Source organism: Xenopus laevis, chromosome 6L, assembly GCF_017654675.1.
Source record: "Xenopus laevis strain J_2021 chromosome 6L, Xenopus_laevis_v10.1, whole genome shotgun sequence".
NCBI classification, from domain to species: Eukaryota; Metazoa; Chordata; class Amphibia; order Anura; family Pipidae; genus Xenopus; species Xenopus laevis.
The window spans coordinates 70,319,545-70,380,492 of NC_054381.1; the positions used below are offsets into that span (position 1 = coordinate 70,319,545).

At 39.2% G+C, this 60,948-nt stretch overlaps 1 protein-coding gene across 2 annotated transcripts; it reads right to left on the bottom strand.

Annotated features, from left to right (window-relative positions):
* Positions 1–6,666: 6,666 nt before the first annotated feature.
* On the bottom strand, positions 6,667–57,248 carry LOC108719029 (TGF-beta receptor type-1). 2 transcript variants are annotated; one of them, XM_041566170.1, is made up of 9 exons: positions 56,929–57,248; positions 41,876–42,118; positions 36,889–37,131; positions 32,549–32,779; positions 25,634–25,801; positions 19,703–19,859; positions 15,236–15,360; positions 7,606–7,736; positions 6,667–7,381 (listed from the first exon to the last, which is right to left on the bottom strand). In XM_041566170.1, exons 1-9 carry the CDS (start codon positions 57,005–57,007, stop codon positions 7,256–7,258), a joined length of 1,503 nt encoding a protein of 500 aa, XP_041422104.1. In that variant the 5' UTR covers positions 57,008–57,248; the 3' UTR covers positions 6,667–7,255. The 2 variants fall into 2 exon arrangements, with proteins under 2 accessions (XP_041422104.1, XP_041422105.1); XM_041566171.1 differs by having other exon boundaries at positions 56,868–57,006.
* Between the last annotated feature and the right edge of the window lie 3,700 nt (positions 57,249–60,948).

Genomic DNA, 60,948 nt, shown 5'->3' on the forward strand with positions numbered 1-60,948 from the left:
ATTGGAATAAATACATAAATATAAAAATGCGCAATTTCCCTGCAAAGCAGTGGGACTTTAAGTCCAAGAATCCCTTCACAATGGAACAAGATGAAAGACAGGTTGCCTCACACAGTAGGGTGATAGAAAACTGTTCCAAGCAAATACAGACTATCATGACTTAAGCTGTGAAATCAGGTATGTCTGTCTAAAAAAACTTTTATATTTCTGAACGTTCAGGTTTTTAAAAAGGGGGTATATTTTCCCCTTTGTATGTAAGGTGATGTTTTTGACCATAATGTAAAGAAAGAGAGAGAAAGAAAACAGATAAAACAGTTTCCCAAGGCAGATGTTGCTTAAGATCCCTCCCTCACCTCTGCCCCAGTTTTAGTGCAGGAAAAGGAGGGGAAATAAAATCAAAGATGGCCATGGGTTTTAATGTGGAATGAACAGCAATCTTTGATTTTTTATTTCTCTACGAGAGCTATGGTGGCCATACACTGAAATGTCGCCAAATGAGCGGATCTCTCCCCGTTATGCCCACCTTGAGGTGAGCAATATCTGATTGTGGGCCCAACGAAGGGTAAAGGGGCGGTCGTATTGTGGGACCACAACAACACGCAGATGCGGCCACGATCCAACAGGATTTTTAACCCTGCCTGATCGTCATCTGCCCGACTTTCACCCGATATCGATCAGGGAAGCCGGCAGAGGGCCCAATACAAGGGCCAATAAGCTGCCGACTTGGTGCGTCTGCAGCTTTTATCGGCCCATGTATGGCCAGCTTGAGAGAGCAGTGTGGGAGAAAAAGTTTAGTGTAGGTAATGCTTTCAATTTATCAACTTATTCAGCAATCTTTCTGGCATTTGTGGGTAATGGGAATTCTCTAAGGCCAGTTTTAGCAGTAATCTTACTGGCAGGTCTGGGGTTAATATGCTGATTATTTTCTGTTGTAATTAAACTGGCTGGGGTTAGGCTATGGGCACACAGGCCGATTGGTCTGGCTGTTGTCAGCCTGCTTTTTTGTCAGGCTAAGAGAAGCAGATCTGCTCAGTGCTCCTGTTCCATTGAGTTGAATCCAATCAGCCTGTCTGTGTGCACACCTCTCGAGCGACTTCAAGTTTACAAAGAAAAAATATAGATCAATTTTATCAGAATAACCTGAGCTCTCTAAATCGGAGTTTTTGAGTAATTCCAATTCTGGAACAAGATAAAGGGCTCAAAATACTGAACATTTTTAAATCTATATTTTTTTCATAACATAGTGAATGTAGTACCGCCTATTGTAAAATATAAGGCGTTCTATAACCATATAAAAGCATGAGGCCAAAGGGTTTTATACAGGTTATGAGTCATGTGACAGAAATGACCTCAATAAACTCCGATTATAACTGATGACATCACTAAACACCGTTTATATAGTGAATAAAGTACCCCCTCTTGTAAAATATAAGGATATTATAAGTAATCAAGGAGTTTCATGACCATATAAAAACACGAGGCCAAAGACCAAGTGTTTTTATACAGGTCATAAAACGCAGAGGTAACGTCTAATATCCTCATATTTTGCAACTGGGGTACTTTATTATAATACACAAGTTTTGGTGAGTCATGTGACAGAAATGACATCAGAACTCACCATTTATAAGGATATAATCTACAGGATATTCATGGCTCTTCTGTATTATATAGAGATACAAATCAAACATTTTATGCACGAAATGCAACTTTGGAAAGCTCCATGTCTCAAACACACCAATACTAAATATGGATAGTTTTATGAAGATTTCGCCAGTACATTACCACATTTACAAACCACTGCTCCAGAAATTGGAAAACTTTAGTTTGCAAAGCCAAAAGTTCTCTAACAGTCTAAACCTTAGACCAAACTGCAATGCTTTTTTTTTTTTTTTTTAACAAAGTTTTATGAAAAACCACTTAAAATCTTTCAGTTTACAGCATTAAAATAGTATATGAAATGTCAAGGTGGTCACTGCATAAACCACAAAATCAACACATTTACTGCATTTTATGTGGGGTTGTCACAAAAAATGAACCCCGATAATCGTACACTTTTTGAATTTGTCTGATTCCAAAATATGTAACGGTCTTTCTAAGCCAAGCTACCAAGCCGCAAAGCTCTGGGAAACAAATGTTTGAAATAGTATCTTATCAAGTATCTTATACTTACGGTTGGGCAAAAACAACCACATTGTGCTCATTTGGTCTTCTCGTGGTATTTTTAAACTTGCCTAATTGAAAAAACTTCCCGAAATTCAGCCAAATATCTGTCAGGCAGGCAGTCCCAACTGCTCCATAAATGGACCAAAAAGTTACTGACTTAGTGGAGGGCATTTCTTCAGAAATGGCAAGAATTATCGGATTATATGTAGAAAGTCTCTTGTTTCCGTGATATAAACCTTTTATTAAATATTAATTTTTGCAATAGTTCTCCTTTACTATAACAAACTAGGCATTGTTTTTTAAATCAATTTGACCATTAGACTAAAGGATTCCAAGTTCAATGAAGTCTTTGGGAAATATTTTATACATAGAGATACTGTGTATCCTTAACTGGTGTGGCATCTTTTACAAAGACAACTTGAGGTCTAATGGTTTGTAGGCTGATTTGCGTTCCTGTGTGCTCTGTTTAATGCACTGTGCTGCATTTGCTAGTACAAAGCTGAGTGAAAGCAAAGAGAAGTGCATACACCCAGACTGCAGATAAAAGCAGACAGACACACTGAAACTCTATCCCTGTGTTGCTTACAGCACAGATTATATTGTTGTTTTGAGTTGTTGTATCTCTACCCTACCTGCAACTTCTTCTTGAATGAAAATCACCCTGGCAGGACTGTATAATGAACAGCCTCTCCCTGCATTCTACTTCTTATCTGTGGCAGAGCATTTGGAGTCTCTCTTTACCCTAACCCAGTCCAGAACCTGGGGAAATAGTAATGCTAAAAAAAGGGCCCAGTGGGGATTTTTCTGGTTTTCTGGCAGGTTAGCCAGAAATATTAGTGCAATGAATGTAGGTGAAGTAGAATTAGTTTGGCAGACAAGATTTAGTTGTATAAGGGGTTGCTAATAATTAGGCCATTGTCCTCCTAGTATGCCAAAGATTGAGATAGCTGATTCATAATGAGGACAGTTTACTGAAAAGCATGGATCGATGTAACATATCAGTATTGGAATAAAGGATCACAAGCATCTTTCTCTGCATAACTGCTCCCATGCCACCACCAATATAGGCATACTTTCCACTTCAGACATGATTTACGTGACAGAACATAGACTGCCATCATAAATACTACAACCCCACATTCCTTCATCCCCATCTCCGCAAGGTTTTACTGAACTTTGGTGCAGTTTCATATTAATAAATCAATGCAGATACAATACAGGCTCTCCCCATAGGTATAAGTGCAGGGATTATTACCCTGAAACAAGTTTTTGACTTTGATTGACAGATCACAGAAGGTTAATAATTACTCACCAAGCTATCCAATTAATTAAACCAATATAGACCGACTACAATATTCTGCTGTGAGCAGTTCCTCTACTCCCACCACAACCTTATCTCTTGACTTTTTATTTGGAATCATAAATGTAAGAGAACAATATTATTTTTTATATATATTGGGTCAGGATGAAGATGCATTAGCCCACATGACCTGGATATCTTTCTTTGGAACAATTCTATGGGTAACCCCTCTAAATGTGCCATACTGTTTTAGATGATGGGGGGGGGGGGATGACGACTTATTTTTGACCTAACAAAAAAAAGTTAGAAAATAGGAGTCCATTCATTTGAAATTCCCTCCCTTAATCCTGCTACTGATTGTAGAGCTCCATAACCCCTTCAATTTCATAAGCGGCTGGGTAACTGCATGTAGAAAGAATAGGTGCCTTTCTGTAGAATGGTAATATTTGTACATTATGGGACATTGGCTCAGGATTTGCTATTTCATATTGTGGCAAAAGCTCTGTCACACACTTCAAACTAAACTGGATATTCTTTGTACATTTTACACAGCACTAGTTCTTCTCCGTGTGTTGCCAGAAGACCTAGAGATGGAGAAGGCTTTAATTACACACCATGTCCTATTTGTTGCCACAGCCATAACTGCATGATTGTGGAAGTCTGTTTCTGCCCCTGCCCACTAGGTCCTTAAGGAAGTGAAGAAAAATATATTAATGGAAGATGGACTGGGTACAGACATATCACATAGGTCCCAAGAAAAAGCACCATGGATGGTCAGGGCCCAGTTTCTGGAGACTTTGTAGGCAACTATTTAAAGCCACTGGAGACCACTCTCTGCCCTGATACTTTTAGGTTGTATATGGTCACCATTGAGGAGTCAGTTGGTAGTGCAGTCTCTTATTTTCACCGGTTTCTTTCCTTTTCCTGTACTAACACCTGATTCCTGTAATTTGAATATTTGTATATGATTGCATTTTATTTTCCATTCTCACAGTTCTCACAGTTTTTTCTTTTTGCTGCAGAAAGACAGATTTCAAATCTAAAGTGCTCAATAGCTAGGCAAGTGTAATATAAAATACTTTTGTCTCCTTATTAAGATGACTCACTATACTGCTAACAAAATTATTAAAATGATGCACCTTGTGCCTCTTTGGTATAGATTTGGTGCCTAGCTTAAATCATAAACTAATGGTAAAACGTAAAAGCGATTATGCTTGTATGCAAAGTTGTTAGACTGGCATGTTCATATTAAAATTGATGGAAATGTGTATTACAGGCATGGGATGTGTTATCCAGAATGCGAAGGACCCGGGTTTTAGATAATGTGTCTTTCCGTTCATATGGAACTTCTTAAGTCTGTTTTCCTACCAATAAGGATTCATTTTAGATTAGTTGGGATCAACTACAAGGTACCGTTTTGTTATAACAGAAATAAAGTTTCAAAACATTCGTTTTTCTAACAGATTAGCCACAATAGTGCAAAATAGAATGCTATAATAATTCTGTAGAATGCTTTACCATAGAACCTCTCTTTATTTAACATAGCAGCTGCCATATTCGTTTGGTGTGATGCAACGTCCCTTTCCTCCTGATTGCGCATTCTCTGCTCAGATTACAGCAGGGAGGATGTTGCTGTGCAGGCTCATGACCAGGAGATCTGATGCCAACGGCCATATGTAAACAATAGAAGCAAAGGGAAAGTAGGGGTTCCCTTCATAGAGTATAACTGGGAGTATTTACATAGACCTTTCTTATAAAGCTTACATAGTTATAGGAATACGGTCATGGGGAAAAAAAATTATTTTTCAGAACGCATAAGTCAATAGTGCTGCTCCAGCAGAATTCTGCACTCAAATCCATTTCTCAAAAGAGCAAGCATTTTTTTAGATTTAATTTTGAAATCTGACATGGAGATAGACATATTGTCAGTTTCCCAGCTGCTCCCAGTCATGTGACTCGTGAGTCATGTGATTTGTGCTCTGATAAACTGCAGTCACTCTTTACTGCTGTACTGTAAGTTGGAGTGAAATCACCCCCCCCCCAGCAGCCTAACAACAGAACAATGGGAAGGTAACCAGATAGCAGCTCCCTAACACAAGATAACAGCTGCCCGGTAGCTATAATAGTAAAATCCAGGTCCTACTGCGTCATATTCAGTTACATTGAGTAGGAGAATGCTAAAAGTCCTGTCTCTTTCTGAAAGCACATGATGAGGCAAACATGACCCCAGGAAAAAAAAAAATACACTTGCTGGTTCAGGAATGAAATTTTATATTGTAGAGTGAATTATTTGCAGTGTAAACCGTGTGATTTAGAAATAGAAACTACATCAGAAAAATAGTGACAGAATCCCTTTAACCTTTCTTTCTCCTTTAAAGCCACTTAAGCCAAGCGCTGCACTGGGGTGGGGGTGGCTCGGAGGGAATTGATTAAAGAAAGAATATTGCACTTCTACTTTTCTAGTAATTACCTGTTCATATTGATTTTCATAGGATTGTATCAATATCTGTAAAAATACTGGTTTTATAATAGAAAGAACACAGAAGTTATTTGGAAGTTATTTTTTTTAACAAACATCCCAATAAAGTTTTTTTTTCTTTTTAAAGCAGCAACTGTTATTCCTGTCAGCCACGAGCCATGAATATCCTTTAAATGATATTCTTATACATGCTGATTAATGATGACTTCTGTCCCATGACTCAAACTTTGTATTATAAACAAATAATGTGCCACCTTTTGTAAAATATGAGGATATTAAGTCACCTTCCATTACTTCCATAAAAACACCCAAGCTTGTGTTTTAGTATTGTCACGGAACTCCTTGGCGACTTGTAATATCTTTATTTTACAACAGGGGGTTCAGTATTCACTATTTAATACACAGCCATTAATGTCTTGCAAATTATAAACTGTGCTTAGTGAAGTCATCAGTTGTAATTGGCCTTCAGTAATGTACTTTGTGTCACATGACTCACTGAAACTTGTGTATTAAAAAAAATGTACCCTAGTAGTAAAATAGGAGGATATTTAAAGTCATCTTAGAGTTCCATGACCTATATAAAAGAATTTTTATATGGTTACGGAACTCCCTATAATACTTAAAATATACTTATATTTTACAACAGGAGGAACATCATTCCCTATATGTTTCCAGGTTAATATATTTTTCAGAAACAGAAATCATTGTAGACACAAACAGCTTGTACATAAAAATTGTTGCATAATATTTTAAGTAGTGGAATAAAAAAGATATATATTGTGTAGCAATTTCCAGCAAAACAAATCACTCTGAAGGCTTGTAGTGTAGCTACTGTATATAAAACAGACCTGCATGTGTCTTCTATCCAAAAACTGGTATAGGATTTTTTTTTTTGTTTGTAAGATATGTATATTTACACCAAGCCCTGCAAAATGTATTTCCAAAGGCTTTAAGTATAATTAGACAGCACTGACCAAGAAACATTTAGAATTTCAGAAATGGAACGAATAAAACTTCTATCTGTAACAAAGGGTTAAGAAAAAAAGAAAAAAAAAAAAAAGGGCAGAATATTTTCATTGGCGGCATTCTATTAACAAAAATTCCTATTGGGAAAAAAAAAAATAAAAATCTACAAAATATCCTGGGAAGATCCCAATACAAAAGTATTTTGTATATTATATGCACAATATGGCCTAGAACTTATCCTTGAGGTTCCTATGATGTTTCAGAAAGGCAGTTCACTTGGAGAGGTAGAACAGTGTAACTTGGGATCAGGCAAATAAAGGACTAATGAGATTCAATTCAAAGGCTTGTTACATTTTTAGGCCTTCCTGTTGGCTTAGTTGTGACAAAGTTTTCTTGATTCGTAAAGCTGTTAGCCGTGCTGCTCCATTGGCATACCAACATTCACGCATTATTTTGGCCATCACACGCAGTGCCTGCCAAAGACATATCATAAACATTAGAATAACACAGAGGGATGGGATCAGTTATACAGAAAGCTCCAGATTAAGGGAAGGCCGTCTCCCATGTACTCCATTTTATTCATATTATCCAAATTTTACTTTTCTAAGTAATAATAAAATAATTATCTTTTTTTGAATAAATATATATCATTTTTTGATGATAACATGCACTTTATTTACAGATGCTGAATACTTACTTCACAGCTTTGCCACCTGTTTGGAATGTTTGGTCTTAATTTCTGTTCGCAAACCACTTTTTTCATTTCTTCAACAGATGGGTCAGAAGGTACAAGGTCATAATAAGGTAACTGATAATCTTCATGAATTCCTATAAATAGAAATTTTAATATTTAACCATTTGAGTGCCAGCAGAATTTTGCATTTCATTTGTACTCTGTGCTCTCTAATTTTTGGGGCATTTCCTGGGGGGATTTTTAGTTTACTTGGGAAAACTATACATGTTCTTTCCAGAGAGAATCTGGGCTTTCTTAATCTGTTTTTTTAATACCAGATATGTGTAGTTTTGTGGAGATTTCTAACTTCAGTAGATCAAAAACTACCAGCAGTAAATTACTGATTTTTCAAAGCACTATGGCATACTTTAAAATTACAAAGCCCAAAAATCCTGGAACAGTAGGCTTACCCCAGAAACCATAAATTTTGAAAAGTACACATTTAGTCAATCCAAAATGGGTAACCATGCCTTTCTAGTCCTAATTACCAAACATCAAAGCTTTTCTGAACTTAGCTGTTTCTATAAAAATATATCAAATCACCTCAAAACTTTTACTTTGCAAGTTTGTATCTCCAACAAAGCATTAGTATCTGGTGCTTAGAGAACCCAAAATGACAGCTACTGAATAATCAACCCATTTTTTTTTTTTATGTGGGAGTATGGAGACCCTAGAAAACCATATATTTTTGGAAAGTACACATTCTGACAAATCCAAAATGGGTCAACGTCTTTCTACTGCAAACTACAAAACTGCAGAGCCATGCTGAACATACTGAAATTTCAGAAAATTTAAATAAAGCTTTCATTTTACACCATTATATATATCGTATAACTTACCAACAAAAACCTCCTATATATGAATGCCATGGTTCTACTGAACACTTTGATGCCCAATACACATAGCTTTACCAAACTATGTGGAGCACAGAGCCACCCAAATGGATATAGAGGTCAAAATTTCCATGGGCAAAAACAAGTAACAAAGAATGCAGAATGCAATAAAATCACCAAAATCCAATAATTTTCTTGGCTAGTGTAATCAGCAGTCAGAACCACATATACGCAGAATTGAAAATGCAATAAAATAGCTAAAAATGCATCAAAATAACCAATATAATCGCTGAAATAACATACATAAGGTATTACACAATGTGTTAAGCAAATACATCAATCACAAAGGCAAGAAATAGTTTATTCGGGCAAAAAGATATTGCCAGAAAATTGTGTGTATACTTGGCAAACGGTGTTATGTGCGTGTAAGTATGTGTGAGTGCTGTAAATGTGTGAAAGCCCCCTGATCCTCCCAATGTATATGTGTGTAAATGTGTGCTAGTGTTAAAATTGTGTTTGTGTAGTGGCACTTGCTTGTGCAAGCAAAAGACGCTGGTGCTGGAAAAGTGCGCCATTATTGATGATCCGGTGCGGGAAAGTCAATTCTAGGGGTGCAGGAAATGTAGGCCGCAGCAGACATTTTTAACTTGTCTGCTGCTCTTTAGGGGCCCCTGGGTGATTGCATCCCAGGGGCAAGTGGATGTTGGCTTCTTCTTGATGCCTAGGGTATGAAGAATGAGTGGGAGGCTTTAAAAGCCGCTCCCCAGTCCAAAAACCTGAAGTGATACAGACCATAGAATCTAAGATCTGTGGCATTAAAGGGTTAAAACCAAACACTCAATCAAATTGTTAACCTAAGCTATTGTGTACTTTGTATTACGGAAATACATTTTTAGTAGTTACATACGAACAGCTATTGTTACTTGCACGTTCTATTCAAGTAACTGTACTTATATAGTACAGCTGTAGTGAAATCCACTGTAAACATCAGCAATTATATTCCTATTTGTCTGTAAAATACCCACCCAGTTAAATTGTATGCTCTACAGGACAGGGGCACCACCTCCTTCTGACTCTTTAACAATTAAACTTGAATGGAACTATTTTGTATTTATTTATAATACACAAAAGCCATGAATATCTTGTAAATTATATCCTTATAAACGGTGAGTTCTGATGTCATCAGTTATAAACGGTGAGTTCTGATGTCATTTCTGTCACATGACTCACCAAAACTTGTGTATTATAATAAATAAAGTACCCCCAGTTGCAAAATATGAGGATATTAGAAGTTACCTCGGAGTTCCATGACCTGTATAAAAACACTCGGCCTTCGGCCTCGTGTTTTTATATGGTCATGAAACTCCTCGGTAACTTATAATATCCTTATATTTTACAAGAGGGGGTACTTTATTCACTATATAATAAATGAGAGTCATGAATATCCTGTAAAATATATCCTTATAAACAGTCCTTAGTGATATCATAATCCTCTGAGTCACATGACCTGTATAAAAGCATGGCCACAAAATGCCTTGGTGACTTTTAATATCGTTATATTTTAGTGGGTACATAATTTCCTATATTTTAATCATTGTTTTGACCCATAGTTTTGCTATTAATGCACTATTCTAATGTGCAGCGATGTGCACACAAGTAGAGCTATATAAATAAACATATACTCATATTCCTTGAAAAGAATAACTAGTGGCCTGTGGTTGTTTTATGCAATGTATCTTTATAGAGACCTGCAGTGTTCAGAGTAGTGATGTGCACCCGCCTGAGTCAGACTTCCAGCTTCCCTTTATGGACCATGCCGCCTGCCCCGCCAATGACGTCACAAAAGAGGCAAGGTCGAGCAGGCATGCTGCTATCAAGCCGGAAGTCGGCAGTTGAAGGTGGCGGGTGAGGAGAGCAAAGGGGGGTGGGTGGGCCCAAACCCGACAGACCTGCGAGTCCCATGGGTTATCGGGCCGCCCCACACATCAGGTATACAGTAGTTTCCTTTCAGATGCTCGGAGTTTCACTTTTCTTTTCGGAGGAAATATTGCAGAGATTTTACGTTTTTTCTCATACATAAGGGTGTAAACAATGATGATGATTAGCATTTCTTGGAATGTTTTTCTCGGGCCTTCAGCATTTTTTAATGCCATTAAGAATGGATATAGTCTTAAAGAGATGTTCGCGTTTTAATTAATTAAGTAAATTAATTAAGTGTGATGTAGAAAGTGCTATTCTGAGACAATTTGCAATTGGCTTTTATTTTTTGTCGTTTTTCAGTTATTTAGCTTTTTATTCTGCAGCTCTCCAGTTTGCAATGTCAGCAATCTGGTTTCTAGGTAGCAAATTAGACAAAAGTAACAATTGAGAACCCGTGAGATGGAATACAGTGTATCTCCCGCATCCACTCAGTGGCTCACAAGGTAACCAGTTCAGGTGCTGCAGTCAATTAACCAATTAAAACATAACTTTTATTCATGTTGCAATACAAAAACCACGCTGCTGAATAGACGAAAACTCATCACTGAAACCAGATTGAGGAAAATTCAGTGATGCTGGGCTATGCCCTTAAAATACATATAAACAAATTAAAAACACATAGGTGGAACGGTGAGAGGTAAGGAAGATGAGCTGCAGACTATGCAGCCACCATTCTGAAAGTCGTCCAATAATGAGGAGTATCTGAATTGCTCCCCTCTATTATTAATCTAGTAATAGTCAATGCGATCACAATGGATCCATTTACACCAGGTGTGATAGAATCAGACCTCTCAAGTTCCTGCCAAAGACCCCAGCCACCGGCACCTCCCTTCCGTTTAGTAGTTCCCCAGAGTTTCTACCTGGCTACGTAGGGAGCGTGTGGGAGCTGGTTTTTGTAACTTGCGGGTGCATCATAACACTTATTTCTCCTTTTACCATCCACTAAGACTAGGTAGCAAATTACCCTAGCAACCATCCACTGATTTGAATAATTGACGGATATGAATAGGAGAGGGCTGGAATAGAAAGATGAATAATAAAACAAATCAGAATTTGAATAATTTTCTCTAATTTCTGACATTGCCTCACATACACATTTCTCAGCATGAGATGGAAGGTGGAGAATTCTGTAAATAGTATTCGAACTGTGCTAAAAAAAAATTTTAATTTCAACATTCACTGAGGCTGTATGAACACCTGCACGATTGAAATTCCTTGCTGCACAAGGTAAAAATCTTGCAAATACTTACGTGACCTTTATTCTACTTCCTTGCCATATTTGCCTCTTGCATCCTTAATATCAATGCCATCAGGTAGTAACCTAATCAAAATTTCTGAAGCTAAACCTCTTCCAGTTTTCTCTTTTTTGTTTGGATGAAACAAAAATTTCTTCAATTGTCACCTTCCCTTTAACTACATTTATGTAATGTTTTTACTACACTTCAAGTCAATATGCAGTAGACCAACCAAATCCTTCCCCAGATCCACCCCAAATTGTCACGTCAGAGCAACCGAAAACTTCTAACAGGTCACAGCAAAGCAGCCCAAGAACACCACCTAGCTCACCCTACCCCCCAAAAAAATCACAGCTCACATAACAGAGAAGCCCTACCCAACCACTCAGTAAGTCTATTTCAGTGTGAGGCTGAGGTAAGCCACACCATTACTGCCACTTCATGCCACTTATCCTGCCACTGTTTGATGTATGGGGTCAGAGAAGCCAAAAGTGGCAGTCGGTGATAAACAATTTATCATAATCGGGGCAGGCCAGCCTCTCTTACACTCACAAACCTGTTATTAAAACCCATGTGACAGGTTAAAAACACACAAATATAAAATAAATTAATTCCATGCCTTCTGCCTCATATTGCATTTGGGATATTCTTTTTTTTAGAAATCACTGTTCTATTATTGACAAGTGCATATATATGAGTGTGTGCACAATACAAAAGAGCTATGAATATCCTGCATATTTATATAACTGGTACTCAGTGATGTAATTTGTCGAATGACTTACTGAAACTTGCTTATTATAATAATGTACCCTAGGTGGCCAGCCACCTAGTGAGCAAGTTGCACTTTCTGTAGCTCCAGCTCTCATCGCCAAGCACTGGGCATCTAAAACTTCTAAAATCCTGCAACAGGGGGTACATATAATACACAAGTTTCATTGAGTCATGTCACAGAAATGACATCACTACACTCAGATTATAACAGGTGACATAATTAAGCACCGTTTATAAGGATATAATTTACAGGATATTCATGGCTCATGTATTATATAGTGGATAATGTACCGCCTACTGTAATTTATAAAGATATTATGTTACCGAGGAGTTATGTGACCATATAAAAGCATGAGGCCGCAGGCCGAGTGCTTTTATACAGGTCACATAACTCCGAGGTGACTATTAATATCTTTATAAATTTTCAGTGGGGGGTACATTATTCATTATAATCTACAATTTCTGGGTTCAGTTTGTACTTTCTGAAGAGTTCTTTGCTTTTTAAATTATGCCATACTTTAGTATATTTAGCAGGGTACCTTTATTTCTTCTTGCTATGGTCACATTTGTGTTGCAGTTGGGATGTAGTTCTTTCCTTTTTTTCTTCACAGGATTCCTCTCCATTTTTGCGCCCCCACCCTGCATTACCAAAGTCTCCTCCCCTTCGTATACACTACCTGGAGTCACTCTCACCCTCCCTTACATTATCTAAGTCTCGCTCCGCCTCCCATCCACTCTGAAGGCTAGCTCCCCCACTGTGTGACATTTTCTTTCACTGCATCACAGACGGGTGAAGGCAAGGGAAGGAGAGGGATCGAGTCTTCAGAGAGTGGACGGGAGGTGGAGCGAGACTTTGGAAGGGTAAGGGAGGGGGAGCGAGACTTCAGATAGTTGATGCGAGGGGGAGCGAAAATGGAGAAGAGAAACGCTAGTGAGGCAGCTGCAGATAATGTTTTACTGGAGTGAGATCTGCTATGAAGGAAAGAGAAGCCGAAGGGAGGGGGTGGAGCGCGTTGTGGGAGGTAAGCAAATGCAGAGCCTGAAAGCTATAGTGGTGGGAAGGTCGGGTAGAGGCGATGGCAGCAGCTGCGAGTGCTGTTCCTTTAAGTTTATAAACGGCGCGTTCTGGCATCAGAACGCGCCGTTTATAAGGATATAATTTACAGTCTGGTCCCATTGGGAAATGACCAGACTGTAGTGAATAAAGTACCCCCTCTTGTAAAATATAAGGATATTATTAATTACCGAGGAGTTTCATGACCATATAAAAACACGAGGCCGAAGGCCGAGTGTTTTTATACAGGTCATGGAACTCCGAGGTAACTTCTAATATCCTCATATTTTGCAACTGGGGGTACTTTATTTATTATAATACACAAATTTCAGTGAGTCATGTGACAGAAATGACATCACTACTCACCGTTTATAACTGATGACATCACTACTCACCGTTTATAAGGATATAATTTACAGGATATTCATGGCTTTTGTGTATTATATATAGATAAACCACATATGTCCGATTACATTTTGCAAGAGCCATTTATTCTACGATGTATTAGCTGCTCCTCTATATACTGCTGAACTAACAACTAATGATGTTCGTTTTGGAACAATAAGAGAACAAGGGAGGGATGGCTGCACATTGGGGCCAGTAGAACATGGCCAGACACTGCCCAAAAAAAGTGCCACATATCTATTAGGCAAGTCTGTCTTGCCTAATTCTGTTAAACGAGGACAGAACTGATGTAGTCCAATGCTGATGAGTCTTTTGGTAGAGTCCTGCACCAGGTAACCGCGGAATATCCGCAAAGAGGTTGGGTTTTGGTCATAAAATTACTTGACCAGAAGTATAGGGTCCGGTAGCAATTCTGGGTAGGGTAAGTGTTGGATGCGGGTCGGGTTAGGGGTCAGATTGGAGCTGTGTGGGACTCTAAATCTTGTGGGCCCACACTGCCCACTTCATTGCCCCCCGCCAAAGATCAGAGCTTCGGATGTGCTCCAGTGTTTGGCCTAACGAGTGGAACTTCACCTAATTTGGCCAGTGTCTGGTTAGCTTAAAAGGGTCCTGTCATCGGAAAACATGTTTTTTTCAAGTGCTACTCCAGCAGAATTCTGCACTGAAATCCATTTCTCAAAAGAGCAAACTGATTTTTTTATATTCAATTTTGAAATCTGACATGGGGCTAGACATTTTGTCAATTTCCCAGCTGCCCCTAGTCATGCGACTTGTGCCTGCACTTTAGGAGAGAAATGCTTTCTGGCAGGCTGATGTTTTTCCTTCTCAATGTAACTGAATGTGTCTCAGTGAGACATGGGTTTTTACTATTGAGTGTTGTTCTTAGATCTACCAGGCAGCTGTTACTGTATCTTGTGTTAGGGAGCTGCTATCTGGTTACCTTCCCATTGTTCTTTTGTTTGGCTGCTGGAGGGGAGTGATATCACTCCAACTTGCAGTACAGCAGTAAAGAGTGATTGAAGTTTATCAGAGCACAAGTCACATGACTTGGGGCAGCTGGGAAATTGACAAAATGTCTAGCCCAATGTCAGATTTCAAAATTGAATATAAATATATCTGTTTGCTCTTTTGAGAAATGGATTTCAGTGCAGAATTCTGCTGGAGCAGCACTATTAACCGATTCATTTTGAAAATTTTTTTTTTCCCATGACAGTATCCCTTTAAGGTTCGGATACCATAAATATAATTAATTGCCCCATGAGTTTTCAGTCTTACAACATAAGCCTTTATACAATAATGCAACAGATTTCACTTACCACCTATGGAACATCGCCGTGCTATTTCCCAGAAAACTAGGCCCATCGCATAGATATCAGCACGCTTAAATGATTCAAAATGTTTCATATTAATAGAGTCATCCAGAACCTCTGGTGCCATATATCTGAAACAGAAAAAAAAAAATACTTGCTTTGTGTATGACAATGAAAAAATTCCAAGAAAAGATGTATAGTACACATGTATACACATATTACAAACAGAAGGCAGCATACTAAAAGATCAGAAACAAACATTATTAATTTTACTCAGGACAAAATTTACAGCCATGTGAAAAAGTATGTAAACCCTCATGCTAGGTTTTAACATATGCAGACATGTCAAATGTTGATCTTCAGTCAAAGATTACATAAAAATAATGGTGATGTTATCGGAAAATAAATTATTGGACTTTGCAATCATTTATTCTGAAAAAAATATGCAATTTGCTTCTGAGGAAAATTAAGAAAACTCTTGGCTCTAGTACCTGCCATTGCTCACTTTCGCAGAAACAACCTCAAGTATGTGTTGGTTGATAATGTTGATAAATGTAAAGTCATGCATGTGAGATGTAAAAATATGCAAGCCATTTATACCCTTAATGGTACTGCACTAGGCAAATCCATTATGGAAAAGGACCTTGGAGTCCTTGTAGCAAGCAATGCCAGTCAGCAGCATCAAGGGCAAACAAGGTCTTGAGCTGTATTAAAAGGGGCATTAATTCACGGCAGGAAGCGGTCATTCTTCCACTTTAAACAGCACTGGTAAGGCCCCATCTAGAATATGCCGTACAGTTTGGTCTCTGTCACTCAAACAGAACATTATTGTATTAGAGAGGGTACAGAGAAGGGCAACTAAGCTGGTAAACGGTATGGAAAATCTTGGCTATGAAGAAAGACTGGCCAAATTGGGGATGTTCACTCTGGAGAAGAGACGTTTAATGTGTGATATGATAAGTATAAATATATAAGGGGATCATATAATAATCTCTCTAATAGTTTATTTACCAGTAGGTCTCTCCAGCTGACACAAGGTCACCCAGTTTCCACCTATATATTCTGAAGGGATTTTTTTTACAGTGAGAGCTGTGAAGATGTAGAATTCTCTCCCTGAATCAGTAGTACTGGCTGATAGATTAGAGAGCTTTAAGAAGGGGTTGGATGGCTTTTTAGCAAGTGAGGGAATACAGGGTTATGGAAGATAGCTCATAGTACAAGTTGATCCAGGGACTGGCCCGATTGCCATTTTGGAGTCAGGAAGGATTTCTTCCCCCCTCTGAGGCAAATTGGAGAGGCTTCAGATGTTTGTTTTTTTTGCCTTCCTCTCGATCAACTGGCAGTAAGTCAGGTTAAAAAAAAGTTAAAAGTTTGAACTTGATGGACGTGTTTCTTTTTTCAACCAAACATACTATGTTGCGTAAACAACTGTCTTACTATAGTCTCTGTCATGGACTGGGAGAAATGTTTTAAACCTAGTCATGGAGAAATTTTTCATTGGAGCGAAACTTGAGGGTGTTTTGCACGCGCAGTCTGTTTTATATCCCCACACGGAATCTCAATGGGATTTAGATCAGTTTTGGCTGAAAAGAAATGGCAATTTCTCAGTGGATTTACTTAAAGGGATACGGTCATGGGAAAAAAATTTTTGTTCAAAATGAATCTGTTAATAGTGCTGCTCCAGCAGAATTCTGCATTGAAATCCATTTCTCAAAAGAGCAAACAGATTTTTTTTATATTCAATTTTTAAATCTGACATGGGGCTAGACATATTGTCAATTTCCCAGCTGCCCCAAGTCATGTGACTTGTGCTCTGATAAAATTCAATCACTCTTTACTGCGAGTTGGAGTGATATCACCCCCCTCCCTTTTTCCCCCCAGCAGCCAAACAAAAGAACAATGGGAAGGTAACCAGATAACAGCTCCCTAACACAAGATAACAGCTGCCTGGTAGATCTAAGAACAACACTCAATAGCAAAAACCCATGTCCCACTGAGACTCCTTCAGTTACATTGAGAAGGAAAAACAGCAGCCTGCCAGAAAGCATTTCTCTCCTAAAGTGCAGGCACAAGTCACATGACCAGGGGCAGCTGGGAAATTGACAAAATGTCTAGCCCCATGTCAGATTTCAAAATTGAATATAAAAAAATCTGTTTGCTCTTTTGAGAAATGGATTTCAGTGCAGAATTCTGCTGGAGTAGCACTATTAACTGATGCGTTTTGCAATGACAGGATCCCTTTAAATCATCATCATGTTGAAAGGTCCACTTTCCACATGCACATCGGGCATCAAACTGGTCAGTAGACAACTGGTGTTCATACCGAGGGGGGGTTAATGTATGTGAGGGAATGTGCAAGATAATGAGGCAAACTGATGTATCTTCCGGAGTGTTTCTGGGGTCAATCCAGCCTTGAAACAGCCTTTCGATAGCAGCCCCTTGCAACTAGCGCTTACCTTTCACAGCATTGGATCGGGACAAAGGGGGATCCCACATCGCTAGTGCAGATAGAGAAATTGCACTCTCTCTGCTGTAATAACGCTCGAACGTTGTTTCCGGTCTATCCTTACAGACAATTACTTCTGACTCATTGGTTAAAATAAATAGTTCGAATTAAAAAAAAAAAAAAAAAGTTCAGTAGCCAGTAACGTCAATGCAGTATCCATTAAAGAATGGCTCCCAAACTTCGGGAAGGGGGTGTTCAGCTAACTTAGGGGCAGATTCACTAAGCTCTGAATTTGCGCTAGCATCCGCTTCGTTCAGATTGCAACACTTCGCCAGGGGTAGATTAGCCAGGACAACGCTAATTCACTAAAATCCGAAGTTGCGTCTAGGGCGCCGAACGCTGGCGAAGTTCTAGGGCGCCGAACGCTGGCGAAGTAGCGCTAGCGTTACTGCGGCAAGCGAAGTTGCACTAGCGTTGGCTAATTTGCATATGATGGGACGTTAAAGTTGAATGGATGTATATGTTGCAGCCAATACATTACACAAGCCCGGGAAACCTTAATAAAATAGAGTTGTTATATTGCCCTACACATGATCCCAGTGTATAGTTTATGTGCCATATGTTAGGAAATGTAGGGGGAAGCCGGGTACCCCAGAAAAAATTTCCGATCTTTTGCAGCCTATCACCCTGAAAAATGAAAAGTCGCCAGCATTTTTTAAGGAAGTCCTATCTGCTCAATTGCACTTCACCTGGTCTGAGGTGGCAAAAGCAAGTCTGGCACAAGAGGTTACATACAGTAAAATCCGCATCTTAATGAAATTGCGTAGTTACGTCCCTTCGCCAAGCGTAAGGGAGCGAATTACCGCTAGAGTCTATCTCCTTCGCTAGCAAAGTTACGCCTGCGCCTTTTAGTAAATCGGTGAAGTAACGTCACTAATTTTTACCAACGTTAAGAAACTTTGCCCTTTAGTAAATCTGCCCCTTAAAGTGAGATTGGGATATGCCACATGACCTCACAGATAGTCCTGAAAGCTCTGGTAGGTCAGTTAGGGTAAAACTAGGGGTGAACAATTATTTGCTGCTCAATGTATTCTTTAAACTACAGCTGAATTGCTGATATTTCACAAATGTTTTTCTGTACTTGTAACCATCACTTGAAGTAAGGGACCTGAACCAAAAATAGCAGACAACTACTGCATTACAAGAATAAGTGAAACCACGATGTTACATTCCTCCATATTTTTTTTTTATTTTTTGCTGAATCGAATGCATTTCTATGGCTGCTTATTCAGAAATTTAGAAAACTTTTTGTACATTTAATGCTGCACTGCTTACTGTCATTAAAGGGGGTGTTCACCTTTAAATTAACTTTTAGTATGATGTAGACATGATATTCTGAGACAATTTACAATTGATTTTGCTTTTGTTTTTTGCGTTATTTAGCTTTATTCAGCAACTTTCCAATTTCAACTTTGCTATGGTCCAATTTACCCTGCATTGATTTGAATGAAAAACTGGAATAGGAGTATGAGAGGCCCTGGATAGAAAGATGAGTAATAAAAAGTTGCAATAACAAAACATTTGTAGTCGTACAGAACATTTGTTTTTAGATGGGGTCAGTGACCCCCATCAGAAGAAAAAGGCAAATAGTTAAAAAATTATAAAAAATAAATAATGAAGACCAATTGAAAAGTTTACTAGAATCAGCCATTTTATAACATACTAAAAGTTAAAGGAGCAGTAACACCAAAAAGTGTTTTAAAGTAATTAAAATAAGATGTACTGTTGCCCTGAATTGGTAAAATAGACATGTTTGCTTCAGAAACACCATTATAGCTTATATAAACAAGCTGCTGTGCAGCCAGTCATTTTGAAAAAAGGAGATAGGTTAAATAGTAGATAACTGAAAAGTTCCCATTGTATTCTACAGAGCTTATCTGTTATCTGCTGTGTAACCTGAGCCGTTTCTCATTTGAATGGCTGTCCCCATGGCTACACAGCTATATTAAAAAAATAGTAAAGTTTACCTTTTTGTTCCAACTCTGTGATTTGGTGCAATATCTATTGTATCTGTAGCAGAATCATGCCTGACAGCCAGGCCCAGGTCAGCAATACAGCAAGTTCCATTTTTCTTAACCAATATATTTTTGGACTTCAAATCTCGGTGGGCAATTGCTGGTTTACCTATTAAAAGATACATTCAAAATTTCAGATTTAAAATGAAAAGTACATATACATAAATTTCCAAAAATGATACCAAGTATAATCAAAGACACTGTAAATGCAAATTTTTCTCTCGTCTCGTAAGATGAGCGTTTACACATAAGTGTTTTTATGAAATGGTGGACTGTGGTGGGTGGGTTTTTGGTGGTAATCTCTGTCCCTTAAAGTCAGTAAAGACATGCATATTTTTTAGTGCAAGTTAATCAGTGCTGCAATTGGGGCGGGATGGCATCCCGCTACTTTTCTTTTTTCAGTAATTGCCATCCCATCAGGCGGGATGCTACATTTTTGAATACCGTAGCGCAGTGGTCCCCAACCAGTAGCTCGTGAGCAACATGTTGCTCTCCAACCTCTTGGATGTTGCTCTCAGGGTCCTCAAAGCTGGGGCTTATTTTTGAATTCCAGGTTTGGAAGCGAGTTTTAATTGCCTAAAAACAAAGTATAGTGCCAAGTAGAGCCTCTTGTAGGCTGCCAGTCCACATAGGAGCTACCAAATAGCCAATCACAGCCCCTTATTTGTTACCCCAACTGACTTTTTCATGCTTGTGTTGCTCCCCAAATCTATTTACATTTGAATGTGGCTCACGGGTAAAAAAGTTTGGGGACCCCTGCGTAGCGGTTTTCCCCGGGTTGGACTGAGTTTTTTTTTTTTCTTCTTCCAGTAAGCTCAGTCAGTGCCGGCCTTATGCCAATTGGACCGATTGCCTCCAATTGGGCCCTGCACCATAAAAGTAGCAAGCAGCCAGAACAAGCTGTTGGTAATTGTTCCACTTCCTACTCCGGACAGGAAGTTTAAAAGCAGGAGACTGAGTGAAGTTTGTCAAAGTGTAATCCTACCCAATTTACAAATTAACTGTGTACTCCTAGCTGTACAAACATAAGTACATACATCAAGTTCTTATAAAAAGACACTGCTTAAAATGATTACAAGTTTCACCATGCAATATTAGTGTAAACAAGGAGATGGGGAGCATGGCAGCAGGGATTTGAAATGTTATGAGCAATGTACTTTGAAGCCATGATGATGATGAAGGGTGGTTCACCTTTAAGTTAACTTCAAATACGGTATGTTATAGAATGGCTAATTGTAAGCACTTTTTCAATTGCGAATTTTTTTTAATTTAATTTTTTTTTTTTATTATAGTTTTTGCATTATTTGCCTTTCTTCTGACTCTTTCGAGCATTCAAATGGGGGTCACTGATCCCATCTAAAAACAAATGCTCTATAAGGTTACAAATTTACAGTATGTGCTACTTTTTATTACTCATCCTTTTATTCAGATCCTCTCCTATTCATATTCCAGTCTCTTATTCAAATCAATGCATGGTTGCTAGGCTAATATGGACCCTAGCAATCAGATTGTCACTCTACATTATACTAAAAAGTCAATTTAAAGTTGAACAGCTTCTTTAAGCACAAATGACACAGTCACACCGACAAAGTGAGTCTTCCAATCTGTAGTCCACTTGTATTGGCTATGAAACAGGTTAGTGAAATGCAGTGATCTGACCAGCACGCATCAGCCAAACTAGTAAGGCTCACTTTAGTATTATTGCTTTTCTATAGTTATTAATATCTACTTATAGGGTGTATGGGCAGAATCTGACAAGTCTTTACAAGAAAGATGCAAAAGATGGTGAATCAACAACGTGAAAAAGATTTTAATGATTTTATAATTAATCCTCGAATTCCTGTACTTTGCCTTGCCAAAATACACAAAAAGTAGAGAGACCAATTATATTGGGTATTAAGTAGTTAACCTCCAATCTATTGCTAAAAGTAATCATAATCCAATATAGCTGAAGAATTTCCCATATGGTCAGGGTCAGAGCTGGGGTAAAGGTACATAAAAAAATCTAATCTACAATTATTTGGAGGTTATTATAGTTAAGACGATTTAGCCAAAAGTTATGTAGTGCCCAACTAGTATTTTTCTTTATAGTTTAAGTGGGCTTCCAGCTGAATTGCTGCTCCCCTAACATATGCATTCTGGGAACTCCATGGTGTGATATTGGACAATTCGCCAAAAAGTATGTAGTCTCCAGCTAGTATTTTCTTTATAGTTTAAGTCTTCAGTGATCTGTAACTAGAGGATCTATTTGGGAGTACATTAGTTTTACAAGGGTTAAAAAAAAAGAGAAATCTGATATCCCTTGGTGCTGGCATCTCCATGTGCCATAGTTGTGGAGAATAGTTTTTAGAAGTAGCTCATCCTTTATTGGAAAAGCAGTCAAGTTTAGGGTTTTACTGTTTTCCACATATTTTCAGGGAGCCATTTTGTTTTGCATTTTGTAGGTAAATTGTTTTGTTGTTGTTGAGAACTGGATCTGAAAGGTATACTAAAAACTGCACTAACAAATTTTTGACATGTGTAATCATATTAGAATAGGGCTAGTTTCACACTGGGCTGATCTTGTCATGTGGAAAAGCACAGCCCCTACACTACAATCTGCCCCTTACCTTGCCTGCACACTGATCTGTTGCGTCGACCTGGGTGCAGGCACATGGCAAACTCTTACGCTTCGGCACCAATATCCAATGTGCCTGCACCAAGCACATACAATGGTTCCAGGTCAATCACCCCACTTTTTTTTTTTTTTTTTACCAAAAAACAGCTATTAAAATAATAGCAATGTTTCATTTTAGTACTACTAATCATAGGCAGCAGACGATGGTTTTGGCAGGGGGGCCCCCCCCAAGAATAGGAAAATAGGCAGCGCACGTATCGGCAAAAAAATGACCACGCCCCTTTTGGACTCCACCCACTTTCCCAGTGTGCTTTCACTGAATTTTTCAGGAAAATCAAAACATAGCATCGGGGGGCAAAATATGCTTAACGTCTTGCACTGCAGGATGGGGGTATTAACACCACATGTACAATTTTAACTGAGAGCTGTGAATGCTGAACTACAAGCGTAATAGAAGAAAAACTGGCACTCAGAGCTCAATGCATGCGGGCAAAGCCCTGCGTGTTTATTACAATGTAACGTTTCGGGGGCGGGACGAAGGGGCCCGCCCCCGAAACGTTACATTGTAATAAACACGCAGGGCTTTGCCCGCATGCATTGAGCTCTGAGTGCCAGTTTTTCTTCTATTACGCTGACTACAATTGGGGTTGCCGATCCCTTCTGACTGTGCACCGGGCCAACTTATGCTGGAGAGGCCAGGGTGTGCTGATGGGTTCTGGAAATTGCTGAACTACAAGCACATTATGGGGAAAAATATTCTGGCACCGAATGTATATTACTACAGTACTAATCTCCCAAGAACATAATATAGAGAAAGCACCACAAGCAGTAAGAAGCAGAGGGCACTGGCACTGCAAATACATACATAGAGAGCAACGGACAGTGGCACCACAAGCAGTATGATATAGAGAATACTGACAGGCCAAGCAAAATATAAATGTACAAGAATGCATTATATAGTAAGAATCAGTGAGCACAGGCACTCCAAGCATATCAATTGTAGCACCTCCAGATGTACTGCCTCACTCTATTGCTCTGCCAAAATGCATATATGAGGAGCTGCATTAGTAATGTGAAAAATTCAAATATCTCTCACTACATGGATCCCTTTTATGCTAGTTAGACAACAATGCTATATTATAATGGGGCAGTTGTACAAATGCTCCAATCCCACAGCATCAGCATAATATATATATATATATATATATATATATATATATATATATATATATATATATATATATATATATATATATATATATATATATATATATATATATATATATATATATATATACATATATATACATATATATATATATACATATATATATATATATATATATATATATATATATATATATATATATATATATATATATATATATATATATATTCTGGCCTAAGTAAAACTTGTCTAACTTCTAGCTGATACACAGGAAGGAGAACAACCCCTTCTAAAGCTTCTCCAATTTGCTTCAAAAAATTCTCCAAGATGCAATTGGACCATTTTCTGAGTTAACTTTGTACTAAGATCTTTAACCCTGTATTTTTGTAATACCCCCACCCAGTAGAATTCCATGTATAAATACTCCTAGAAATCATAGCGGAATGGCATTCCATATATAAATACCCCCAGAATTGATAGTAGGATGGCACATTGCAATTCCATGTATAAATGCCCCCAGAATTGATAGTAGGATGACACAGTGCAATTCCATGTATAAACCCCCCCAGAATTGACAGTAGGATGACACAGTGCAATTCCATGTATACATACCCCCCGAAACCCATAGCAGCAGGATGGCAAAGGGGAAATTAAATGTATAAATACCCCACACTGCCCATAGCCACAGAAGTGTGTGTGTGTGTGTGTGTGTGTGTGTGTGTGTGTGTATGTAATGGAGCGCTTGTGCGTGTGCCTGTGTGTATAATAACCTGCAGACAGTTATTGCTCCATAGAAAAGTGTGCTTTTGATGGGTTGGCCGATCCCCTACTTTGCTAGGCACCAGGGATTCGAGTTCCAGGAGGGCCAGGGTGTGCGTTTGTAACTTGGATAATCCATAGAAAAGTGGCACATGATGTATATTGCAATTTTATTACAATATATGACTGTTACTTCCATGCTAGAGACAATACGAAGTGTGCCAAGAGTTTAACTTAAATTAAGGAGGTCATTACATCTCATATGTAACTGCTTTGGTACCATTAGAAATGGGGACCTCTCGGACAGGATATTATAATGTCCACCCTGCAAAACTTCTGCTGATCCACTCTAACATCTGTTGGGGAATGCTGGGAACTTTAGTTTAATAGTTGAAATGCTACAAGTCGAACTACCTTGGAATATAGTACTAGAAGATCTCCGAATTTTAGTTTTTTTAAGAAACACTATAGCAGAACATTGTGCGTGTGTGCGTGTGTGTGTGTGTGTGCGTGCGCTCTTCTACTGCTCCCAGTTGAAGACCTGTCACCGCAGGAGAATTAGGATGGCCAGAAAGTTTCTTATAAATAAGTGACCTATGGCTCAGGCAGATCAGCGACTCATAAAAAGTTTGATGCTGCTTTACCTTTGTGACCAGTACTAGTTGCTGAATATATGAAAATACGGTTTTATTACAGTGGTGTGCTGCGACCGTCCGACCAACTCTGGAGTCTGTCCTGATTGACTGGACGTCCCGCTTTGTGTCTTGCGTACCTCCACAGGCAAGTCTAAATCGACTTGGACTGCTCCATTTGAAAAAAATAATGGTTCCAGGGTGCGGGGCCCAAGTAAGCCCAATTGGTCCACTCGATCTAAGGCCGGTACTGAGCTGGCCCTGGTGCAACTCCCCCCCCCCCCCCGCTGTGGCGCCTGCCGCCACTGACTGTCTCCTCTTCCGGGCTCTTCCTCTTCTCTGCGGCAGGTGGTGCTCACAAACACATGGCAAAAAAAAAAAAAAGGGGCAAAAAAGATTTAAGAAAATTATGGGGGGGGGACAGGCCCTGTAGCCCCCCCCCCAGTTCCGACGCCTATGCTACTAATCATGCTAAGGAGATAAAGTAATTACAGTTGGTAAAGTAATACAGCCTGCCTAGTTTTGAAACTGTTGATGTGTAATGGTGGCACCTATATGTGGCAAATATGCACAAAATATACATTTATTCTTTTAGGAGCAGCCAACATATATTCACGAAAAGGAAATATTTTTTTTGTGGGGTAATCTGGTATAAAGGAGGACTGTATCAGTATTAGGAGATGTGACATTAGTTTGTTGCAACATACCTTGTGTTCCAACTATCTCCATATGAAGATGAGCTAAACCACTAGCAGTGGATAAAGAAAGCTTCAACATTCCTTCTACACTCACTGTATACCGATTTAGGTAATCAAACAGTGATCCATGTTCATGGTAATCCGAAACCAACCAAAGCTGAGTCCATGTGCCATTATCTGTATTAAAAAGAAAACAAATACATTGTGTGAAATGTATTTAACTCCCGTTTTCTGTTCCCCTATTTAATAGGAAGATACAGATATTTGAGATACATTTTAAACAAAAGTCTTTTAAAAGAATACAAGTGGAAAAGAAAAACATTGAAGGCTTGATAAAGAACTAGAGTTTGAAACATTAATAATTAAAATAAATACAAGAGTCTGAGTGCTGCAGCGTGTCTATTTGCAATGAAGAATTAAAAAGCAACTAAAATGTGTTCCCCACTCCAAATAGGTTTACTGTATTTTTCTAAGGAAAGCCTCCTATCAACTTGTCTGGTCCCTGGTGTTTTTCTTTTCCATTGGCAGATGCATGCTTATGGGTCTAACGCACAAGCATATCCTCATGCATTTCCTTGTGGTCGATCTTTCATATGTTAAACCACAAGGAATCACATGAAAAAAAGACTGTTTTTCAAAACAAGGTTGTACTCGTACGGAGACTAAACACTTCCCTGCGGCAGTCATTACAACCATATTGATAAGTGCAGGCTGCATTTCTTTCGCTGGCTGTAAAATGCATGAAAGATCCACCGCAGGGGAACATAGAAAAACCATCCATGTGTAAGAGGCCATACACTCCTGCAAAGCAGAATAGGGTAATTTTATCATTCTAATTATAATGGAGACACTTTTTAAAATTCATTGCAATTAGAAAAGTCCTTCCTTTTCAAAGTTCTACCACTCTTGCAGGACTTTACAAAATGTGAACATCCCCTTTAGTTAAATGTGAACATTCCATTATGCATGGCTTTAAAGAAAGTGTGCATAATTTTTTTGTATTAAAAAAAACAAAAACCTGAAGACTAAGTTCTGTGCGTAAGTTTTCTAGTCTATGAAGCCCCTTCTCCTAACTGACCAAAGGGAAACTGCAGCCCTGGGACATCCTGGTAGTGGTCTGAGTGTTGTGGACTTGGAGGAAACCAGCACTTTTGAAGCTTTTGCCGATTTATATATTGAAAATTAAGCTTTACCAGGAGCACACAGAGAAGCAAGGACCAGATCAGCTGTTCATGTGTCTAGCTAGCAAAAGCAAGAAACCAAATAATACATCTGAAGATTGAGGTTGCCAATTCAGTTCACAACTCCATTTTCAGCACCGCTATAGAGAAGCCCAGTGACCAGTCATTTAGGGCACTGACTAATTCACTTGGGGACAGAGGGAAGGGCAATCAGTTAAAATCTCAGGATTGGAGTTTCATCCTCTTAATAAACCAGAATAACTTTTGAAGGGTGGAAACCAACTGCTGGACATTGGAAAGCAGTAGATCTACAGATTTTGTTATTATTCAATTTCAATTATTTAAATTTTTTTTAACATTTCCAAAGGCACACGTGGCTAGAAACATTATGATAAACATTTTGAAGATCCAAGTTTATCCTTAATCTTAATTTTATGGCCATCAGCACCTACTAATCAAATGTGATCCTTTGCCAAACAGAATAGAAGCTTTAAAATGGTGGTTCATATTCATTGATCACAACCCATATTTCAACTCATAAGATACCCCAATGAATAAGCAACAAGGTTTCTGTAAGAATATGGATCTATAAAGCTAAACATGCCCTTTTAAACATACACAAATATGCTTCATTTACTGGGAGGCATCGCAGGACTTTTGCTAGAGGGCGTTTTCTTCTGCAAGCAGTGCAGGTCACATAGGATTGTGGGGACATCAGCAACTCACCTTTGCCCATACTTTACTCTTATTGGCTACCAGAACTAGTAAACTGATTGGTTGGATCTACTGGGTTTGTTCAAGTTAACAGTATAGCAACTTTTTAACTTGCTCCCAACTTGAATGGTAATATAAAAGTTAATTACTACCTAGCCCAGCAGCTATTAACTAAGCCCTACTGAACAAAGTTAATCCAGTCACTCACTTATAAAAAACAATTTAGACATACTTTTCCCCTTCACATCCCAGCATATACAACAGAAGAGTTCCTTTAGTCTCCATTTTAGGGGAATGACACACCAAGAGATTGCTAGCAATACTTAAACTTCAAGTGTTTTTGGGAGACTAAAGCGACATTTGGGTTTTAACACCAGCAGTTCACATTATTCCCAGTGGGAAAGCTTTTAGGGCTATTCCACACGGGGAGATAGCGACGCGTTTGCGGTCGCGGCGACAAAGCGCCGCGACAGTCGCCGCGACCGGCGCAGGCGACAGTTTTGTATGGGCGCCTATGTAAAAACGCCTGTGCTAACCACACGAGGCGATGCGCTTTTCAACAGTCGCCTGAAAAAGCCTGGCGAGGCATTTTCAGGCGACTGTTGAAAAGCGCATCGCCTCGTGTGGTTAGCACAGGCGTTTTTACATAGGCGCCCATACAAAACTGTCGCCTGCGCCGGTCGCGGCGACTGTCGCGGCGCTTTGTCGCCGCGACCGCAAACGCGTCGCTATCTCCCCGTGTGGACTAGCCCTTAGGGTTAGTCCACACGAGGAGATTCGGGGAGATTTAGTCGCCTGCCGACTAATCGCCTCTTTTTCTGGGTGACAATCTCCCCGAACTGCGTTTGTGTGTATACCCATCCACAATAATGAAAAGTTGCCTGCGCTAAAACACACGTATCGCTTCGTTTTCCGAAGTCACCCGAAGTTGCCGCACGAGGAAACTTTGGGCAGGGCTGCTGAACATCTCTTATGTTGGAGGCACAGCATAGTAGCAATCTCTTGTTAAATTCTGGCTTTAGACTATTGCCTTAAATGGATACGGTCATGGGAAAAAAAAAAGGGAGGGGGTGATATCACTCCAAATTACAGTACAGCAGTAAAGAGTGATTGAAGTTTATCACAGCACAAGTCACATGACTTGGGGCAGCTGGGAAATTGACAAAATGTCTAGCCCCATGTCAGATTTCAAAATTGAATATAAAAAAATCTGTTTGCTCTTTTGAGAAATGGATTTCAGTGCAGAATTCTGCTGAAGCAGCACTATTAATGGATTCATTTTGAAAAAAATGTTTTTTTCCCATGACAGTATCCCTTTAAGCTGGCACGGTCCTATTTATTTGATAAAATTTGAATAAATGCTGTGCACATTTTACAACCATCTCTGTCTCCTGGTTTCATTAAGGTTTGTAATACTGGGGTTTATTGGGGTGGCTCAAGGTGAAGATTCCAATTGAGGAGTCCCCTTGTCATTCACTAGATTGTAATGCACTCAACTTATGTTAACATAGACATTAAGGCAGATAAAGAGTTGCATTTTGAAAGTAAACGTGCACTGTGGTTTTGTCAAGATAAATTTAATTTACCTAGCTAGAAACTCCTGGGAAAAAAGCAGCAGAAGCACTAGCCTGATCCATAACGAAGCAGCTACTCTATAACAAGGAGGAGCGGTTACTTCCTGTAAACTTGATATGCAAATCTGTAGATAAGGTGTGGGCATGCACAGTAGATTCTGAAGCTCTGCTGCTCACACTGCTAGGATAACTGCAGCTATGTGAAGGTGAACCACCACTTTAAAGGACCAGTAACACATTTAAGAGAACCCAGTCAATGTACTTACATAAATAACATCCAATATGCAGCTGCATCCTGCTTTCTAGTAAGGAAACCGATAAAAATGGAAACCGCAGCTTTCTTGTGTAGTCCAAGGGGGCCTGCCATCTTGCAGCACTAGAAAAGCTCCTTCTCCCTGCCTGCGCACCGCTGTGAGCCTCTTCCTGTTCTTCAGGATCCAACTTCCTGGTTTGTGACGTCAATTCCGGAACGGACATCACCTAGCAACCACTAGTTACCCAAAAGAGTCTTCTGCGCTGTCAGTATGATCCTATCTGTTCTAACATACTGTTTCCCTCTCCACAGCCTCAAGCCCCAGCCCTTCCACGATCCTCTGACACGTGTGCCTCTCTCCCCACAGCCCTTCTGCGATGATTGGAGCAGCCCTTACACGTGTGCCTCTCCGTGTGTGTGTTCGTCCCCAGCCCTCGGCGATCCAGCCCAGAGGAAGAGAACATACATGTCACTGTACCAATCCTCTCTCTGGCTGCTCTGAAAATGAAGCGACTTCCTCGTTCACTCCTGCTTCAGGAGTTATGTGAGGAGGAGATCTGTCAGGGGCGCTCACATAGGTAAAAGCTGCAGCTGCTGGTCGCACTATTGCCTGTTTTCTGTACAGCATGGAAGCAAATTTTATCTATACCTAAGGTTATTATAGAACGCAGTAGGACATGGTATTATTTGGAGGGTGTCGTTTTGATTTTTTTTTAATGAAAAAAAAATGGTGTTACTGGTCCTTTAAAGGGGCTCTAAAAAAATGAAATTCCTTTAATGGGTCCACTGCCTAAAAATAAACTTAGCCTCAATATACTTCCATAAAAAATTCTGTACCATTTTCTGTGCTCCAGTTCACCCTTCTCTCCACATGCACGAATTCCTAAGCCCAGCCGGTGGTTGCTTTACTTCAAAAACAATCTCCCCTCCCCTGAGTTTTATAGTGTTCAGTTATTTTTATAGTGTATCAGTTGAAGCAACATATGGAATTGTCATGGAGGTCACCTTTCGGAAGAAACAGATAAATTAACCAGAAGGATCTCCTCATTTTGAAGCAAAGCAGCCTCGGACTGGCCAGCTGTGTTGAGGAATTCATGCAGGCTGAAGTCCATGCGCATAGAGAGAAGGGGAGCTGGAGCACAGAAGATCACGGTTTCTATGAAAACGATACTGATTTTTTAATTTAAAAAAATAAATAAAAATAATGATAGCTTTATTTTTAGGCAGTGGACCAGTTTAAGTAATTTTTCTTTTTTGACTTTACATCCCCTTTAAGTCTGCTACTAATTGGAGGGTTTTTAACCAAAATTAACTATGTAACTATATGTAACTATGTGGCCAGGCACAAACTAATATAAACTGTGGCAACCCTAACCCTGCCCCCCCCCCTGTATAATACTAGAAGATAGTGTAAATCAGTGCTTGAAGAAAAACATCACTATGACTCCTTATGAATTATACATGTATATTCCATGGTATTTTAAGATTCTTCAATTAGTTTTATATTAGTTGTAAGGTTAAACTAAATGGGCTTTGCTCTTATTTCAATCCGACTTAACTATGTAACTATAATGTGATGTATGCCTTAATAAAGGTTCCCCGAGTAACATCAAATTTTTTTTCTTCAAAATTCGTTAGTATAGAACGAAAAATAAACACCAATGCAAATAAAACTTTTAAATTGCAAAGCCTTTATTAAAACTCCACTTCCGCTCCTCTTCTTAAACGGCGAAAAGGGCGACCATCCATGCAGCGGTATTAGATTTCTTCCCCCTGGCTATTCTAGTGAAAGTATGTGAAGGAGGCGTATGTGAAGGTGCCGCTCTGCAGCACTTCCCCTATTCAGAGAGCCGAACCACAGGCATACAAGGGGTGGATACGGCTGTCTAATGCTGATCAATGCGCCCAGTTCGCTACACAGAATGAAATGGAACTTTAATTATTATTTAGCAGGTCGGCCCGATCATTGTGAGAGACCTGGGTGTTCTGGGGCACAGACTCGGGAGTTGCACTTGGGGGCTGGCTGATAGGCCATGTTACCTCCGGCATTAGAAAGCTGCTTTTCAATGAGTAAAGGCAGGAGGGGAGCAACGGGTGGGCTGTAGACTGACTAAAATTAACCCCTTGTGTTGGGGCCTGTAATGCACGCATTTCTGGAGATCTGATATAGAGGTTGCAGAGACTGTGCCCTGACGTAAGGCATGGACAGGCTGACAGCCGGGATCTGAGCTAATACGGTGATAACTCGTAGTAAATGCTCGTAAAAAAGTCAGTGCCAGGTTTCCGCCCCAAGCACACGTGATGAGCAGATCGAACTGCAGGCAGCTTCCACATCTGCTGCAGTCTCTCCGCTCTCTCTCAGGTCAGCCTCACTAGACTCCCTCCCTCTGCTCTCCTCCTCTCTCACAGCTTTCCTCACTATCCAGCGCGTCACTCCTTTATCTCCCAGCCTCAATACGCTCTCCCTGACGGCCTTCCCCCAACTGTCACTAGAATAGCCAGGGGGAAGAAATCAAATACCGCTGCATGGATGGTCGCCCTTTCGCCGTTTTAGAAGAGGAGCGGAAGTGGCGTTTTGGTAAGTTCTCTCTTAATAAAGGCTTTGCAATTTAAAAGTTTTATTTGCTTTGGTGTTTATTTTTCGTTCTACACTAACGAATTTTGAAGAAAAAAAATTTGATGTTACTAGTCCTTTAACCTATTCAAATTTTGCTTCTATAAAAGACCCATGATTGATACAATTTTGTCTTTACATGCAGGAAACAGAAATACATGGTTGTGGATGCATTTTGCATTCACAAGTGCTCCAACTTGTGAATGTGATGCAGTTAAGTAAAATTCAAAAAGATTCCAATGTACCATCCACCGACTGCCCTTTCTACAACTTGCACCTGCGTGCATGGAGTTTGCAGTTGAAGGCAATTTCTTTTTAATGCAACCAATTCGCTCTATGCTTTAAAGTGATCACACAGTTTTAATCTTGGGGTAATTGTAGACAGACTGAAGTTTAGTATAATAACCCACAAGCATTAAACTTGTGAGATTGCATCAGTGATGGAATTGAAGTAGGAATTTTTTTTTTTTCCACCAAATTGCATCCTGCCTGAAGGGATGCAAAGATTGCTCATACTAGAGCTTTTACGTGTGCGTGCTTTATGGTACAAACAAAACTTTCATTAAAAATTAAGAGATGGATACAAACCTTTGTTGTCTGCTGCAATGAAACCAAGTATGTTTTCATGGCGCAGCATGACTGTCTGATATATTTCTGCTTCACGGAACCAGGAACGCTCTTCCCTTGAAGAAAAAATTTTCACTGCCACTTCCTCTCCCCTCCACTTTCCACGCCACACTTCACCAAATCGACCCTTTCCAATGCTTTCTTGCAAAACAATTGTTCTCGCAATTGTTCTTTGCACAAGTAAAGGTAGACCTGGAAAACCAAAATTAAAACTGTATTATAAGGCTTATGAAAATGGTTGCATAAGCTTTTCAAGTTAAAATCATGCCATACCACTCAACTTTATGGCAGTACAGTGGTCACATTTACAGAATTAGATGGAAGTCAGGTTGCTGCATTCTTTGGTACTTATGCTACTCAACAATTACACCCTCATTATATTCCCCTTGCACACAAAAAAAGTCACAGCAAAGCAAAACCATGAAACACAGCAGATGCTCTGAGAGTGATAGCGATGCGTAACTTTATATTTATAAAGATTTTTATTTTAGTGAGATGAAGCTTATATTAAATTGTAATTTTTGTAATAGTTCCCCTATAAACAAAGACTTCCTTTTTAATGTGATTCTGTTTTTTTTATGATGTAGTTTTTGTTACAGGTATGGGATCCCTCATCAGGAAAACCGTTATCCAAAAAAAATCTCTGCATAACGGTATACGGCATAGAATAAATTTTAAGAAAATTGTAGTTTTTCAAAAAGATTTGCTTTTTCTCTGTAATAATAAAACAGTACCTTGCACTTTATGGTAACTAAACTGCATAAATCCATATTGGTGGAAAATAATTCTATTGGGTTTATTTAATGTTTAAATTATTGTGGATGTTTGATCCATGCTACAGAAAGATCCCTTATCTGGAATACCTCCAGATCCCAAGCATTCCTGATAATAAAGTCTATACCTGTACTTTGTACTTGATTCTAATTAAACTGCATGAATTGAGGATTCTCCACTACTGGCATTGCATCGGATTTTGGGTCCTTTCTGGATCCCATGTGCAGCAGGTGATCAATTCTCATGCCTTGTGGGGTTTCCATATTCCCTATGCATATGATATGGGTGCATGATCACATCATGGATCTAGAGATGGCTATATGGTGAGATTGTAAGGAAAACAGATTTGCAGCATGGATGCATATCTTAGTCCAATACAGTAAAAAGGGACAGAGACTGACTGGGACAACATCCATCATGTGGCTGGTGGTTTGGATGAACCATTTTCAGAATTCTGAAGAGTTGTTGGAGGTACTCTGTAGTGAAATACTTCTGACTCTGAAGTTGTGGAATGGTGGATACGCCCAAAGTATTTGATTTCTTACAAAGACACCAAGGTGAAATTCAAGGTGAATGACTTCACTGGTTCATGCTGGACCCAACAGAGTCATAAAGGGGTGGCTCCTGTTGTTGAGACAATACCTGGTGGCTGTGTAATTAAAACCAAAGAAAACTTGAGATATGTGATTTTAAAATTGTGGATGGAATGGCTGAGAAATCATGTGCTTCTATCACACTTTGTCCCAAAATCAGCTATGTATTGTAAAGTTGAACTGCAAAGTAAAATACAGGTAAATAAACCCAGAACTTTATTCCAACAACATGTTTGTTTGTACCAATATACCCAATACATTGATTTTATTGCCGTCTAATAAATTGTTTAGCTTAAGGGCTAGTCCACACGGGGAGATAGCGACGCGTTTGCGGTCGCGGCGACAAAGCGCCGCGACAGTCGCCGCGACCGGCGCAGGCGACAGTTTTGTATGGGCGCCTATGTAAAAACGCCTGTGCTAACCACACGAGGCGATGCGCTTTTCAACAGTCGCCTGAAAATGCCTCGCCAGGCTTTTTCAGGCGACTGTTGAAAAGCGCATCGCCTCGTGTGGTTAGCACAGGCGTTTTTACATAGGCGCCCATACAAAACTGTCGCCTGCGCCGGTCGCGGCGCTTTGTCGCCGCGACCGCAAACGCGTCGCTATCTCCCCGTGTGGACTAGCCCTAAGAGCCACTGGTGCCCATTATTTGTTAAACACTGCATATTTGAGATTCATTTCAGCTGCATCATTCTGGTCCCTTTCTCCACATTTAGGGCTGTCAATGATGATAAATGAAAGGTTGTGCACTTTGGTAGAAATAAAATAAATGCTACTTATACACTAAATGGTAGTGGGTTGGGGGACTCCTTAACTGAGAAGGATTATGGAATTTTTGTAGATTAACTATGTATCTATAGGCAGTTTTAGTCAGTGCATTAAGTAAATGAAGTGCTGTATCAACTAACTTGAACGATAAAATTTTTTTCCTCTTTATAAATCACAGTTAAGGCCTCACCTTAAGCATTCAGTGCAATTTTGGGCCCCAGTTTTTAAAGGGATACTGTCATGGGAAAACGTGTTTTTTTCAAACCGCATCAGTTAATAGTGCTGCTCCTGTAGAATTCTGCACTGAAATCCATTTTTCAAAAAAGATCAAACAGATTATTTTATATTCAATTTTGAAATCTGTCATGGGGCTAGACATTTTGTCAATTTCCCAGCTGCCCCTGGTCATGTGACTTGTGTCTGCACTTTAGGAGAGAAATGCTTTTTGGCAGGCTGCTGTTTTTCCTTCTCAATGTAACTGAATATGTCTCAGTGGGACATGGGTTTTTACTATTGAGTGTTGTTCTTAGATCTACCAGGCAGCTGTTATCTTGTGTTAGGGAGCTGCTATCTGGTTACCTTCCCATTGTTCTTTTGTTTGGCTGCTGGGGGGAAAAAGGGAGGGGGGTGATATCACGCCAACTTGCAGTACAGCAGTAAAGAATGATTGAAGTTTATCAGAGCACAAGTCACATGACTTGGGGCAGCTGTGAAATTGACAATATGTCTAGCCCCATGTCAGATTTCATAATTGAATATAAAAAAAATCTGTTTGCTCTTTTGAGAAATGGATTTCAGTGCAGAATTCTGCTGGAGCAGCACTATTAACGGATTCATTTTGAAAAAAATGTTTTTTCCCATGACAGTATCCCTTTAAAGGATACCTTTAAAGGATAAATAAATCCTAAATGATGTAAACTTACTAAGGCAATGAGCACTTTTACAGTTTACATTAATTTTACATTATCAGGCTTTTGGCTCAACTAAGAATCAGCAATTTTAGGGTTAACTGAATTCAGAAAGTGTATAAAAATGTGAAGACAGTTAGGGTTGCTAGCACTCTTGGAAGTATAAAAATGTTTTAAACTGCCAATATCTCAGAAACAATTAAAAATAGATATTGATCTTGAGTAGAACACCACTACCTTCTTTCCTAAGAAGTCTAGCATCGTGCCAGGATAAGTGAATATAATCACTTGGAGGTACCAAACAATTTTGCATCACCCCTGTTTAGCCTTTTCTTCTCAATTAAAACTAGGCAACCAGGAGATTTTTGTGAATATTCAAAAAAATCTTAATCAAATTCTGTACTTGCTATCAATATGTAAAATAAACAGCCACTTGACCACATCTATGAAGCCCAGAGAGGACCCACCAATACACTTATTCAGTCATGGAATTACCACTCATATACTAGTGTACCCTAAAGCAGTAGATTCCATGAAACACTAAAAGGGGTTTCATTCATTTTTTACCTTAGGGAACATGGTGTCAAGCATTAAAGGGTTTTACCTTTGAATTCAATTTTATAATGATGTAGAGTGATAGTGACCAACTGCAAAATTGTCTCAGACTATTTTTTGTTTCTTGTTGATAGGGTCCATATTACCCTAGCAAACAGGCAATACTTTGAATGGGAGACGGACATATCAATATGAGAAATTGTAACCTCACACGTGATTAGGCTTGGTTATAGGAACTGAGAGCGTTGAAGGAAATTCCAATTAGTGCAATATATAACAGGCTTTGGAATTATTGTCCAAGTATGACTGCATGCAGATCTTTTAGTAAGTGGCAAGTGGTTGTTGCCCAAGTATGACTGCATGCAGATCTTTTAGTAAGTGGCAAGTGGTTAACAGAGAAATACTTGTGAAGGATTGGGATGGCATCCTTGTAAGGCATGTTCATTGCTAGGCAGGAGTACAAATTTACAGGCCCCAACGAGACACTCCTACAAGATATATAAATAGATTATCTATAGGACATAGTGGGTACTACAATTAATAGAATGTACATACCCACATTTGTATGCAGCATCGGACTGGAGACCTGGAGCCCCACTGGGGCTTCCGCCACATGAACTGGCTTGCTAGACATATATGTGCTTTTGTAGGAGCTACGTATACTGCATATATACATATTCAACATGATTAAAAAGTACTTTACCTGAGCCAGATCCTGAAGTTGTCATATCATAAATAAGATCTTTTAGTGTTGTGCCTTCAGATATAAAAGGACGATCTAATGAAGGATCTTCATCATTAGGAACTCTATGATGAATGACTGTCCGGTTATGGCAAATATAAAGGATCAACATCAGTAGGATGCAAACAAGGCAAACTGGACCAGCTATAACAGCTGCCAACTCCACAGGCCCGAAGTTTGCAGTAGACCTAAGTGGTGGTAAAGCTATTAAAAAAACAAAACAAAACAAAAAAAAAAACAATAATTATACATATTTGGGGGGGGGGGCAGTTAACCCACAGCAACCAAAGATACATTTTAAATTGCAAGATGGAAAGAGGCCTAAAGGAACAGTAACTTCAAAAAATAAGTGTTTTAAAGTATTGAAAATAGAATGTAGTGTTGCCCTGCACTGGTAAAACTGCTATGTTTGCTTAAAGGGATACTGTCATGGGGAAAAAACATTTTTTCAAAATGAATCAGTAAATAGTGCTGCTCCAGCATAATTCTGCACTGAAATCCATTTCTCAAAAGAGCAAACAGATTTTTTTATATTCAATTTTGAAATCTGACATGGGGCTAGACATATTGTCAATTTCCCAGCTGCCCCAAGTCATGTGACTTGTGCTCTGATAAACTTCAATCACTCTTTACTGCAAGTTGAAGTGATATCACCCCACTCCCTTTTTCCCCCCAGCAGTAAAACAAAAGAACAATGGGAAGGTAACCAGATAACAGCTCCCTAACACAAGATAACAGCTGCCTGGTAGATCTAAGAACAGCACTCAATAGTACAAACCCATGTCTCACTGAGACACATTCAGTTACATTGAGAAGGAAAAACAGCAGCCTGCCAAAAAGCATCTCTCTCCTGAAGTGCAGGCGCAAGTCACATGACCAGGGGCAGCTGGGAAATTGACAATGTCTAGCTCCATGTCAGATTTCAAAATTGAATATAAAAAAATCTGTTTGCTCTTTTGAGAAATGGATTTCAGTGCAGAATTATACTGGAGCAGCACTATTAACTGATTCATTTTGAAAAAATTTTTTTCCCATGACAGTATCCCTTTAAGAAACACTACTATTGTTTATATAAATAAGCTGCTGTGTAGCAATGGGGGCAGCCATTCAAAGGAAAAAAGGCTCAGGTAACACAGCAGACAGCAAATAAGCTCTGTCTGTCTAATGGTGTTATCTGTTATCCATTAGTTAACCTGTGCCATATAGCCATTTTTCAATTTCCGCCATTGCTCCACAGCAGCTTGTTTATATGAAATATAGTAGTGTTTCTGAAACAAACAGATCAGTTTTACCAGTGCAGGGCAACAGTACATGATATTTTTATTACTTTAAAACACTTACATTTTTTGGTGTTACTGTTCATTTAAGATGACGTCAAACAAGTTCACACAGAAAAACACTAAAAATGAGAAATCCATAGCAAAAGTTAAAAGGGTTGTTCACCTAACAAACACTTTATTCAGTTCAATAGTTTTCAGATTGTTCACCAGAAATGACTTTTTCACTTAATTGTTTTTCCAAAATGGAAATTTTAATGTTTAAGGTCCCTGTCTCTGGTGTTTCAATCTGGCAGTTCAGTAATTTCAGTACAGACTCTAAACTGTTACAATTTTGCAACATTTAGTTAATAAATTTTTTAGCAGCATCTCTGGAGTATTAGCAATTGTATCAATTCTAACAGCTGAATTTAATGAAACCCAGGGATTCTGCTCAGTAGGGACAAAGATAAGAAATGTATCAACTAAGAACAGTTTACAGGATCGGCGACCCCCATCCCCCGAGCTGCATTAGAAGGTGAAAAATGACACTTCACACTTCAATAGAAGAAAAACAAGTCACACACAGAATAAAAGAAATTAAGTGGAAAAAGACTATTTCTGGTGAACTAGCTGAAACCAACTGAACAAAGGCTAGTGACACGCTAAGATTCGGGGGAGATTTAGTCGCCCAGCGACAAATAGCCTCTCCAGGCGACAAATCTGCCCTGAAAAGTCTTCCTGCCAGCTAGAATCTAAATCGCCGGCGGGGTGGCACTAAGCGCTTAGTTTTCTTAAGTCGCCAGAAATTTCCTTGTGGGGCGACTTCGGAAAACGAAGAGCCACCCCGACGGCGATTTAGATTCTAGCTGGTGGGAAGGCTTGCCGGGGAGATTAGTTGCCTGATTATGGTTGCCACCTTTTTTGCAAAAAAATACTGCCCTTCCTATATATTTAGATTTTTTCCTATTATTAACATTGGGGTCAAGCATCATTTTTACCTGTCAGGCCGGTAAAATACCGGCCAGGTGGCAACCCTACGCTGGAAGAAGAAGCACTTTGCCGCTGGGCTACTAAATCTCCCTGAATCTTCGCGTGTGTCCCCTAGCCTAAGGGTTTGGTACGCCTTTAAACAAAAGCATTTGCTTATCTTTTGTTCCGTTAAAAGGTATTAGGCTGAGGGAACACTAGCATACTTCTCGCTTTTCTCCACCGAATGAATATTAATGAGGCGCAGAGAAGCCAGCAGTACATTAGTGTGCCCTCAGCCTTAGGGTTATGAAACACGATGCTACTTGTAGCCAGATATTTGTCGTGGCTACAAAACACCAGAAAATACCCTGCCATAGACAATACTGAAATGGAGTGTCTTAGCAGCGGAAATTATCAGTATTGTCTATTTTGTAGCAATAACAAGTAGCTCAGAGAGTAATTTCCCTTAATTGACTGCGCAATTCTAAATCCCAACTACACAACTTCACATTTATTGATGGCAAATCTGACACTTGGCTGCCCAGCTAGCCCACCCTTGCTTCCCTACGCTGTAGCCCAGGGGTGCCCAAAAGGTAGATCTACCAGTAGACCTTTAGCTGGTGTTCCATAGATCTCAAGACACCGTCAACAAACAGCTTGTCTAAATCACCCTCCTATTTCATGCTTTTTATGTTATGGGTACATAAGGAATAGTGGTTTGTTAAATCTAGCAATATATATTTTCTCATAAATGTAAGCAATATTTTCCATGGAACAGAATGCTAGCAATGCATTTATGGATGTGGTTCATAATGGGACAACATCACAAAGTAGATCTCGCATTATTAAAGTATGGGCACTGCTGCTGTAGCTAGGTTTGGAGCTAATTATACTAGGGATGCACCGAATCCATGATTCGGCCAATCCGAATCCTAATTTCCATAGGCAAATTAGAGGCGGGAGGGAAATCGCATCACTTTTTGTCACAAAACAAGGAAGTAAAAATGTTTTCCCCTTCCCACACCTAATTTGCATATGCAAATTAGGATTCAGTTCTTATTCAGCCGAATCTTTCGCAAAGGATTCAGCAGAATCCAAAATAGTGGATTCGGTGCATCCCTAAATTATACATAGCTTATATGTGGACTAGTTTCTCCATTGCTCAGGAGAACAGAAAGCTCAAGAGAAAACAAAAACTTTAAATATTTCTTAAACAAGATGTAGAATCACTGGGGGATGGCAAGTGATTTTAGTAACTTATTTCTAACCTTAGGCTGGCATTCATCTTTAAAAAATGCACTGCTATGTACTGCCTATTCACTCGATCAGTGCGAGGCAGTAGTGCCTGGGCAATAAGGTTAGGGCCACACGGGGGGCCCAAAACCAGCTATCTACCACAGGCAGTAGCCTACTCTCTTTTCCGCATTCGTAAGTGTTGAATCGGCTCGGCATGTGGATTTGTGGATGTGGAACGGTGCATTTCAGCTCAAAATGCAGAGACTCGAGATTCTTCGGTGGAATCCGCAGAGTCTGTTCACACCCAAGCCGATTCAGCACTTACGACTGAGGCAAGGAATGGAAGCTGCTGCACGCAGTAGGGCTCAAATCAGCCATCTTATTTCAGCTTGCGCTCCTATAATTAAAATAGCCAATGGACAGGACCTACCCTAACAAGTTTAAAGGGTTAACCCCTCTCATACTTGTAGTTTAAGTAGCAGTTGCCATATCACTCCACAACGCATTCCTCTGGGATATATGTCCTGATCCGTACCCTTTAAAGTGGATTAGATTCAGTCTGATGTTTAAAGGACAGTTCATATTCAAATAATGGTATATAAATAATGTTGTGGGATGCTTTCAAGGCTTATCTGAGGGGCTAGCCTGGGATTGAAATAAGAGAATATATCCAGATTATGTTGTAAAACACTCAAAGAAAGCATCTCTTCAACAAAGACCAAAAGACAGTTCCAGCATCATCATAAGTTCTATGCTCAGCTAAACTAGCACAACCACTATCAGAAGAAATATAGCCTTTTTTAGCATCATCGGATAAACCCAAGCTTGCCCCTCAGTTCAGGGAATTTATGGATAGCAGTATCAGTACTGAGGAAATCAGGATTTGGCCAGGATTCGGCCGAACCGAACCCTCATCTGCATATGCAAATTAGGGACGAGAAGAGAAATCATGTAACTTTTTGTCATAAAACAAGGAAGTAAAACATTTTTTTACACTTTTTCCCTTCCTGTCCTTAACTTGCATATGCAAATTCAGATTTGGATTAAGTATTCAGACGAATCTTTCATGAAGGATTTGTTACAAATAAAAAAAAAAAGAAAAACAAATACAAAAAGTATTATAGAAGTGATACCTCTATATTGGCAAACAATAAAAATATATTGCAAGCTTTCGGAGCACCAAGGTCCCTTCGTCAGGCAAAATACATTTGTATTTTGCCTGACAAGGGGCCTTGGTGCTCCTGTCGGAATAGGATACAGTGGGAAATAGAACTGCTGTATTTCCAATATATGCACTTAATTTAGCCATTTAATCATACATAATAAAATCCAAAACTTAAAGATAAATATATTTTAAAATTGGTTTTAAGAAACACAAATGTCTACAAAGTATATGCAAATTATTTACTTTCTCACCCAACACTGAAATCCTCCTGTTCCTTATTTGATTGCAATTAATTATTTCCAAAAGTTTAATAACTTACTTGGAGATGGTAGTTTCTTATTGCAGAAGTCTGTATAACAACAACGAACATCATGGTATGTTCCAATATTAGTGGAAGGTGCACACACAAAAGGTCTGTCTCGAGGTACAAGTTCCGTGTTAGCATAGCACATGCTGTTGTGGGTTTCTTTGCCATCTTCAACTGAGATAGAAACTAAGCACAGTCCATCGGTTATGCAGGTATAGTTTTCTTTCGCACAGTGCTCGCAATGACATTTTAGGGCTAGAAATAAAAAAAACACACCACACTTGTTCTTATCAATTTGTATTTCTTAAAGTTTTGTCTTTTTTAATAAAATATATTTTACAGCTACTAGATACATTTACGTGACAAAAGCCAGACCGTTATTGATTTGGTTGATGATTTAACAATTGATTCTTTTCCTTTTTATCACACTAAAATGCAGAAGCAGCTAATATATGCAACAAACTGAATATACAATTAACCTTACTCATTCCATAACGTTACAGTAAAAATGGTGAACATGTTCACATGAATATGAAAGGATTAATAAATAACGAACCAGTTTGTTTGATTTGACATAAGGAATGATTGGGAACAAAAACAGATGAATTATCAAACAAGCTCTGCTTACAAAAAAAAAATGGAATTAACCTTTTATTCTATTATCCTGGGTATCTACACTGCCTTGCAAAAGTATTCACCCCCCCCCCGCTGGCTTTTTATCTATTTTGTTACATTCCAAAACGTAATTTAAATGTTTCTTAACCTTATTTTATGTGATGGATCTGCACAAAATAGTCTAAGTTGGTGAAGTGAAATGAGAAAAATATATATAAAAAAAAAAATAAAAAAAAATAAAAAATTGAAAATTGGCATGTGCATATGTATTCGCCCCCTTTGCCATGAAGTCCCTAAAAATCCTGGTGCAACCAATTACATTCAAAATCACTGCAGGATTCAGTTAGCGAGGGTGCGAGAGAAGGATTTTGTTCCTTTTTTTTTTTCAACTTCGACCAGTATGTGACTATTTTAAATGCTATTCTAAGCACTCTTGCCATTTTCAATTTTTAAATTTCCAAAAAGGAAATATATGTATGATGAACTTTGTTACAACAGCACCACCTGCAGGTTAGTTTCCAAACTTAATCCAATTGAAGAAAGTCAGAAAAAAAAAAAAAAGTATATACGGTACCTATTGCTCTGTTTAGGGAAAACAAAAGAAAGATACATTCTCTCTGATGCTATTGTAACAAAAATCATATTAACAGAACATATACTCCTTAGTATCCCCGAATCTTTAAAAAAAAGAATAATGACTGTATATTTCAAAAAGTGCTTAAAATTATAAAGTAACATTATATTTTTGTTCAACTCTTAATATTCAAATAAAGCCTTAGCACCATAATGTTTTTTGTTACCTAGCTTTTATAGGAGGAAATAAAGGTATAGTCATATAATACACAAAAGCCATAAATATCTTTTAAATTATATCCTTATAATACACAAAAGCCATGAATATCCTGTAAATTATATCCTATAAACAGTGAGTACTGATGTAATCAGTTATAAACGGTGAGTAGTGATGTCATTTCTTTCACAAGACTCACTGAAACGTATAATAAAAATACCCCCTGTTGCAAAATATGAGGATATTAGAAGTTAGCTCAGAGTTCCATGACCTGTATTAAAACACTCGGCCTTCTTCTACGACCTGTATAAAAACACCCGGCCATCAGCCTCGTGCTTTTGTATGGTCATGGAACTCCTCTATGACTTATAATATCCTTATATTTTAGAATATGGGGTACTTTATTCACTATATATGGTTGGGGCAGAGTACCTGTTTGGTAAAAACCTCATTGGGGTACTAGGCAAGGAGAAGCATGTTGTCATCATCAGTAGTACCATTCTGGGTCTCAGGTAAGCACTTACCGTATATACTCAAGTATAAGTCGAGTTTTTCAGTATCCAAAATGTGCTGAAAAAGTCTACGTCGGATTATACTCGAGTCAGTGGGCAGTAGCTGAGATTGCAGTCACTTTTAATCATTCCTATACCAACAGTTTGCTTGGGGAGAGACTGCAATATCACACAGCGCCCTCTATTGGTTATATGAAAGAATAACAGTGCGCCCTCTGTTAGTTATATGAAAGAATAACAGTGACTGCAATATCACACAGCACCCTCTGTTGGTTATATGAAAGAATAACAGTGCGCCCTCTGTTGGTTATATGGAAGAATAACAGTGACTGCAATATCACACAGCGCCATCTGTTGGTTATATGAAAGATTAACAGTGACTGCAATATCACACAGAGCCCTCTGTTGGTTATATGAAGGATTAACAGTGATGGCAATATCACACAGCGCCCTCTGTTGGTTATACGAAAGATTAACAGTGATGGCAATAACACAGAATACCCACTGTACATGGTAGTGGGACAGTGGGACAATGCACACAGTAATCCGTTTGGCAATTCTCTGTCACCATCAACTTTGCAAAGAAGTCCGGTTGATCGCTGGGGGGGATCGCTTTGGCGGAATGTGCGCTGCTGGGAGACAGGGCTGTAGTTGTGTCTAGGATTATACTCAAGTCAATAAGTTTTCCCGGTTTTCGAAGGTAAAATTCGGTACCTCGGCTTATACTCGAGTATATACGGTATTTCAATGTTAGGCACCCCTTAGTGATAATAATTATCAGCGTACACAAATGCATAATAAAGTTGTTAAAGGACAAGTAAGGGTAAAAATCTCCCCTTTTTCTTTAACAGCTTTTTAATGCACTTGTGAACACTGATAATTATTAGTCACCAATTAACAAATTATACATCGTTCACATCAGTCTCTGTACCAGCAGAGCTTACAGTACAAGATATCCATCACATTCATACACAACACAAATTAAGCAGAAGCCAATTAACCTGCCTCTATTTTTTTTGAGTGTGGGAGGAAACTGGAATAGCAGAATAAAACTTATGCAGATATGAAAATAAAAATGTGCTGATAGTGTCTAAGCCAGAACTGGAAATTTCTGCTAAATTGTGCTTGCCCCAAATGTGGCAAATGCACACAAAACACAGACATACATGACGTTATGAATGACACGTGTGCATTGTATCGCATACGTGATAACTAGTGAAGCTGGTCTATGTACTTTTTTTATATTGATGAAATTGATATTAATCTTTCAGATTGATTAAGCCCATGTAGATTCATTTTGTGACTACTTCCCAGGTGTCTTCATCTAAGAAAGGGAATGCAGATTAATGAATTTGAATGATTGATAGTGTATTTTATTTGAAAGTTTATTTGTACCAAGATTGAAACAAATAATCTCAAACTATGTGTCCAGCGCATCATATTTCTGGTCCAATCAATATGACCTCACCTGTGTTTCTCACATAACGAATATAAAAATGTATTCTTAATAATATTTTATAATTTGAATATTGTCAAGTTGCCAATGCTAAACATTTAACAACCTCCATAGAGGAGAAAAAGGTAATTTAAAACGATCATATTATTATCTAATCTCAAAGCCCCTCTTAGCAAAAACTGAATGTTTGCCATCTTTTTCTACATCCTTCAATATATGCTATAAACCGAACAAATACTTGTTGACATTATTAACCTAGATAGATACATCAGGATTAACCCAGTCATATATACAGTAAGATTTAATACAGGAGTTTTATGAGATAAATGTGCTGCTAAGTAGAATACCTTCATATCTGCCAGGTTTAGACCCCACTCTTTGCTGTTGACACCAAGGTTCTTCTGTTCTATCTTAGTTTGTCTACTTGCCCAGATGAAGCCATCTATCGTACATTTTTTAAACCATGCAAAATGATGGGTTATGATGCATGCAAGATAAAATATAGAACTCTGGCAGGACAGTTTTGTCGTACAGAATAAAGTGGGCAAGTGTCACTGATTTCCGCATAGTAAAGAAGTGACCACATTCTAAGTCTGGTGTAGTATGTGGTACAGAGGTCATCCAAGACCCCCTAAGAGGCAGAAAATTGGTGAAAAATGTGAATAGAGCCAAGTCCCTTGGCCAGTGTATTCATAATGTGATCAGTATAATAAAACTTGTCAGTTTAGGTAGCACATTTTGAGCAATGATTGGTTAAACTTGGATGAATAGAATCGACCTGAAAACTCTAATCGAATTTTGAATAGAATTTTAAAAATTCAATTCTCCGAAAAAACTTTAATGTCAGAAAGGCTGCAAACAACTCAAAATTGATCCCTGGACCTCTCCCATTGACTTCAAGAGATAAAATAACCTCTTTTATATCTATCATAACATTGTCTTTAAATGCCATTTAAAATTTTGCCATACAAGTATTCCCCTGATGCTTTTACATTACCATTCTTAACCCCATGTTCATCTATAAGGGGGCTGTCATATTGCAGCAGTAGTCTGTTAGCATTAGAAACTAACTGACAGGTTTAAGTGGACCTGTCATTCAGACATAAAAAGTTGTATACTAAAAGGCCTTTTCAAATTAAACATGAAATTATAATTCTTTTTTTTTTTTATTTAAGCATTCATAGCCATTTCTTTGTGTAGCCAGGGTGTGGGGATGGACATCAGGTCCCCCATTCTGGTGCACAAACAAGATTTTGATATGATGCAAGGCTTGCCTTAATAACAGTACCCACAAAATTGCTCCTGCCTCCTAGACTTGACTTATAAGGCAACTTTCAATGTAGATTAATATTTTTGAAAGGAAATTTTTTGTGTCTGTATCACTAAAGAGCAATTCGGCAGGTTTTAGGTGGCGAATAGTCAAATTTGAGTTCTTGAAGGGCTAGAGTATGATCTCGAATTCAAATTATTTTAAAAACTCGAATTTGAATAACTGTCACGATCGGCACCCAACACCAGAACAAATGCCAAGCACCCTGGTCTCGGCTCGTGTGACCGACGTTGGCCTCGGGAGGAGCCCTCAGCTACTTGGATGCCACCAGGATTTAAACGAGAGGCTAGAGATTCTGGATAAGCAGAGGGGCACGACTGTTAGCAAAGTCTTCGGGCAGAAGGACTTTGTACAAGGTGTTAAACGGAATCGTAGTCGGGACTGGACGGGTCGAGGCAGGCAGAAAGTGAGCGTAAACAAATCAGGCCGGGTCTGGGCAGGCAACCTTCAAAGAGAGGTCAGGCAGGCAAGGGTCAAAACCGGGAGATCAATCAGAGGGATAAAGCAGAAGAGGTAGTCGAAATTCAGGCAATGGTTCAGGATACAAAGGTCAGAATCGTCAGGAACAAGCTCAGGATCAAAATAGCAAAAGCTAAAGGCACCAGGAACAAACCTATAACGGGCAATGAGAAACTGCAGAATGGCCCTTTAAATATTTTCAAATTTCACGCCATTGTGCGCTGACGTCATACGCTAGCGCGCATGCGGCAATTTAACCAGCAGAGACGCGCGCGCCCTAACAATCCGGCACAGGAGGAAGAAGATGTGGGGGCGTACCTGCCGTCCCCCACTAGACCACCAGGGTAAGCCCTCACAATAACTCCCTAGTCGAATTTGACAGTTTTGAGTTTTGTCCATAAAAAAAAAAAAAAAAAAAAGCATTTCCCTCCATCTAATTTTATCTTCCTGAAATTATCTTAAAGTGCAGCTATCATATAAAAATTTTTGTTGGGTTGAAAAAAGACGAACTACAGTGCATTATATTTATTTATATAAGTCCAGCAGAGTCTCACATCATATTTGTAAAAAATAAAACGTAACATTTATTGTCCATGTTAAAACAACGTTAAATAAGGATACTCATCTAAACAGAGGCATTGCAACATTTTGGGTATCATCCGTACCCTTTCTCAAGTATGTCTCCGTGTATGTGAACCAGTAGAATCAATAGCAGCGTCTGTGAGCTTCTTGTGTCTGCAAGTGATGGACCCCACATAACCATCTGTCATCTAAACAGCGTAGCGTGATGCGTATTGCTTCGTCATTTGACGAGCGTTCTCGGCATCACAGTTACAGCTACATGAGCCATATTGTAAGAGGGCAAACATGCCCTTAGTATGTAAAATAGCTAAATGCTAGGCAATGGCATAAAAGCTCCTATTATTACGTATTACACATATATATATATATATATATATATATATATATATATATATATATATATATATATATATATATATATATATATATATATATATATATATATATATATATATATATATATATAATGATTCCAAGTGGGCAGCACACCGCCTTTGCAGCTTACCTCAGGTGCAAGGTAAAATAGGTAGATAATGTAGTAAAGATGACCAGCAACACCGAGTTTTTTGAAAGAAACAAATTGTATTCAAGTTACATGCAAAGCCGACGTGACGTTTCGGTCCACTCAGGGACCTTTCTCAAGGCAACCATGTTTAATAACACACGTGTTTATATACCCACAATCCCACAGATCCATGAACAGGAAATGACATCAATCATCCATAAAAGTGAATCACAAAAACATTCTGTATGGTTCTAAGATATCAATATTAAAAGTGTTAAATATTAAATATTAAATAGACTGGTGCTAAAATTTGTAAAGTGACCAAGTGCAGAATACATCCATTGGATTTATCAAAACGAATAAAGTGCACTTACTGATAAAGGTAGTGCTGTGTAGTTAAAACCAGGCTAAAAACAGCTATTCAGCTGTTAAAAAACAGTCAATCATTAAACGATACATTTATCAAACTACAGAATGTTACATACGTTACATTCATCTAACAGTTGGCAACCCTAGATATTATACTTGTATCCAATTTTGCTGTCGCAATACTGTATTCATATCCAATTTTGCTGTCGCAATACTAAAAAAGGCAATATGTGTCAATTCTGCACTATCTATAATTGCCAGAACAGGATAACCCACATATCTAGGCCAGCACTAGTCAGTTTTGATGAATTGACTTTGTAACTACAATTAGAGCAATGTCTATGCTACATATACCTAATATACTGTTCGTATGCTGGAAAGGAGATATACTCTTATACTTCCACATATACATATTTGGTACGATTACCATATGGCAATTATTCGGGACAAAATATTCATAAGAAACAATTTAAGGTCAGCGAGCTATTCAAGCCCCTCGGGGCCACACAATTTAGTTCGTATGTCCAGAACGCCTCTCTCTGTAGTAGCAGGCGATCAATGTCCCCTCCCCTGGTTAAATCCAAGATGCAGTCAATCGGCATACATTTGAAGGCAGAGGCTGGATGCTTAGCCTGCAGCCAATGTTGTGCCACAGGTTGTTTAGAAATGTCCTGTTTCGTCTCCTTTTAATGATTGACTGTTTTTAACAGCTGAATAGCTGTTTTTTAGCCTGGTTTTAACTACACAGCACTACCTTTATCAGTAAGTGCACTTTATTCGTTTTGATAAATCCAATGGATGTATTCTGCACTTGGTCACTTTACAAATTTTAGCACCAGTCTATTTAATATTTAATATTTAACACTTTTAATATTGATATCTTAGAACCATACAGAATGTTTTTGTGATTCACTTTTATGGATGATTGATGTCATTTCCTGTTCATGGATCTGTGGGATTGTGGGTATATAAACACGTGTGTGATTAAACATGGTTGCCTTGAGAAAGGTCCCTGAGTGGACCGAAACGTCACGTCGGCTTTGCATGTAACTTGAATACAATTTGTTTCTTTCAAAAAACTCGGTGTTGCTGGTCATCTTTACTTCATTATCTACCTATTTTACCTTGCACCTGCGGTAAGCTGCAAAGGCGGTGTGCTGCCCACTTGGAATCATTACAAATATTATATTTGGCGTGCACCCGCGAAGTAATCAAATATCGCTTTTCGATTTTTCTATCCACCTGAACCTTGATCAATATGGACAGGCTACAACAACAGGGCATGGGCTTCAGACCCTACACTACTGATGAAGTGGACAAGATTTTATTCACTGAGACTTTTAAGGACACATTTGGGGAGTTGGGAGCCAAAGAGACCCATCAGGAGTTGCTGCGTTTGAAAAAGAGAGAGGTGGAATTGCACTTACATGGAGTGTCCCTCTCTGAATATTATAGGGAGAAAAGAATCCCCCGGGGCTTCCGTATCAATAATATGCCCACTATTGGACGCAGCAACCCAGACTTCTGTGATCGCTGGTGTGCTGCGCTGGACAGATGCTCCCATGAATTGATGCTATTGGTGATCGAGGAAACTGGACGTGAGTTAAGAACAGTGCGTGGGGAAATAATCCAGTTTGAAAATGACAACCTCAATACCTTGAAGTCAGACAGAGAGAAGGACTGGCTCGCCCAGCTGCAGGAACAGATAATACGCTACAAAAGCGATATCCTCGCATTCAAGCGGTCCAAATTCCTCCGTGTGCAACAGGACTACAAGGAGAACAACGTATACAGATGGCGCCATGGAGGGAGACCTAACATGCCGAGACGCAGGATGATGACGCGGCGCGTACGGAAGCCGTTGGGGTATGTGTCCAGTAGCGCGGAATCAGAGGAGGAAGTGGACGCGGGGACCCGCATGGCACAGGATGTTTTTTTAGGTCCGGAAACACCCCAGGAAGAAGGGGGCGATCGAAGCACCGACGTGGGGGGCGCAAACACAGGAAAAGGCAGAGGACGCGGCAAGCCTCCTCGCCGGGGAAGCAGAGCTCCAGCGAACAAACAGTGATCAACCTCTCCAAACACCCGCTCTCAGCAATGGAGGTAAGCGTACTGGCTAAAGGTTTATCGTATGTTCCCTCCATGCTATCTAATAACTTTAAAGCAGTAGTAGATAACTACAAATTTTCACGGACCTTGAGACTAAGGGAGTACTTCAAGTACACAGGGGAGACCAGGACAAATACAAGAGAGGGGGAGATATCCCTCAGGGCAAAAAGTGACTTTGACCCCATAGTGAGTAATATTTCATTACGTACCTTTTCTCGCATGATTGATTCAGCGATTACGGATTTTCCTAAACAATTACAACATAGAGGCAATCTAACCAAGGAGGAACGTATGGCATTGAATGAGCTGCGTGCTAATAAAGAGATTATAGTTAAACCAGCTGATAAAGGTGCGGCGGTAGTGGTCTTAGATTATGTTTACTACAGGATGGAACTACTGGCACAGTTGTCTGATGTTAACAGTTATTCCAAATTGAACTTTGACCCTACTTCTAAGTTTCAGCTACGCCTCAAGAAACTCTTGCATGAAGCATGCACGCATGGCTGGATCACCGAGAGCATACAGGAAGGACTATATGTGAACCATCCGGTAAGACCAGTCATTTATTCTTTACCAAAAATCCACAAGTCCCTACAGAACCCCCCTGGCAGGCCCATTATATCTGCCAGGGGGTCGTTAACTGAAAATGTGGCTAAGTATGTGGATTCACTATTACAACCATTGATCAAGGAATTGGGTTCGTATTTAAGGGACACATCTGACTTCTTAAGGATGATTGGGAGCATTGACACTACCAATATGAGTTTCATCTTTGTAACTATGGACGTCCACAGCCTGTACACGTCTATCCCACATGGGGAAGGGATACAGGCTGTGAGGGAGTTTCTCAGTAATAACCAGGCTTATATTGGCCCACCCTCTGAATTTGTGATTTCCCTTTTGGAGTTCATATTATACAACAATTATTTCAAATTTGAAATGGATTTTTATTTACAGTTGACCGGGACAGCGATGGGCTCAAATGTAGCACCCACATATGCGAATATTTTCATGCATGGGTATGAAACAATGTATATATACAAACACCCCCTCTTTCGTAAAAATGGGGGGTACTTCAGACGCTACATTGATGACCTATTTTTCCTTTGGTATGGTACCAAGGAAGAGCTGAATGATTTTGTGGATGAGCTCAATGGCATACCGTCACCCATTAGATTTACAGTACACTCGGATCCAATGAGCATTAGCTTCCTTGATGTGACTGTATACAAAAATGAGGAAACACATCAATTGAATACTAAGATCTATCAGAAACCCACGGATAGAAATTCCCTATTGCATTACTCAAGTAGCCATCCACGCCATCTATTAGACTCCTTACCCAGGTCCCAAATGATGCGGGTAGTAAGGGTGACCAGTGATAGAGGGGAGAGGATGCGGGCACTTGAGTGTATGGCCAATAGATTCTTGGAGAGGGGATATCCGAGCGAATTGATAAAGGATACACAAGCGTGGGCCGAATCACTTGATCGGGAGGTGATCCTGAGGGGTTCAACTAGAACCAATGGGGATAAAACGGATGAAATCTTTTATATGACCACTTTTGATGCACGTACCCCATTAATCAAAAAATCTATTTTTCAGCATTGGCCTATAGTAAAATCCGATGTGGAATTGACGGCATTGAATCGGAAAAAGATTAGGTTTGGCCATAGGCGGAATAGGAACCTGAAGGAAATCCTTTCCCCCACGGACCCGGTAAGCAAGTATTCGGCTAAGGCAACCATTATGAAGATGGGTGTATTCAAATGTGGCAATTGTACTATGTGTAATTCCTTAATTACAGGTGAAACATTCAGCCACCCCTATACGGGTAAAGTTTACCGGATCAAACAGAGACTCTCATGTACGTCCCGGAATGTAGTATACATAATCAAATGCCCATGCGGCTTTCTGTACTGCGGGAAAACCTGCAGGCAGTTAAGGGAACGTATAAGTATGCATCGCTCGACCATTAGAGCGGCTCTTGATCCAAAACCCAAAAAGGAGACGAAACAGGACATTTCTAAACAACCTGTGGCACAACATTGGCTGCAGGCTAAGCATCCAGCCTCTGCCTTCAAATGTATGCCGATTGACTGCATCTTGGATTTAACCAGGGGAGGGGACATTGATCGCCTGCTACTACAGAGAGAGGCGTTCTGGACATACGAACTAAATTGTGTGGCCCCGAGGGGCTTGAATAGCTCGCTGACCTTAAATTGTTTCTTATGAATATTTTGTCCCGAATAATTGCCATATGGTAATCGTACCAAATATGTATATGTGGAAGTATAAGAGTATATCTCCTTTCCAGCATACGAACAGTATATTAGGTATATGTAGCATAGACATTGCTCTAATTGTAGTTACAAAGTCAATTCATCAAAACTGACTAGTGCTGGCCTAGATATGTGGGTTATCCTGTTCTGGCAATTATAGATAGTGCAGAATTGACACATATTGCCTTTTTTAGTATTGCGACAGCAAAATTGGATATGAATACAGTATTGCGACAGCAAAATTGGATACAAGTATAATATCTAGGGTTGCCAACTGTTAGATGAATGTAACGTATGTAACATTCTGTAGTTTGATAAATGTATCGTTTAATGATTGACTGTTTTTAACAGCTGAATAGCTGTTTTTAGCCTGGTTTTAACTACACAGCACTACCTTTATCAGTAAGTGCACTTTATTCGTTTTGATAAATCCAATGGATGTATTCTGCACTTGGTCACTTTACAAATTTTAGCACCAGTCTATTTAATATTTAATATTTAACACTTTTAATATTGATATCTTAGAACCATACAGAATGTTTTTGTGATTCACTTTTATGGATGATTGATGTCATTTCCTGTTCATGGATCTGTGGGATTGTGGGTATATAAACACGTGTGTGATTAAACATGGTTGCCTTGAGAAAGGTCCCTGAGTGGACCGAAACGTCACGTCGGCTTTGCATGTAACTTGAATACAATTTGTTTCTTTCAAAAAACTCGGTGTTGCTGGTCATCTTTACTACATTATATATATATATATATATATATATATATATATATATATATATATATATGCAAAACGGCAACACTCCTAGGAATTTTCAACACAATCAGGTATATATCGGATTTATTAATTCCAAAGTTTCAGTTCAGTAGCGGAACTTTCATCAGGGAAAAAGAGAACACGGGGCAATGCTTAAAACCACCTTATGATGCCAAATGATGTTGCTAGGCAACCCGCACCCATAAGTGAAGAAGATACGACGGGTAAGTCAGTGTCTATAGAGAAAAATCACACTTAGTTACTTGCTTATGTGAAGACCTACTCAGAAGCACATTGCTGATCCAAGCCAGAACAAGCCAAAACCCAAGATCTCGCTCTGTCCTAGGCAGGGAGCGTTGGGGGGGGGCGTGTACTGCACCCCGTCCAAGGTCCTGTAGAGGTGGGACTAGCTCAGGGAGCTGGGAGAGACAGTGGGAAGGAACGGCATTGTTACGCCCCATGACACACGTCAGTCTGTATCTAAGCGCCTTCTAATCACACAGCGTTTTACCTTAAAGGTTACGGATTCCATAGTGACTACGTGCACCCGCAGACCAGCATACAACGCTATAAATAGTGCCATATTAAGCGCTAAACAAAAACTGCCACTGTGTGTTATTAAGAGCAGCCGATAAGCTATGCCACCTTTCCCCCAAAAACCCACACATCAGGACCAAGTGTGAGCTTAGAAATAGGCGCTCAGTTTAGACCAGGGTATGGTGTAACACTGCATATTGGACAATGAGCAGACAGGGTACGCCTGCTACACCAGATGTGCCCTGAGTCATTGGTCTACAGTGAATCAAAAACAATGTTACAACGTATTTGACTGTGACAGAAATCGAATCCAATAAGCGACATACAATAAGATAGATAAGAATAAACATTGGAACACAGTAGCTTACATAATGCCTAAGAGTTCAAAAAGTAGCATAAGCACTGAATAAAGCAAAATCATTAAAGAAAACATCCGAATGGCAAGGTTTCATTTAGTCCTCGTGGGGCCACAGTGTCAAGTCTGTGGAACCACCTGGATTCTCTCCTTAAAGGGCTTTATCCCTATTGCCTCCTCTTGCCGGGGGGGGGGGGGTTGGTAGTCTATCGCCATACATCTGAAGGTTGGCAATGTGTGTCCTTTGACCAAAAAATGTTTGGCAACTGGTTGTAAAGCGTTCCCCTCTCTTAGTGCTTTGCTGATTGCCGATTCTCTCTTTTAAAGGAACAGTTCAGTGTGAAAATAAAAACTGGGAAATAGATAGGCTGTGCAAAATATAAAATGTTTCTAATATAGTTAGTTAGCCAAAAATTTAATGTATAAAGACTGGAATGACAGAATGTGTAACATAATAGCCAGAACACTACCTGCTTTTCAGCTCTATAACTCTTGAGTTAGTCAACAACTTGAAGGAGGGCCACATAGAACATATCTGTTCAGTGAGTTTGCAACTGATCCTCAGCATGCAGCTCAGATTCAAAAGCAACAGATATGACCCATGTCCCCCCCCCCTCAAGACACTGATTGGTTACTGCCTAGTAACCAGGGTAACCAGTCAGTGTAAACCAAGAGAGCTGAAAAGCAGGAAGTAGTGTTCTGGCTATTATGTTACACATCCAGTCACTCCAGCCTTTATACATTACATTTTTGCCTAACTATATTAGAAACATTTTTTATTTTGCACAGCCAGTTTTTATTTTTATACTGAACAATTCTTTTAATGTAGTGTAGTCTTTCAAATAAGGATTCCCCCAAACACTACCTTTTAGTAGTGACTTTCTATCAAAGTGTATATCCTTGCATTTATCAACAATGAATCTCATTTGCCAGTTTGCTGCTCAGTTTTAGTCATATCGCTGTGCAACATGCCAGTATCCTGCACACTTTAGTATAATCAGCAAAGATACAGTACCACTTCCAAGTCATTTATAAACAAATTAAAAAGTAAAGGGCCAAGGACAGACCACTACAGTACTCCACTAACAAAACTGGTCCAATTAGAAATTGCTCCATTTACTACCACATTTTGTAATATATCATTCAGCCAGTTCTCCTTCCAAGTACAAATATGTTCCAGGCCACAGAATGAGAATGTGCCGCAAATTGCTCACTATGCGCATGGGCATTACGTCAGATGCCCATTACATGTATGCATGCTACACAATTTAAAAAAACAAACTATTGCTTCCTCCAACCACAGTGTGGGCTGTATTAGCCCACACCTCTGATGGTGGTGGTGGGGGGGGGGGGGGGAGTCTATTCCAGCTGACAGGTGCCCTTTAAATAAAAGTGCAATTTTGAACACAATATTTTTTACTAATGCAACATACCCCATAATTCCAGCATCACTGCATTAACATAGGAAGCTGCACCTGACGCAACTGTGGCATATGCATAAAAATTTGACATTTGCACCCAATTTTTTAGTTGCAAGTTTGCTGTGCCAATTGACATGCAAATGTAGGGAGGTGATCGTTCCAGGGTTTCCCTACATTAACATATGCACCTGCACAAAATTCGTGAAAGGAAGGGGGCGAAGACACAGGCGCTAAGCGCAACTATATGGAAGTGTAAGAAACAGCTTGGAATGCAGGCACCTTTAGGAATTTCATTCATACCTTCAACGAACAGAAAATTTTGAGATGACAATTGCCCTTGCAATAAGTAAACAACTACACTTATTCCTTATCAGACTCACAAATGTAAAGAAAGTTCTGCTTAGTTTTTAATGTCAATGCACAGTACTTTTCTAATGTATACCCACTTCCAGCCAAATGAAAAGGATTGCGCAGTTAGCAGTCTATACCGTGTTAAGGATAATTGTACATGCTTACAGTAATTGTAAAGACTGACTGTTACCTTGGTGCAAACGAGATATATGGATACGTCTAATAAGAATGTATCTGTCCACTAAATATAGTTCACTGTATTGGGATATTATTTTGAGATATATAGAGATAGATATAGATATAGATACGGTTTCAACTCGTTAGAAATATTGTTTATGTTTAATTGGAGGATATGTGCAAAAAACCTTTAATCACTCAGACAAAGTAAGAGTGGAACGACAAACCATTGGAAATGTAGAAAACAGCAACTTATCCAAATCAAGTAAAAGCAATACAGATTTCAATACTGGGGTTCAGAGACGCCGACATGTATGAACAAAATGCAGCAGACGGGATTTCTTCATTTGCCCAACACACCACTCGCACTACCCCACCCCCAACTTACTTTTACGGCCATGTTGCCCAAGCTGGACAAAACCAGGCTTGCTGTCTCCCGAATTACTCACCCTCAGTCCCACAAATCAGCGCAACCAACAAGAGAACGAAGAGCCTTGGCAGCCACGGCCAAGAAGCCGATACAGACATGGCATCAATGTTCCGTCTATTAATCTTCCCTCCGATCCCTTCTTCCTCTCGCTCCTCCCCCTTTCCAATACCGCCTCTCGCGACGTCCCTGCCCCGCACTGTGTAATACTGTTCAATTGTTTAGGGTCGAGGCATGGTCTTCTATGGGTATTTCTGGTGTTAATACGAGACGTGTGCCATAGGCCTCAGAGGTGAATCTGTCATCATGGCTAGTTATACTAAATACACACACAGACTGATCAGGTGACTACAGTACGTATATATAAACACTTTGGCCTAGAGATAACTGTCCAGCGACCCCACCTACAATGTAACTGGGCGTGATCAAGTGGGTGCTATTGTTTTTGGTGTGTGTTGTCTTTTGTAAAGCTTTCGTGTTGTAAACTTTATTTCGATAACCTTTCGGTGCCAGCTGAATTCACCTTTAATTTTCGTTCAGGGCTAGATGTTTTTGAACACTTTATGGTCTCTTTTTTTTTTTTAGTTTATTTTCATTTTCAGGACAACTTAGATTTTTGAAATCTGTTTTTGCTATTTCTGGAACAAGACAGAGGCATACCTTAAAGGGGCTGTTCGCCTTTAAATTAACTTTTAGTAAGATGTAGAGAGTTATATTCTGAGACAATTTGCAATTGTTTATAATTTTTTATTATTTGTGGTTATTGAGTTATTTAGCTTTTTATTCCGCAACTCACCAGTTTACAGATAGAGTGATCTGGTTGCTATAGTACAAATTACCTTAGCGACCATGCATTGATTTGAATGAGAGACTGGAATATGGCTAGAAGAGGGCCTGAATAGAAAGATGAGTAATTAAAAGTAGCAGTAACAACACATTTGTAGCCTTACGGAGCATTTGTCATTGATCCGTATGTGAAAGTTGGAAAGCGTCAGAAGAAGGCTGTAAATAATTCAAAAAAGATTAAAAAAATAATAATAATGAAGACCAATTGAAAAGTTGCTTAGAATTAGGTATTCTATAACATACTAAATGTTAACTTAAAGGTGAACCACCCCTTTAAACTGAAAGAGGACCATAAACACAGCATGTAATGCTTTGGCGGATATTTGCAAAATTCAACAAAAACATGCCCAATGTTTTGTGGTTGGAATGACATACATTTTTTGCAACTACATTTCGTAACATGTTGGTGCCCCCAAGCATTTCGTAACAGTGGTGGCCCCCAAGAATTTGAAACCTTTGAAAATGTAGATATGTGCTTAAAAATTATATGCACCACACCCTCACAATTGGTGTATATGTACCGATGAGTGAAAGGTGAATATAACTAAAGTCAAAGCACAGCACACGTCACATCGAAAACGTATGAACAGTGATTCTCCTCCACCAGACACAAACTGAAATCTGGCAGTTTAGTGTATTCAGTGACAATTTTTGCCAGACACGGTTGTTTCTCCATCTGTGTTTAAATGCAGCTGGAGAAACAGCCTATCCACTCTGACCTGAACTTTAGTTAAAGGGGTTGTTCACCTTTAATGGTTGCTAGGGTGCAAATTACCGTAGCAACCATGCATTGATTTGAATGAAAGACTGGGATATGGCTTAGAAGAGGGCCTGAATAGAAAGATGAGTAATTAAAAGTAGCAGTAACAATACATTTGTAGCCTTACAGAACATTTGTCATTGACCCCCTATGTGAAAGTTGGAAAGCGTAAGAAGAAGGCTGCAAATAATTCAAAAATGATTAAAAATATAATAATGAAGACCAATTGAAAAGTTGCTTAGAATTAGCTATTCTATAACATACTAAACGTTAACTTAAAGTTGAACCACCCCTTTAAACTGAAAGAGGACCATAACCACAGCGTTTAATGCTTTGGAGGATATTTGTATAATTCAACAAAAACATGCACAATGTTTTTGTGGTTGGAATGACATACATTTGTGGCAACCACATTTCGTAACAGTGGTGGCCCCCGAGAATTTGAAACCTTTGAAAATGTAGATGTGTGCTTAAAAATTATATGCACCACACCCTCACAATTGGTGTATATGTACCGATGAGTAAAAGGTGAATATAACTACAGTCAAAGCACAGCACACGTCACATCCAAAACGTATGAATAGTGATTCTCCTCCACCAGACACAAACTGAAATCTGGCAGTTTAGTGTACCGTATTTACTTTTTCCAAATGCCAGACACGGCTGTTTCTCCATCTGTGTTTGAATGCAGCTGGGGAAACAGCCTATCCACTCTGACCTGAACTTAGTTAAAGGGTTTGTTTAAATTTAATGGTTGCTAGGGTGCAAATTACCCTAGCAACCATGCATTGAGTTGAATAAGAGACATGGATATGAACAGGAGAGGGACTTAATAGAAAGATAAGTGATAAAATGTTTGTAGCCTTACAGGGCATTTATTTTTAGATGGAGTCAGTGACCCCCACTTGAAAGCTGGAAATTCTGTCGGTACTGATAATTTCTCTGCATGTATTGCCTATCTGACAATATCAATGGGAGCTTGCCACTAGAATTTATCGACTTAACTTTCATACAATTACAGTCACGGGCAGAATATCGTCTGATTTGTTCTTTTACTACTTTATTTAATCTGAATGGTTAGTGGTAGGTCGGAAGATTGGGACGTCCGGTCAATCGTCAGATACAAAGGTGAAATCTGCATGTCTATGGCCAGCTTTGCTTAGAATTAGCCATTCTGTAATTAGCCATTCTAAAATTTAAGTTAAAGGTGAATGGCAGGGAATATATTGTTTGGGGTGGTTATGTAGTTCCTTGCATAATAAACTGGGGTGTATTTTTGCATACAAGATTGGGGAGGGTTTTAATTATGCTATATGCCTCGTTTAATCCAGAGAACATGGCTTCCATACAGTGGAGTGTCTAATGAAAAAATGATGGGTTTCCCGAAATTGACTCAAAACTTATGGCTAAGCTGCACAAAAGATTTTGATCAGATTTTGTGGGTCACATTTTATTTGATCTTGCCATGTACACCACGCAACAGCAGAACATTTTGTTGTGTAGGATATGAGTGTGTCGATTTGCTTACAGTAAGATTTTCTCTTCAGTATTCTTGTAAATTAAGCCTTTAAATTGTGGGAGGGTCTGATTGCAATAGCATAAATAGATAGATAAAGGGGCACACTTCACAAGTACCTCTAGTAAGCTGACATTGGTGAGATAGTATACCATTGACTGAGGCCATCGGTTGACTATACACCAATTTAATACATTAAGTGAAGAAGGGGCCAAAGACCATTCTAGGAAGGTATGGCCATTTAATAGTATCAAATGATTTGGCTGTGTCAAGAGACACTACTAGCCTGAAGCCTTTATTTTCATGTGGTATGTGTGGGGAAAAGGGGTGGGGGGCATGTTTAAATGTATGCATTTTTGATTATGCAATTTGAGTGTTTTGGTAGAGAAAATTCTCAGTATTTTCTAGGGTAGGATACAAATGTGGGCAACAAATAGCACCGTGTGTCATTGCCCTAAAAGATACTGTCAACACCAAAGAGGATTTGATATTTCACAGAGTAAAATAGCAGACCTTGAAGACCACTCAAGGTGAAATAATATAAAGACAAGGAGCATTCCTATGAAAATTCAGCAAGCACAAATGACTCAGTATTTCCAAGATAAGACAAAGATTGAAAATTGTTCCCCCGTCAACAGGATGGAAACTACAACAATATTGTAGTTTTTGCAGGGAATTGTTCAGTGTAAAAATAAAAACTGGGTAAATAGATAGGCTGTGCAAAATAAAAATGTTTCTAATATAGTTAGCCAAAAATGTAATGTATAAAGGCTGGAGTGACTGGATGTCTAACATAATAGCCAGAACCCATCTCTCTCAGTTTTCACTTTCAATTTGTTACCAGGCAGTAACTAATCAGTTGAGGGGGGGGGGGGACCTGGGTCATAATTGTTTGCTTTGAATCTGAACTGCATGCTAAG

Excerpts from the sequence above, each read along its gene's own strand:
- LOC108719029 (XM_041566170.1), bottom strand. The coding sequence starts at position 57,007 with ATGTCTGTATCGGCTTCTTGGCCGTGGCTGCCAAGGCTCTTCGTTCTC. Across the intron at positions 37,132-41,875 it reads TAAGAAACTACCATCTCCAA|CTTTACCACCACTTAGGTCT; the intron begins GTAAGTTATTAA and ends TTTTTTTAATAG. Across the intron at positions 7,737-15,235 it reads ACGGCGATGTTCCATAGGTG|GAATTCATGAAGATTATCAG; the intron begins GTAAGTGAAATC and ends TTCTATTTATAG.